This window comes from Mesocricetus auratus, unplaced genomic scaffold (assembly GCF_017639785.1).
Source record: "Mesocricetus auratus isolate SY011 unplaced genomic scaffold, BCM_Maur_2.0 Super-Scaffold_100014, whole genome shotgun sequence".
In the NCBI taxonomy this organism is placed as follows: Eukaryota; Metazoa; Chordata; class Mammalia; order Rodentia; family Cricetidae; genus Mesocricetus; species Mesocricetus auratus.
Genome location: NW_024429197.1, coordinates 27,530,963 through 27,603,051, shown reverse-complemented (window position 1 = coordinate 27,603,051; position 72,089 = coordinate 27,530,963). Strand labels below are relative to the sequence as shown.

The window sequence follows — 72,089 nt, the reverse complement described above, 5'->3', positions numbered from 1 at the left end:
ATATATTATATGGCTAGCTATAGCTTGTTTGTCCATTTATTGGTCAGAAAAATGTTGAGTTATTTCCAGTCATCAGCTTTCATATACTTCTATTAGGTCTAAGTCTTCTTGTGCTTTTGTTTCTCTTAAACTAACCTTAATAAATTCAAACATTAGGTTAATTTCTCTGAAAGCAGTTGGTGGTAATGGAGGGAGATCCTGGAATCATACCAGTCATTTAGAAATTACATTTCTTATTATTATGTCTCCTTATTGGATATAAACCTGCTTTTCCAGGTAGTAAGCCCACATCTTGGTGTGTGTGTAGGTCATATGATGGAACAGAATTATAGTGTCATATAATATGTTATTTGTTAGGTAAGTGGAAGATACTCTATTAATTTTACATGTGTGTGCACTCACCACACAATGGCCAAGTAAACTTCCCACTTTCTTTATCAGTAGAGGGATTTTGGGGATCACCATGATAGCAGGGATTTTCTCCTCATGATCTCCACTCTAGAGCATATGGCAATGGCTTAAATAAAGTCCTGTATTGCTCTGTTGTTTGAAATCCTTCTTTTTTGTTGGCTGTCAGGCTGATTTGGCAGGCTGACACAGTGAATCAACTGTCTATGACATTAAAATAGATATGTGCTTACCTGATAAAATGCAGGATATCCAGCTAAATTTTAGGCAATTTATTTGTCTAAATATACCATATCCAAATATTTTGCTATATTTATGTAAAAATTCATTATTTTTAATATTAAAATTTAAATATTTAGCAAGGTTTTTTATAAAGGGCTAATATACAGTGAAGTTTGAAGTTTCAGTTCATCAAGTGTCAAAACTTTAGTCTTTTACTTATGCACCTTTTGTTAGTCCTTTGAAACTTTGTAGTTTTGTCCAATGAATTTTGGTCATATTCATCCCCCAAATCTTCCCATATCCATCCCTTCCCTGTTTATCCAAATTTGTGTCCATTTTTAAAAAACCTTTCAAGACCAATTTTATGCTGCCCAGATATTCTTGGAATTGTAGTCTTCCCCTTGAGTGTGGTCAACTTTCAGATGCTTACACCCTTTGAAAAATCTAGCCCTTTATTTCCCAGAAGCTACTAATTGCCGATTGCTCCATGCTCAGGAGTGCATTTGTGTGCCCAGCCTCCTATGTTTGACACAGATTGGGTTTGCACGGGTTTTATGCATGCTGTCTTAGGTGCATATCCAGAAGGTATTTCCTTGTAGTCATCCACCACTTCTGTCTCTTATACTGTTTCTGGCCCCCTTTAAACAATGATCTCTGAGCCGTGGGACTGAGGGCAGTGAGGAATATATGTTCCCTTTAGTGCTAATCATTTTTCAGTTTCTTATTTTCTGCTCCTTGGCTAGTTGTGGTTATCTGTGTTAAATTTTCTTTTTGAGACAGGGTTTCTCCGTGGCTTTGGAGGCTGTCCTGGAACTAGCTCTTGTAGACCAGGCTGGTCTCGAATTCACAGAGATCTGCCTGCCTCTGCCTCCCGAGTGCTGGGATTAAAGGTGTGCGCCACCACTGCCTGGTTTATCTGTGTTAATTAATGTCTACAGAAAATAGAATCTTCTGAGATAATGAATGGGAGATGAATTTTTCAATGGATATAAGGATAAGTCACTTAGAGTCAATTCAACATTATGTCAATTTAGTAACATAATAGAGTTGGTATTCCCTAAAGTCTATTGCCTGACTAGATATACGTAAGTCATAGCACATGATGAAATATGAGAGTTTTAGCCAATGGGATAAAGGTACTGAGGAGATTTCTCCTGATCAGAACATGTCTGAGAACATAGACATTCTATCAAGCACTGGCAAGATTTACTCCACAAAAGGAAAAGCATTAAGCTCGTTCTTTTTTTATGTTATCAAGAACATTTGTCTAGACAAATTTATGCCTCGTGTCTCACAGTCTACGACCACTTTCTAGTCTCATTTTCAGAAACAATGAAGCTTAGGTTCTCTTACTTTTCTGGATACTGTGGATACTTCCTTTTTCTGCAAGTGACGATGTCCTCAGGTAAGAAGTTTCTTTATTTTCATTTACCTTTTCTTTTTTAACATCTTTTCAAACTTCTTTTGACCAGTTCATAACTTAAGTTATGTTCACCTCATTCCCATTTGCACACCTTCCTTCACCTGATGAAACCTTTCTTCTTTAAAACAAGTCCCACTCCATTTCCCACCCTCTTCTTGTGCATGGCCCTTTGAGTGTAATTACAATTGCCTGCATGAGATTGGGCAGAAGGTTATTTACTAGGACATAGACAACATATATCTGCTACACCACTGAAAAAAGCAATAGAATCTCCTCCAGGATCCATTTAAGTGCCAATAGACTCTCAGGCATGGGTAGGGACTCTTGAATGCCCCCCCTGTGATGAAATATTGATGGATTTGATAATGTGCAGCATTTGTGTCAATGACCACTGCCCTACTGGCATGAGTGTCTGTCATAACCAATAGGATTTTGTTTCCTGCATATCTCCTCATGCCCTGGCTCTTTATTCTTTATATGTCCTCAGCTTCAGTGTTCCCAGAAACTTGAAGTTGGTGGTATAGACATCACATTTAGGACAGATCACTCTACCTCTGCTTATTCTCAGCGTCCAGGCCAGTTATGGGTTTCTGGATTAGCAGTCACCCCTGCAATATGGAGCTTCTTTGATGAAGGCAGAGCTCAACACTATCTCAGATGAAGGAAGGAACTTGAAGACTCATTTACCTTTTTTAATTAGTTTTGGCTGTGAATGGAATCTAAGATATACTTCCAGGGACTCATCCTGCACTGAAAGAGGAGAAAGTTACCATTCCATTGTCATAATGAGTAAAACACTAAAACATCACCCCCTGAAATTCAGAGTCATTGTAGCTCCATAAAAGTGAAGTGATCAGGAGACCAGAAGCCAAGATAAACCTTTCATTTTAAGCTTTTCTTCGAAGGAATCCACCAAAGTTCCCAGCAGTTGATTAATTCTAAGGCTCTGTGAAGTTCCAAACTAGTTGCAGCAAACAGTTCTTCCTCTATATGGCTGTATAGAGAAACAAATTGTTGTTGCTTTCTGCTCTAGCATCTTCCCAAATATATATTTAAAAATACAATGAAAATATTGGGTTTTCAAACACTAAGACATTGATGGACTACAGGGGTGTAGTCAGATCCAAACATTTGGATCAGCTAAGTGTGATGGGCAGTATTTAGTATTTTTTTAATACAAAGTTAAGAGACTGGGATGGTTTTGGCTTCAGACTTATTTTGTATTCTTTGTTTTTCCACAGAGAAACTAGTGATACCTACTCGCAAAGGACAGGTGTTAGCTAGAGTAGGAGACCAGGCTGAACTCAGCTGCCAGGTGATCCCACCACGCAGTGTGGAGTACATGGAGGTGCGTTGGTTCAGGAGTGGCCATTCCCAACCTCTTTACCTATACAGAGGTAGCCATGGAGCGAATGGAGAAGCTGCACCTGAATATGTGAATCGTATAGAGTTTGTGAAAGAGGCCATTGGAAAGGGAAAAGTGGCCCTCAGAATTCATAATATCAGCATTCCTGATGATGGGCTTTACCAATGTTCACTTAATGACAGTGTCTTCAGTTATGTGGACAGCATGAATCTCAGTGTGGCAGGTAAGTTGCCTGTGGAACATATTATACCAGTGTCCTTGTGCCCAATAAACTGAAATACAAGGAAATTGTCTTGGTTTTTAAGTGTTTTTTTTAACATTTTAAGTTTTTAGGCATTAAAGTTTTATTACTAATTTAAAATAAATACTGTTTATTTTTAAGATAAAACCAAAACATTGAGGTATCCATATAAAACCACTGTCATTTGCTAGTTCCAATAATAAATAGTTCTTTTAAAATTTTTCTTTTATTTGTTAGTATTATAATACCATTACATAACTTTCTTCTTCTTTTGTTCCCTCCAAACTCTCCCATAAACCTCTCATATCTCTCTTTTGAATTTATGGTCTCCTTTTATATTTAGTATTGTATTACACACACACACGTATACACATATATATTCCTAAATATATGAATATAACCTGTTAAGTTTTCATGATTTCTATATATATATATGAATATTACTCATATATTACACACACACATATATCACACACACACACATACACCTGTATATATGTTTGTTTTCAGGACTGACCATTTGGTATTGGGTAAGCAATTGGTGTGCTCTTCAACGGGAAGACTACTTCTCCAGCTCTCCACATTCCTTAGTTGTCTTTGTGAATGGTGTAGTACTTTTGAGCTTCCACCCCTCCCCCTCAGGGCACTTTGGTATGTTTATTGTTGTTGTCTTTGTTCAGATCATATTGAAGCAGTCATGCTGGTGAGACTTAATGGGTGCAGCTTCTTATATTACTAGGAGGTGTAGTTTCACATCAAGCTTCCTGATCCTCTGGCTCTTATATTCTTTCTGCCCCCTCTTCTGCAGTGTTCCTTGAACCTTAGGTTATGAGAACTGTTTTGGAGATGTATCTTTTGGGGCTGGGCTCCAAATTCTGCATTTGTATTGGCATGGTTTTCTGTAACGATCTCTGTCTGTTGTAAAGTGAAGTTTCTTTAATGAGGGGTGAAGATTACACTTATCTGTGGATAAGGACAAGTATTTAGAATGCAGTTAGGCATGTTGGTTTAAGAAGGTGGCAGTTGTCAGTTCTCTTTGAAAATCTGTAACTCCAACTATCACTAACCCTGGGTAGGTGTCTAGCTTTCCAAGACCAGGGATCATTTATCTCTTGTTGAGTGTGTCTTAAGTTCACTTAGACAGCATTAGGTCACCGCTAAGGTGACCACTGCATCCTCGGAGTTATTTTGTCATGCAGTCATTCATGTGGTTTGAAGGCATTGTAGCTGAGTAGGACAGTTGTTTGCTTCCCTCCTTCTGAAGCTTCTAGTACCATGAAAGCTAGTGTCAGGGGAAGGGTTTCAGGTTCGATACAGCTGAAGGTCTTCTGGTTCCTTTATATGAAGTGAATGATGTCTATAGCATTAGAAGCTTACCTTCCACTTCTGGGAAAAACCAAGGGAAATCATTTCCCCCCTTCCCCCATTTTTACAACCAGAGTACCTGTACACTGCTTTTTCCTTCTCTATTGCTCCACTACCCTCCCATTCCAGCAATAGTCTGATGCTATTTTCCTGTTTTCTGCAATTATTTCAGGATACATTTTCACATCTAAAAATTTGAAGCTAGGAGCCCCTGATGAAAGAGAAGAGGTGACATTTATCCTTCTGGGTTTTGTGTACCCCACTCAACATGATCTTTTCTATTCCATCCATTAAACCTAAAATGTTGATGATTTTACTTTCTTTACAACTAGCTGCTATCCCATAATTTTGTACCACATTTTTTAAACTATTCATTCATATGTTGAAGGACATTAAGATTGTTTCTATTTGTTATCTATTCTGAAGAGAGCAGCAATATTCACAACTGAGTAAGTATCTGTGGATTAGGATGTCAAGTCCTTTGGGCACGTGCTAAGGAGTGATAAACCTGGGACTTAAGGTAGATTTACTTTTACCTTTTGAGTATTCTCCACATTGATCTCCAAAAATGGTTGCTTCAGTTTCAATCCCACAAGCAGTGAATGAAGGTTTCCTTTTCCCCACACACCTTTCAGCATTGGCTGTTGTTTTGTTAATCTTTGCTGCATACCTGGAGTAAGACGAAATCTCAAAGGTTTTTGATTTGCTTTTCCTAAATTGCTAGGGATGATGAACATATTTTGAGATCTTACTTGCCATTTATTTTTCTTCTTTTTTCCTTTTTCATTTAAATTAAAAACAATCATATTTTATATATCAATTCCACTTCCCTCCCATTCTCCCATGCCTCCCCTGACCCCCATCCCATCCCTATTCTGCTCCATAGAAAGTGTGAGGCCTTCCATGGGGGATCATCAAATTCTGTCACATCATTTGGTGCAGGGTCTAGGCCCTCCCCATACACCTAGGCTGACAGAGTATCCATGTATGGGGAATAGGCTCCCAATGTCCATTAGTACACTAGGGTATAAATGTTGTTCCATTACCAGTGTCCCCATAAACTTCCCAGGCCTCTTAACTGACACCCACTTTCAGGGGGCATGGCTCTGTCCTATGCTTGCTTCCAAGCTGTCAGTCTGGGGTCCATGAGCTCCCCCTTGTTCAGGTCAACAGTTTCTGTTGGTTTCCCAAGTGTGGTCTTTACCCCTTTGCTCATCACTCCTCCCTCTTTACAACTGGATTCCAAGAGTTTGGCTCAGTGCTTAGCTGTGACTCTCTGCTTCTGCCTCCATCAGCTATTGGATCGAGGCTCTATGATGGCATTTAAGGTAGTCATCAGTCTCACTATAGGGGAAGGGCATTTAAAGTAGCCTCCCCACTATTGCTTAGATTCTTAGTTGGGGTCATCCTTGTGGATTCCTGGAAATTTCCCTAGTGCCAGGTTTCTCATAACGACTCCCTCTATTAAGGTATCTCTTTCCTTACTCTCCTCTATTCTTCCCGAGTCAATCTTCCTGATCCCTCATGTCTTCCTTCCACCTCCTCTTTCTCTCTTTCTCCTAACTCCCCCACCAGCATTCCCAATTTGCTCAGAAGATTTTGTCCCTTTCCCCTTCTCTAGGGAACCATGTATATGTCTCTTAGGGTCCTCTTTGTTTCCTAGCTTCTCTGGAGGTATGGATTATAAGCTGTTAATCCTTTGTTCTATGTCTAATATTCATATTTGAGTGAGTACATACTATGCTTGTCTTTTTGTGACTGGGTTACCTCAGTCAGGATGGTTTCTTCTATCTCCATCCCTTTGCCTGCGAATTTCAAGATTCCATTGTTTTTTCCCACTGAGTAATACTCCATTGTGTAAATATACCACATTTTCTTTCATTTTCTTTCTTCCTTCCTTCCTTCTTTCCTTCCTTCCTTCCTTCCTTCCTTCTTTCCTTCCTTTCTTTCTTTGGGGTTTTGTCAGTTTTCTTCTTCTTTTTCCTTTTTAAATTTAAATTAGAAACAATCTTGTTTTCCATTTCAATCCCAGTTCCCTCTCCTTCCCATCCTTGCTTGCCCCTCACCAACCTCTTATCCTATCCCCTTTCTGCTCCCCAGGAAGGGTGAGGCCTTCCATGTGAGATCTTCAATGTCTGTCTAAATGATATGACAGACTTTGAAGTACCACATTTTCTTCATCCATTCTTCAGTTGAGGGGCATCTAGGTTGTTTCCAGGTTCTGGCTATTGCAAATAATGCTGCTATGAACATAGTTGAACAGATGTCCTTGTATGAATGTGCATCCTTTGGGTATATGCTTAAGAGTGAAATTGCTGGATCTTGTGGTAGACTTATTTCCAATTTCCCGAGGAACTGCCATGCTGATTTTCAAAGTGGCTGTACAAGTTTGCACTCCCACCAGCAGTGGAGGAGTGTTCCCCTTTCTCTACATCATCTCCAACATAAACTGTCATTAGTATTTTTAATTTTAGCCATTCTGACAGGTGCAAAATGGTATGTCAAAGTTGTTTTGATTTGCATTTCCCTAATGGCTAAGGATCTTGAGCACTTTTTGAGAACTTTTTTTCATGTCCCAGGCTCATTGTTTTGAATGGGTTATTTAATTTTTTTCTTTCTTTGAGAATTTTTTTTCAATTTAGATATTAATCGCCTGTCATATGTATAACTAACAAAGATTGTCTCCCCTCCTGTCTCTTCATCTTGTTGATTTTTTTCTTTAGCTGTGCAGAAGCTTTTTTGTTTCATAAATTCTCACTCATTAGCTGTTAACCAATCTTTGGTCAAATTGAGTACTATTAAGGAAGAATTTTCTAAACATATAGTATGTAGCACACTGCCTATATTTTCTTCTGGCTCTGTTACTTACTTATATGTTTGATTGATGTGGAGTTAGTTTTTGTGCAAGGTAATAGATACTGATCTGATTTCTTCCTTCCTTCCTTTCTGTTTTTGTTTGCTTTGTTTGAAACAGAGTTACTCTGTGTAGGCCTGGATGTCCTGGAACTCACTCTGTAGACCAGGCTGGCCTCAAACTCAGTGATTTTCCTGTTTTCCTTTCAAGAGCCAGAATTAAAATTGTGCACCATCACCACTCAACAGATGCTGGTCTAATTTCATACTTTTACATATGAGCATCCAGTTTTCTCAGATCCATTTGTTGAAGATGCTTTTTTTTAGAAAATATTAAAATATTCAAGTGATGAGTAAAAATCATCCCCTCAAAATATTGAGCAGCTCCCTCAAAATACACTATGAAGTGGATAGAAATTAAATACTTACTGGTTAGTCTAACTTTAAATCAAATGTGGTGTTGATTCACACATTTTCTGAGGTTATAGAACAAACTATCACACATCTGCTGTTTGAACTAGTCAAGTAAGCCTCAACATAATATCTTGATTCTTTTTTTTCTCGTTTCCTCTAGCAGTTGGATTGGAGACACAGATTCATGTTCAGGCTCCTGGTGCTGATGGAGTCATTGTGGAGTGTAACTCAACAGGGTGGTTCCCTCAGCCACAAATGGAGTGGAGAGACAGCAGGGGCAAAGCACTTTCACCATCATCAAAATCATATTCACAGGATGAAGCTTTTTCCACTTAAAGACAACTCTTCTCACAAAACGGTCACAGGGTGTTATCACGTGCTGTATTTTCAACCCTTTAACAGGTGAAGAGAAGCAAACAAGTATCATCCTAGCAAGTGAGTTTTTGTTGAGTTTGGTAGTTGATCTGAAAACATAAATACAAAAATAGGAAGTTGATTAATATTTAAATGGCTTATTATATTATGGAGTTCCCCTTGGGTTTCAGCAAGACAAATATTGTCAGGTATTATGATGAGAGTTTTGAAGGCAAGTGAACAATGAAAATCTGTAATAAACACATATATTGCAGCTTTTTGGCATTTAATATTATTTCATTAGACATAATATTCTTCTGTAAGTTTAATAATATACTTATTTTGGTAAATGTATGAATATTGTTGATTTTATAATCAATACTGTTTTAGCTAGGTTATAAATATGTATCTAGGTATATATGTATTTATATATATATATATATATCATGTTTTAAAATTCTATTTCATTCATTGGTGTGCGTGTGTTTGTGTGTTTGTGTGCCTGTGTGCATGTGAAAACACACCATTGTGCATATGTAAAGGTCAGAGTACAACTTCTTGATTGAGTCCTCTTCTACCAAAGTGGGTTCCAAGTATTAAATTTGAGTCTTCAAGTTTATATGACAAGCAGTTTTACCTAGCTAGTCCTCAATTTTTATTGTTCTTTGTATGTTTATTTTTGATTTTGAAACAAGGTCTTAGCGTGTAGACATGGCTGGCCTGGAATTTGTTAAGTTGAGCAAGCTCACCTCCAATGTATTTATATCCTCATGGCTCTTCTGGAATGATGGGATTAAATTTATTGTTTTTATTAATCCTAAATGAATTTATGCAAGAAGCTTTTATTAGTCTCATGTAATATTCAGAAATGTTCTTCCATTTGAATACAGAACTGAATGATAGTTGACAAAAGCCGTTCAAGCCAGTAGTAAGTAGCAATTATATCTAAAGCCCAGACTACTTAATCTTGCATTGCTGGGTCTTAGGATATGTAATAGATGAATGTCAAAGACAAATCAGGAAAAGCTTGTGTCTTGTATTTAGCAAAATTATCTTTAGCTAACAAGACTCTTTTACTGATAATTGTAGAAGGATATTAGCATTGGGTATATGCAAGTTAGATCTCACTTCATGGAATCATTTTCTGTTCTCAGAGCAATGGTCCCCTTTCTATCGTACCCCTTTTACTCTTAGAAGATTATAATATAAATGGAAAAACAAATCTTTCTATGACTATATGTGAGTCTCTTGAAAAGATTTGTGTGACTGCAGAAAGCACACATGAATAATCACTGAAGGCTGTTTTGATTGCTGAGAATTTAAATACAGTCTAGGCTACAGAGTGAAATCCTGCTGAGGGAGGGAGGGAGAGAGGGAGGGAGGGAGTAGAGGGAGAGAGGGAGGGAGGGAGTAGAGGGAGAGAGGGAGGGAGGGAGTAGAGGGAGAGAGAGAGAGAGAGAGAGAGAGAGAGAGAGAGTTGGAGACATTCTATTAATACTGCTGAGATTTCCCTATTCCTGAAAATGTTTTTTTTTTTTATAGAATAGAATGATTATAAGGTCGCAGAAATGAGAGCGAATGGAGACTTTTTTCTCTTGATGTAGGGAAATTGTAAAATGGTCATACCTTAGTCATTAGATTGCAGGATCGTAAGGAGAGGAAGTGTGTTTATGATCAACTGTTTTCAAAACCAGTGAAGCTATTTGCGGTATTCATAATGTTTTTAAGACATCCTGTCCTTTCTTTTAGATGACCTCTTTAATCAAGAGCACATTTGGATGAACCTTTTGACTTCCATTGCATTTATAATGATCATTGTATTTGTGATATACATCTGCTTTCACATAAGACAAGGTAATGATATGATGAAGATAGTATAATTAAGGTATTTTTAAGAAATTTGATTCTGAGTCATGTGAGTGCTTAGGCGAAGTTGTATGGCATTGATCTTCCAATGTCATGGTTGACACAAATAGACTCATGACTGTTTTTTGTCTTAGAAAATTTGAACTTTACACTGATAAATTTGAGATTCCAAAGACATGGCTGTTTTTAGCAATGGTGTCTGTTTACGTGACTTATAACCTTTTCATTCCCATAGTCACTTCTATACCTCTAAAGGAGCATACAGTGAAGTAATTAAATAAATGAAAAATTAAATCCTGAAAATTGAAAGAATAATTTCCCTTTAAAGATGTAGTTCAGCTCAAAATGGAACAGACTCGATTTGTGCTGCCTCAAGTCCAGGCCTGCTAGTACGGCAATTCTATCTCATTTTGTATTTCCACTAGTTACAAACCAAACTTTCAGATGTATTTCTACTAGATCAAGACTGAATGAGACAGCAGCAGCTCCTGCCTTTCTATGGAGCTGTCTGTAGTCTAGTATCCTACAATCATGTGTTCCTTTTTCTCCATCCTATCCGTTTCTGTTCTAGGATCTCCATCTGCTTGTCAACTTCGGTATCACTGTGTATTTAACTCAGAGCCCTTTCAAATATTGAGCTTCCTATCCTGTACTGTTGTACTCTTTGCTGTATATCTACCACTCCGGATCAGAGGTAAATGGGATTAGTGGGTGTGGGATATTTCTTAGTTGTTTAATTTTCCTACAAATAATTTCCTTTAGATTTATGTTAGAATTCATCATTACCAGGAGACAGCTCAGAGGACCATTTTCCAGTTTTAATATTGTGAATGTCAAGGGCTAGGGCTGCTCTGAGTCCACAGCATTTTCAGCTGTGCTGGACATCAGAGTCTCCTGTTCCTTTTGTTACAAGGAGAAAACAAAACATGTCCAGAATTTATGCTCAAATCCAGTGACTCACTTTTATGCATTTTCTGGGATCATTTAACTGTCAGTATGAATTTGTGAATTAATAAGACCAAGTTAAGTTTCAGTGTGTGTTTATATATATTAAGGAGATTCATAAAACTTTGAAATCCTTTTATGGATACATTTCTGCTAAAATATGGCCATTACTTGAAAGTAAATTAATGGTTGATGTTATTGTGCTAATTGTTTTTGATGCTTTGACAATTATCCATTATTTAGAGGCCTATAGACAAATGCATGCAGAGTATCACCAATCAAAGCACAGAAACATTTTATTTTTAACTTGACTTCCCAACAGTAATTGAGAATTTTATAGTTATAGGGGTTCCAACAGGGCTTTCTTTATTCCGGTATTTCCCATCATATTTCTGGGCAGGCCTCGAAAAAATTATATGTATAGTCAGGTATTTCAAGCATCTCCATTGAAAATTACAACATTCTGAATTTGGGATGAGAAAAAATCAAAGAAACATCACCCTTTACAATAGCCACAAATACCATAAAATTTCTTGGGGTAACTCTAACCAAACAGGTGAAAGACCTGTATAACAAGAACTTTGAGTCTTTAAAGAAAAAAATCAAAGAAGATACCAGAAAATGGAAAGATCTCCCATGCTCTTGGATAGGTAGGATCAACATAGTAAAAATGGCAATCTTACCAAAAGCAATCTACAGATTTAATGCAATCCCTATCAAAATACCAGCACAATTTTTCACAGACCTCGAAAAGACAATCCTCAACTTTATATGGAAAAACAAAAGACCCAGGATAGCCAAAACAATCCTGTACAATAAAGGAAATTCAGGAGGCATCACCATCCCTGACTTCAAGCTTTATTATAGAGCTATATTTTGGAAAACAGCTTGGCATTGGAACATAAACAGACAGGTAGACCAACAGAATTGAATAGAAGACCCTGATATCAACCTACACACCTTCAAACACCTGATCTTTGACAAAGAAGCTAAAACTATATAATGGACAAAAGAAAGCATCTTCAACAAATGGTGCTGGCATAATTGGATATTGGAATGCAGAAGACTGCAGATAGATCCATGTCTATCACCACGCACAAAACTTAAGTCCAAATGGATCAAAGACCTCAATATCAATCCAGCCACACTGAACCTCTTCGAAGAGAAAGTAGGAAGTACCCTTGAACGAATTGGTACAGGAGACTGTTTCCTGAACATAACACCAGTAGCACAAACACTGAGATTGACAATTAATAAATGGGACCTCCTGAAACTGAGAAGCTTCTGCAAGGCAAAGGACACAGTCAACAAGACAAAACAACAGCCGGAAAAGATATTCACAAATCCCACATCTGACAGATGGCTGATCTCCAAAATTTACAAAGAACTCTAGAAACAAGTCTACAGAACACCAAAGGATCCAATTAAAAAGTGGGGTACAGAACTAAATAGAGAATTCTCAATAGAGGAGTCTAAAATGGCTGACAGACACTTGAGAAAGTACTCAACATACTTAGCCATCAGAGAAATGCAAATCAAAACAGTTCTGAACACCATCTCACTCCTATCAGAATGGCTAAAATCAAAAACACCAATGACAGCTTATGCTGGAGAGGATGTGGAGAAAGGGGAACACTCCTCCACTGCTAGTGGGAGTGCTGACTTGTGCAGCCACTTTGGAGATCTGTATGGAGATTCCTCAGGAAAATGGAAATCAGTCTACCACAAGACCCAGCAATTCCACTCTTAGGCATATACCCAAAAGATGTACACTCATACAATAAGGACATCTGCTCAACTATATTCATAGCAGCATTATTTGTAATAGCCAGAATCTGAAAGCAACCTAGATGCCCCTCAACTGGAGAGTGGATAGACATGGAGTACTGCTCAGAAGAAAAACAATGGAATCTTGAAATTTGCAGGCAAATGGATGGCACTAGATGAAACCATCCTGAGTGAGGTAACCCAGTCACAAAAGACAATCTTGGTATGTACTCACTCATATATGGATTTTAGACCTGGAGCAGAGCATTGCCAGCCTACAATCCCACTGCCAGAGAGTCTGTGAAGCAGGGAGGACCCTAAGAGAGACATGCATGGTAACCCAGAGAAGGGTTATGGGATGATATCTCCTGATTGGATTGGGAGGCCAGAAGGAGATGGGAGAAAGAGAGGGTGAAAAGAGGAGGGGAGAGGAGGACTTGTGAGGGGAGGAAGGTTGAGAGGTTGAGCCAGGGTATAAATAGAGTAGAGAAGGTTGAGAGATACCATAATAGAGGGAGCCATTGTAAATTGGAGGAGAGATCTGGCACTAGTAAGATCTTCACAGATCTACAAGAATGAGACCAACTGGCATTAAGGCTACCTTAAATGCCCTCCCATGATGAGATTGATGACTACCTTATATGCCATCTTAGAACCTTCATCCGGTGGCTGACAGAAACAGAGGGAAACACCCACAGCTAAAAACTGATTTGAACTCCTGGAACCCAGTTGCAAAGAGGAGTGATGAGCAAAGGAATCAAGATCAGGCTGCTGAAACCCACAGAGGAAGCTGACCTAAACAAGGGGGAATGCATAGACTGATGACTGAGAGGCCATCATGGGACTGATCCAGAAACCCACCCCCAATGCACACATACAAATAGACTCTGGGAGCCCATTCCACATGAAGGGATGCTCTCTCAGCCTGGACACATGGGGGAGGACCTAGGCCCTGCCTGGGATGATATGACAGACTCTGAATTGGGATTTATAAAACCAGGTGATAAAATATAGTATTGTTAGTTATTGTCCAATGAAAATAAAGGTATTGGCATTCAAAATGTAAACACAGATCCAAGTTGAGAAAAAAACATCAAAACCCAATCTGGATATCTACATTCAGCCTATTCTTCTCCTCACTCCTAAGGATCGTGTAGGAGAAAATATGAGGAGCCACAAAACAAGGACAAAGACCATCTTAGCTTTTAAATTATCCCTGATTACAAAGTTTTTTTTTAATTTAGTGACCATACAGGGATATTAGAAATTTGTTTGGAAATAACTGTAAATTGAGCCTGATTATATGTTGAATATATATAGAACCCTGTAAGAAACTACTAAGATGCATTCATTTACATATCATTAACAATGAACAAGGGAGTACTTGCCATTGAATTGTGTGTTTCATATGTGTTAATCTTTGATCATATATATGTATTACAAATAACCCCCTTTCTCTCATTTCAGTAGTTGTCTTTTCACTCTGATTTGCTTCTTTTGTTGTGCAAATTGGCTTCCAGTAGTTTCTCCTAGTTTTGCTTCTTTTGGGTCTGTCTTTAGTTCAAGAAATCATTGCCAAGGTCAATGCCAACCAAGCTCCTTAAGTTTTGTTTTATATGACATATGGTTTCAAGCCTTAGCTTTACGTGTTTAATCTATTGATTTGATATTTTTGGTATATGATGTAATACAGAGGTCTGTCATCATTCCTTTACATGTGGACATCTAGTTTTCCCAGGATCATTTATTAAAGAGACTATTCTGTCTTTATTGTATATATTTGGTGCCATTGTCCACTTCAGTGGACCTCAAAAACATAAGTGTATATCTAGGTTCTCTCTTCTGCTGCATTGATGAACATATCTGTTTCTTTCTTTCTTTTTTTTTTTTTTTGGTTTTTATGAGACAGGGTTTCTCTGTATTGTTTTCTGAGGCTGTCGGTCCAGCCCAGCCTCGAACTCACAGAGATCCGCCTGCCTCTGCCCGCCCCCCCGAGTGCTGGGATTAAAGGCGTGCGCCACCACCACCCGGCAGAACATATCTGTTTCTATGTTAGCATTGAAGACACTGTTTTCATTACTTTATAATAGACTTTGGGAGTTGAAGATTTAGCCTAGTAAGCATAAGACTCTGCATTCAGTCTTTATTACTGAAAAAATTATGTAGTTTGAAGTATAATGTCTCCAACTTTGATTTTCATGTACATGATACCTTGACCTACTTAGGAATATCTTGTGGTACCATACTTACTTTGGAATTGTTTTATTTATTTATGAAATTTAAGTCATTTTTTTCTTCAGTGTTCCATACATGACTACTATAATTACATCATTTCCATTCTGTCTTCCAAATTTATGATCCATTTTTCTTTATTATTTACTGTTTTATATATACATACATAAATTTATATGTACATAAATATTACCTGTTGAGTTCATTTTTTTTTTGGTTTTACGAGACAGAGTTTCTCTGTATTGTTTTGGAGGCAGTTCAGTCTGGCCTCGAACTCACAGAGATCTGTCTGACTCTGCCTCCCGAGTGCTGGGATTAAAGGCGTGCGCCACCACTGCCAGGCTGACCTGTTGAGTTCATTTAGCATTTCTCATATGTATATGGTTTATGTATTTATAGCTAACTATTTGGGACTTGATAACTTATCAGGGGGTTCATTCCTAGAGAAGACCAATTTTTTTTCTTGCTCAGTAGCCATCAATTGTTTGTAGTTCTTCATCCAGGGGTAGGACCTTGTAAGATTTCTGTGAATGATACTAACATGTCACCTGTTGCCTTCATTGAGGAGATATTGCTTAAGAGATCATACTGATGTGGTTTTGTGGGTCTGTCAACCTCCTATATATAACACAAATAAATAAATGACCCCGTGACTGATATTAGGGTTCAAATTTCAAGCTGGATATCAGAAAAGCAAAGCAGTTGACCAATAGCTTCTTACCTTTATGTCAGGCTCCATGTGCCTATCCTGTCTCCATGAGTTCTCACCAAACCTCAGACTGTAACCTCTCCTCAGTGTGGCTAGAGAATGAATGCTCCTATCAGTGTGGCAGGAGAATAAATGCCCTCTGAGACCCTGCTTCTGTCTTATATACTTCCCTAATGTTGGGATTAAAGGTGTGAGCTAAAATTCTCTTTTAGACTGATTAACTCTTTTGTAGATCAGCTTGGCCTTGGACTATCTCTTAAACCTGAGTCCTAGACTAAAGGTGTATACCACTACCTCCCAGCTTCTGGCTGCTGGGATTAAAAGTGTATATTATCACTGCCTGATCTCTACAGCTTGAGATCTCTACAGCTTGCTTTTCTGAATCCCCAGTAAAGCTTTAATAAATCATAAGTAATATATCACTACACCTAAATGCTGATATTACATATGTGTATCACAGTTCTCAGACCTAAATGGAGATATTCTATAACATATGAAGGAATACTAGATGTTAAAGAATTGATCATGTAATACACAATATCACTAGTTTCCTAATTTTTTCACTTTCTTTAGTCTCTATTTCAGATCCTCAGTTTTCCTTATATAACTCCTGGATAGCCGAATTGCTCTTTGTGATATGTTTCCTGGTGGCATGTTTCGTCTTACCAATCATTGGATTATTATTGAAAGAACTTGGAGATTTCCATCAATGGACAGAAAAACTCAGACAGCTTAACTGGATGAGAAAAAGCTCATGAGGTCTCAATCCTCCACAAAGAACTCTAGACAACTGAGGAAAGCTGGAATCAGGAGAGGTGTTTTCCACAGGAAAGAGCTACCAATTGATTGTCTAGTGGCAAATCAATAGCCCCTAAAATATAAGTTACTTTATATGGACTGAATAGGTTATATTTAAGATTAGATATTTTGGGTATACAAGTTCATATGTATATATATATGCATGCAATAAAAACTATTAAAAAAGAATTCATGAATTTGAAGGAGAGCAGGGAGTGGTGTATGGGGAGATTTAAAAAAAGATTTTAAAATATAATAATTAAATTATAATCTCAAAAATTTAAAAAGCCTGATTGAAAGAGAAAAATACATGAGAAAATTCATGACTGATATATCCTACAGATACTAATTTAATTAAACATTTAATGTAATCTTATAATACCCCACTTTATGAAACACTATTACCTAAAGTTCTGCCTACTCCCAAAGATAAAGAAGATACGGTTATCCCTCATGGAGGGCCTCACCCTCCCTGGGGAAAGGAGTGGGGATTTGGAGGGGGGGATGGGGATTTGGTGAGAAGTTGTAGGAGGAGGGGGAGGTAGAGGGAGAGGGACCTGGGATTGACATGTGAAGCAACTTTGTTTCTAATTTAAATTTAAATAAAAAACAGAAAAAAATAAATCTGAGTGAAAAATTCAGTTTTCTCTTCCCTGATTAACTTATTTTAACTATAACTATGCCACCACAGAGGACTGGAGCTACTTTTATGCTGTCTTTTCAAAAGTAACTTATGAAGTCATTACTGTGCTTCTGACATGGTTTTTAATTTTTCCCATTCAACACATATGTCAGTTTTTCTGCTGAGTCTCTATCTCATCATCTTCTAGTGTGTCTATGCAGATAAAGTCTCTCCAAGCACATGCTGTGACACAGGTCATTTCACACTGCTCTTATGTGTTCCAGTTACTTAAAGTTATGTTTTAATTTTCCTTGGGTATTCTTTATACATTCACCCCTTAAAGAAAACATCTTTCCTATTGCTGAGATGGGATACCATGACCAAGACAACTTGCAGAAGAAAAAGGTTATTGGGGCTTGCTTACAGTTTCAGTGAGTCAATCTATAACCATCATATGGGAAGCAACACAACCAGCAGATAGGCATGGATCTGGAGCAGTAGCCAAGAGCTCACATCTTATCTATAAGTTGAAGGGAAGGAGGGCAGAGGGAGGAAGGGATAGAGGCAGGGGAGAAGGACAGGAGAGAAGGAAAGCGACGACAGACTGAATGACTGGGACCTATTCTGTGTTTTTGAAAGCTCAAAACCCATCCCCAGTGACACCTTCTCCCACAAGGCTATACCTCCCTATTCTCCCTAAAACCGTTTTACCAACAAAGTACCAAACATTCAAATATATGAGCCTATAGGGGCCATTCTTATTGAAATTTCTATGCAATCTTTGAACTTACTTCACAATTTTCAATGTTTATTCATACAGAGTATCTTGTCAGAACTATTAACCAGGAACTGACAATAGTCTTATTCTTGAATTATTATTTCTGATAAATGGAATGTAGTCTGTCCTCAGATACATATTATTATATAGATAGTTTTGTACTAAGGTGGTAACTCATAAACCCATGATTAATTCCTTCTGATTTCTTGATAGAATATTTCTAAATGGGCATGACATTAAGTAAGCATTTAGCACATAGTTTCTATCACTGTATGTTAGAAATGATACTATTGAATTCTGAGGAAAAGGTGTTTTGAGCTCACAGTTTACTCAAATTATTCCAAATAATTTCTCATAAATATGAGCAAAATAAGTAAATCTTGTTAAAATTCTTTGTTACTGTTGATCTTACAGAAATTACTTCAAAATTTTGTCATAAGTAAAATGAAAGTAATAAGAAGCATGCTGGCAGGCACAGGTGGCACACACCTTTAATCTCAGCATTCAGGATGCAGACACAGGCAGATCTTTGCGTTAGAGGCCAGCCTGGTCTACAGAGTGAGTTGGGGGACAGTAAGGACTAAACAGAGAAACTGTGTTCTGAAAAAAAGCATGTTAATATGTAATAAATAATTCAGTGAAGTAGTTTTAAATGATTATGCATAGTGTAATTTCAAAGTAATCAATGTACTATTTTTTTGTTTCTTTGATTAAAACAAAACCTGGTGGCTAGTGATATAGCTCACCAGATAAAGGTAATTGCTACCAAACCAGTAGACCTGAATTTTATCTCTATAACACACATGGTAGAAAGAGACAGCTAACTCCTTCTCTTATCTCCATGTGTGTACTATGGTGTGCATCACACACATACTAATCAGTTAAAATTAAAGTCTGATTAAATATCTCACAGTTCTCAATCTGTGAATCATGATCTCCATGGAACTGAATGACACTTCCACAGCAGTCACCAAAGACCATATGCATATCAGATGTTTGAATAACCATAGCAAAATTATGGTTATGAAATAGAAGTTGGAAATAATTTTATGGTTGAGGGTCACCACAACTTGAGGAACTATATTAAGGGCTTGTAGCATTAGGAAGATTGAGAGTCACTGCTCTAATCTAATCTCTGATTTAAAGAAAGTCTAAGAATGAGATAAAAATGAGAGCTACACTCAGTGAAATATAGTTCCATGCTTCAGATTATTCATGAAATTTGTCATGAAAATAAATGAACAATGAATAAAAATTTATGCTTCATAATTCAAAAGACATACTAATCAAAAGACATGTAAAATTATACTGTTATAGTTTAAGGCATAACCAGGTGTTATTGAGGACAGGGCATTGATATCTTTAAGCATTCCAGTGCAGATCAAAGTCCATTGTGCTACTGTGTACATGCAGAAGAAGTAGTTCTGGCCCCTCCTTTTTCTCTGACTTCCCAGGCAGGGTAAATGACATTACTATTTACTCCCATCATATTGGACTGCCTCTGTACAATAAGCCTAAAATATACATGTTTATTTATAATGACTTGAGATCTCAAAAATTAGCAGCCAAAATAAACCTTGCCTCTTTTAAAGTTTATTAACTTACATATTCGTTTTAGAAGTAGATAGCTACTTAATATAGCCTTGTAACAAGATAAGATATCTTTGTCATTACTATGTACTTATAGCACAAAGAGGGATGCTCTCTCAGCCTGGACTCTTAGGGGGAGTGCCTGGACCCTACCCAGAGTAAAATGACAGACTCTGATATCCCCTATGTGGAAGGATTTGGCAATAGGGTGGGAGGGTGGGGGGAAAGGGGAGTGGGGGAGGAGGGGAGGGAGAGGGAACTGGGATTGACATGTAAAACAAGCTATTTAAAATTAAAAAAATTAAAAAAAATGGAAAATAAAAAAATGTGGTAGAGCTGGGCATTGATGGCACATGCCTTTAATCCCAGCACTCAGGAGTCAGAGGTAGGTGGATCACTGTGAGTTCGAGACCAGACTGGTCTACAGATAGAGTTCCAGGACAGCCTCCAAAACAATACAGAGAAACCTTGTCTCGAAAAACCAAAAAAATGTGGTACAATCTTTGGAATCAGATTTTGGCAGGAATTAAGTAAAGATTATTAAACCAGCTGGATAAAGATGTGAAAACCCCAATCAAAGCTTTCAGGTGATTCTGGCTGGAATTCTACAAGGGTAAATATATATAGGAATGGGAATACTAAAGGCAATGCTTGTAGAATTTCAGATGGAAATTCTGTGGAAAAATGAGGCATCCATTGTGAAAGAGTCATTTGATCCCCAAAGGGGTCACAATCTATATGATGAAGACCACTGATTGAGAGAGTTTTGTTTTCTTTGTGTCTGTCCTTCATCTCCTCTGATTCTTATATTCTTATTCCCTTCCCTTCTGTGGACTTCCCTGAGCTCTGAAGAGACGGATCTGATGGAAATCTCACATTAAGGACTGAGTGTTCCATGGTCTCTCATTCTCTGCGTAATGTTTGCATGGGGTATTTGTTTCCATCTGCTGTAGGAGGAAGATTCTCTGATGATGGCTGAACAAGACACTGATCGGTAATACAAATTAGGATAGAAAGTGAATTGGAAACCTAACTTTGGACTCACCAAGTTAGGATATATAATGGAGCATTTTCTCTTAATTTGCCAAATGCAAATGGATAAGAAATTGTGAATGTAATTCTTACTTGTATGTGTTCTTATTGTATAGCTTTTCTGAGTCAGTGTTAAAACATCTTTTCTTTTATTTAGACAAAAGAAGACATGTTGCATCATATTTTGATCACTTTTTGATGCTCCATTACTGATAATAAAGTTTGCTTTTAATAAGAGGGTAGAACTAGCTACTAGCTTGCCAAAATTACTCACAAGGATTTTGAAGGACTGATCCAGATAGAGAATGTAGTAAGGCAGGGCATAGAAATGGATCTTAGCTCTTTTGTATTGAGGGACAAGAAAGAGAAGAGGCTACTAGTCTCTTCTCTGATCACTCATGTTCTTACCTTGATATCTGGGTCCTGAGTTTTCATTGATAAAGAATTATTAGGTAAATCCTTCAATGCCCAATTCCAGTTGTCTTTCCCAGTACTCTCTCCCCAACTGGTCTCTCCTGTTCCCATGGATGCCCTTGTCCACCTGTGATGTCTATCTATACATTCTTTACAGTGAGATTCATGTTTCCCTACACATAACACTCCTTGTTTCTTAGTTTCTGTGAGTTCTTGGATTGTAGCATGGTTAACCTTTACAGCTAATATCCACTTATAAGTGAGTACATACAATATTTATCTTTCTGGGTCTGGATTACCTCACTCAAGATGATCTTTTCTAATTCTATGTGTCAGAAAATTTTATCATGTCATTGTTTTTAACAATAAGTAATACTTAATTGTATAAATGTACTGCAATTTCTTTTTCCATTCTTTGGTTGATGGGCATCTAGGTTCTTCCATTTCTGGCTACTAAGCATAAAACTGTTATGAACATAGTTGAGCAGGTATCCTTGTGGTATGCTACAGTATCCTTTGGATATATGCCCAGGAGTGGTATATCTGGGTCTTAGAAAGGTAAGTCAGTTCCTAATTTTATGAGAAACTACCATATTTATTTCTAAAGTGGCTGTATAAATTTGCACTCCCATCAACAATGGAGGAGTGATCTGCTTGCCCCACATCCTTGCCAGAATAACTGTCACTTGTGGTTTTTATCTTAACCATTTCTGTCAGATATAAGTTGGAATCAATCTCAAAGTCATTTTGATTTGCATTGCCTTGACAGCTGACATTGAACATTTCCTTAAGTGATTCTTGGCCATTTGAAATTCTTCCCTTGAGAATTTTGTCAAGATCTGTACCCCATTTATTTCATTATTTTTTCTTTTTTAAAAACTTTTTTATTACTTTAATTTCAAACCAGGTGTCCTTAGGTAGGTGGATTAATGTCTGGGTCTTGAAATGTCCTCCTCCATCTCTTTTAATTAATTTTGGCTAGAAGTTTATTTTGGTTTGTGTGTTTTCCTTTGAGTTTTTCTGATTTGAGATTATTTATTTTCTGTATTTCCATGGGTGTAATTAACATCTGCTGTTTGTAGTTTTCCTCCTATTACCTTTTGTAGGACTGGATTTGTGAATAGATATTGTTTAAATTTTGTCATGAAAGGAAATATTTTATTTTTCTCCATCTATGGTGATTGAAAGTTTTGCTGGGTATAGTAGTCTCAACTGGCACCCATGGTCTCTTAGAGATTGCAAGACATCTGTCCAGGCCGTTCTTGTTTTTAGTGTCTCCATAGAGAAGTTGGTTGTAATTCTTATAGGCATGTATTTATATGTTACATGGCATTTTTTTCTTTACAGCTTTTAACATTCTTTCTTTGGTATATGCATTGTTTTCATTATTATGTGGTGAGGGAACTTTTTCTTGTCCAGTCTATTTGGTGTTCTGTGTGCTTCTTGTACTTCTTTAGGTTGGGAGCATTTTCTTGTATGCTTTTGTTGAATATATATTCTAGGTCTTTGAACTAGGATTCTTCTCCTTCTTCTATTCCTATTATTCTCAAATTTAATCTTTTTATAGTGTTCCAGATTTCCTGGAATTTTTGTGTTAAGATTTTTTAAATTTAATGTTTTCTTTGACCAATGAATATATTTCCTCTATAATGTCTTCAATGCCTGAGATTCTTCTATCTCTTGTGTTTTTTTCATGATACTTACATATGTAGTTCCTGTTCACTTACCCAAAATTTTCTATTTCTGTAATTCCCTCCATTTGTGTTGTCTTTATTCCTTCTATTTCCGTTTTCATGTCTTTTATGCAGAAGTTTCCTGTCTAGGAGATGCTTGGCCCCAAACACCCAGAAGCTGCTTTCCAAATTACCACACAGAGGCTTAATATTTCTTATAAATGCTCAACTAATAGCTCTAGCTTATTATTAACCAGCTCTGACATTTTAAGTTAATCCATATTACTTTTCTCAACATGGCATGCCCATCTTGCTTTCTCTGCACTGGCTGGTATCTCCTGACTCTGTTCTTCCCCTTCCTATTACCCTTAGTTTGGTCACTCTGCATATACTTCTAGCCTGGCTACTGGCCAATAAGTGTTTTATTAAACCAATTTGAGTGACAAATCTTTATAATGTACAAGAGGATTATTCTACAGCAATGTCATGAACAATTTCCTTCACCGGTTTGTTTATTCTTGGCTTCCTTGGCATTCCACAATGGATTTGTTGATTTCCATGAGTTTTAGTTTGCCGTTTTCTCAATTTTTAAGGGATAATATTCATTTTCTCTTTAAGGAACACTATCATATTCACAAAGTTGATGGCTTTAAGATTTGTGTGTGTGTGTGTTTCAGCTATGTTGGAATGTTCAGGTCTTGCTGCTATAGGTTAGTCAGGCCCTGGTGGTGCCATATTGACCTTTCTGTTACTGATTGTGTTCTTATACTGGCATTTAGGCATCTGGGTTTGGGATGATTATAGGTTTAGTTATTGATTCCTGAGTTTTCATTGTTAGGTAGGTGTTTTGTTCCTTGGTTTCTGTTTCCTCTCTGGTCTGACCTTAGTGGCCCAGAGTTTTCATGACTAATGAGTTTTTCAATCCAGTAGGGTGTTTCTACTGGTTTTTTTGGGGGCGGTTGCAAGACCTCTGGGGATTTGGGTGCTAACATTGGCTCTGTGATTTCAAGTACCTGTGCTGCCTCTGAGGTTGGGGTAATTGCTTGGCCTCTGGGATTTCTAGTATGGTATGGCCTCAAGTAGTGCAAAAGTTTCTACCAAAGTTGTGGGCTGGGATATGGAGTTCAGGGGATGGGGTGCAGTTGGGAGCTGTTCAGCTAGGCTTATTGAGTGTTAGTTGGATGTAGGCAGTGTTTTTACCTTGGTTCCTTAGAACTTGATTATAGCAGAGTCCTTTGCATTGGTTGTTGGATGGAATATCGATCCTAGGGGAAGAGGTGCAGTCTGGGGTTGTTAGGTAGGCTTTAAGAAATGGCAGATGGTGTCTTACATGGGGTCACTAGGTCCTGCCTGGCTTTCAGTAAAGCTGCCAGAGTTGTAGACCTGAATATGGAGCCCAGAAGAGGGACTCTCAGGTCCCTAGCTCCATTACGGTTCCTGGTAAAGCAAAAGTCTTCTGCTAAATTTTTAGGTTGGAATATAGAGTCCAGGGGAGAGTAATACATTCGTTTATATATACCTGTGTATATGTTAGCATACACACAAAAACATGTGCAATTTTATTATATGTCTGCATACATTAATATGCTTATATACATTTACATATAGTTATTATAAAGCTATATGCTTATAGTATATAGAATATAAATGTATATGTTTATATGTTATTCTAGGCTCGAGTACATACATATAAACATAAACTTAACTAGAAATCATATTTCTTAAATTATCATTATTTATTTCATATTTGCTTTTTTTCTGTAGCTTTAACTATTCCTTCCTATTCTATCTTCCATTCAAGGCACAGTAAAATACTTTATGTGAATTTTCCACTTAATATTCTCAAGATCAGTTTGCTCACAATTATACTTGCTGTATTTCTTTGCTTAACTCAGTTTATGCGTAATTTTGTTTCAAGACTCTTTGCAGTAATCACCAGCTCTTTGAAAGCTTCCTTGAATGTATAACCTAGCTGGGATCATTTATTTTGTCTCATTTCCTTATCTAAGTGCAGACACAGGTTTAAAAATTAAATTATCTCAGTTCTTGACTGCACTATTAGTTGCATGATATCAATGAGTCAGATTTTGTTTTGCCTCTTCCCACAGCAAGGAGAGTCATGTTAGTACTTGAGTAATACCAAGTGCCAGAACTGAGTTTTCATTTACACATTGATGTCATCAGTCTACTGGAAATTTCCCTTTTGTTAGTAACATAAATATCAGAGTCAGAGAATCATATATCCAGAGTGTGTGGGCAAAGAAGAAACTTCTGTACTGAGTTCTCCTAGCTTTATTCTGCCTTTGGTGTACAGTGCCCTGGCCACAAGACAATCAGGGAAGTACTGTCAGAGATCTGGGTGATCCAATTGGGACCAGCTCTACAGGAACACAATAGTCAAGTAAGTGAGAGTATTTAGTCAGATCCTGGGACAGATTCTCTTTCTGTAGATGATCTTTCCTTTCGTTCTTTCTTCTCCCTGTACTTTATGGGAGCCTCTCTGACCCTACATTTCCTGTCGCTTGACCTACATCTAAAGAATAGTGACATATAAGAAGTTTGAAGGATTGAGTAATAATCATCTAGAGAGGAGAAACTTTTCTCAAGTTTCCTTTAAGTGACAGCTGAAACTCAGTCTTGCAACATCAACTTTCACCGAACAATGGGATCATTTTCTGGAGTGTGGGTTGATAAGGAATAAAGAAAGATATTCCTATTGATACTATTTTTCAGAATAGATCTCAGTTCATGATATTTTTGTCGACCAGATTACCCTTTGTACATTGTAACTCATTGCAAATAACAAAAAAGAGCAATATCTTATAGTGAGATATCCATGATGATTTTAAAGAGTGGTAAAGAAGACTTTAAGGAAAACACATAGGCAGTGCAGTGTTTATGGAGATGCTATGTTAATAGCCCTGGCATAATAGAATAGATACCCTGTATTATACAGTGATCCCAAACTTTTGAGATAGAACCATAAGAATATCTCAAGTCAGCTATCTTCAAAACTCAAGAAGGATATTTTAGATGTACTTTTGTTTTGCTTAAGACAAATACAAAGAAGAAAGTTCTGGAGAGGCACTGTTAACTCAAGTTAGGAAAATCACTAGGATGCTATGGAGTTAAAATCACACATCTTTTCTTTTATGATTTCAATCACTTTCTTGGTGAGACAAGTATCATTTATTTTAACTTGTTTATTCCCTAAGTGACATAGTAGTTTGCTGTCTTTTTTTTTTAATTCTTTTTTTTAAAATTTAGATAAGAAACAAGGTTGCTTCACAAGTCAGTTCCAGGTCCCTCTCCCTTTCCCTCCCCTCCTCCCGTGCCCTCCCCCCATTCCCCCCCCTGTTATCCCCTCGTTCCCCCAGGGAGGGTGAGGCCCTCCATGGGGGTGTCCATAGTCTGTCATTTCATATAGGGCAGGGCCTAGACCCTTCCCCAAGAGTTCAGGGTGAGAGTGCACCTCACATTGTTCTATGGGAGTCCAAAGTCCGTGTGTATACTTGGGATGGGTACTGATCTGCTGCCCAAGGCTCAATAGATTACCTAGGCCTCCTCACTGACACCCAGATTCAGGGGGTCTTGATCAGTCCCATGCTGGATTCCCAGGCTGATGCCTGGGATTCAAGAGTTAACCTTTGTCTGGTCAGCTGTTTCTGGGGGTTAAACCAGCCCAGTCTTAATCCCTTTGATCATCAGTCCTCCCTCTCTGATACTGGCTTTCTTGAGTTCAGCTCAGTACTTAACCAGCCACTAAATGTAGTTTCTGTTTCCCAGACTGTCTGGCCATAGGATTGTAGGCTGGCACTCCCCAGATCTATGTCTAAAATCCATATATGAGAGAGTACATGCCATGTTTCTCTTTTTGTGACTGGGTTACCTCACTCAGGATGGTTTCTTCTAGTGTCATCCATTTGCCTGCGAATCTCATGATTCCATTATTTTTTTCTGCTGAATAGTACTCCATTGTGTAGATGTACCACATTTTCTCTATCCACTCTTCGGGTGAGGGACATCTAGGTTGCTTCCAAGTTCTGGCTATTACAAATAAAGCTGCTATGAACATAGTGGAACAGACATCTTTGTTATATGAATGGGCATCTTTTGGATATATGCCTAAGAGTGGAGTTGCTGGGTCTTGTGGTAGGTTTATTCCCATTTTTCTGAGGAATCTCCATACTGCTTTCCAAAGTGGCTGAACCAGTTGGCACTCCCACCAGCAATGGAGGAGTGTCCCCCTTTCACCACATCCTCTCCAGCATAAATTGTCATTGGTGTTTTTGATTTTAGCCATTCTGACAGGAGTGAGATGGTATCTCAGAGTTGTTTTGATTTGCATTTCCCGGATGGCTAAGGATGTTGAGCACTTTCTCAAGTGCCTCTCAGCCATTTTAGACTCCTCTATTGAAAACTCTCTATTTAGTTCTGCAGCCCACTTCTTAATTGGGTCCTTTGCTGTTTTGGAGACTTGCTTCTTGAGTTCTTTGTAAATTTTGGAGATCAACCCTCTGTCAGATGTGGGATTAGTGAATATTTTTTCCCATTCTGTGGGCTGCCTTTTTGTCTTGCTGACTGTGTCCTTTGCCTTACAGAAGCTTCTCAGTTTCAGTAGGTCCCATTTATTAATTGTTGATCTCACTGTCTGTGCTACTGGTGTTATGTTCAGGAAGCTGTCTCCTGTACCAATTCGTTCAAGGGTACCACCCACTTTCTCTTCTAAGAGGTTCAGTGTGGCTGGATTTATGTTGAGGTCTTTGATCCATTTGGACTTAAGTTTTGTGCATGGCGATAAACATGGATCGATCCGCATTCTTCTACATGCCAGTCTCCAATTATGCCAGCACCATTTGTTGAAGATGCTTTCTTTATTCCATTGTATATTTTTAGCTTCTTTGTCAAAGATCAGATGTTCGTACGTGTGTGGGTTAATACCCGGATTTTCAATTCGATTCCATTGGTCTGCCTGTCTATTTTTGTGCCAATACCAAGCTGTTTTCAGGACTATAGCTCTATAATAGAGCTTGAGGTCAGGGATAGTGATGCCTCCGGACGTTGCCTTGTTGAACAGGGTTGTTTTGGCTATCCTGGGTCTTTTGTTTTTCCATACAAAATTGATTATTGTTCTTTCAAGGTCTGTGAAGAATTGTGCTGGGATTTTAATGGGGATAGCATTGAATCTGTAGATTGCTTTTGGCAGGATTGCCATTTTTACTACATTGATCCTACCTATCCAAGAGCATGGGAGATCTTTCCATTTTCTGAGGGCTTCTTTAATTTCTTTCTTTAAAGATTCAAAGTTCTTACGATACAGGTCTTTCACTTGTTTGGTTAGCGTTACCCCAAGGTATTTTATGTTGTTTGTGGCAATTGTAAAGGGTGATGTTTCTCTGATTTCTCTTTCAGCCCTTTTATCATCTGTATATAGTAGGGCTACTGACTTTCTTGAGTTGATCTTGTAACCTGCCACTTTGCTGAAGGTGTTAATCAGCTGTAAGAGTTCCCTGGTAGAGTTCTTTGGGTCATTGATGTAAACTATCATATCGTCTGCAAACAGTGAAAGTTTGACTTCTTCCTTCCCAATTTGTATCCCCTTGATCCCCCTTTGTTGTCGTATGGCTATAGCTAGAACTTCAAGTACCATGTTGAAAAGGTATGGAGAGAGTGGACAGCCTTGTTTTGTTCCTGATTTTAGAGGAATTGCGTTGAGTTTCTGTCCATTTAGTTTGATGTTGGCTGTTGGTTTACTGTATATGGCTTTTATTATGTTTAAGTATGTCCCTGTTATCCCAGATCTCTCCAAGACCTTTATCATGAAGGGGTGTTGGATTTTGTCAAAGGCTTTTTCAGCATCTAGTGAGATGATCATGTGATTTTTGTTTTTCAGCTTGTTTATATGGTGGATTACGTTGATGGATTTTCGTATGTTGAACCATCCCTGCATCCCTGGGATGAAACCTACTTGATCGTGGTGAATGATTGTTTTGATGTGTTCTTGGATCCGATTTGCCAGTATTTTATTGAGTATTTTTGCATCAATGTTCATGAGGGATATTGGTCTGAAGTTCTCTTTCTTGGTTGTATCTTTGTGTGGCTTGGGGATCAAGGTTATTGAAGCCTCATAGAAAGAGTTTGGCAAAGACCCTTCTGCTTCTATTGTGTGGAACACTTTGAGAAGAATTGGTATAAGCTGTTCTTTGAATTTGTGGTAGAATTCTGCACTGAGGCCATCTGGACCTGGACTTTTTTTGGTTGGGAGACTTTTGATGACAGCTTCTATTTCCATAGGGGTTATAGGTCTATTTAAATTGCTTATCTGTTCTTGATTTAGTTTTGGCAAATGATAGCTGTCCAGGAAGTCATCCATTTCCTTTAAATTTTCGAATTTTGTGGAGTACAGGTTTTCAAAGTATGACCTAATGATTCTCTGGATTTCCTCAGAGTCTGTTGTTATGTCCCCCTTTTCATTTCTGATTTTGTTAATTTGCGTGTTCACTCTCTGCTGTTTGGTAAGTTTGGACAAAGGTTTGTCTATCTTGTTGATTTTCTCAAAGAACCAACTCTTCGTTGCATTGATTCTTTGTATTGTTTTCCTGGTTTCTACTTTGTTGATTTCAGCCCTCAATTTGATTATTTCCTGGCGTCTACTCCTCCTGGGGGAGTTTGCTTCTTTGTGTTCTAGAGCTTTTAGCTGTGATGTTAATTCTCTGGTATAACTGTTTTCCTGTTTCTTCATGTGAGCACTTAGTGCTATGAACTTCCCCGTAGCACTGCTTTCAAAGTGTCCCATAGGTTTGGGTATGTTGTGTCTTCATTCTCATTGAATTCGAGGAAGTCTTTAATTTCTTTTTTTATTTCCTCTTTGACCCAGGGATGGTGCAGTTGAGCATTATTCAATTTCCATGAGTTTGTAGGTTTTCTGCAATTTGTGTTGTTGTTGAATTCTAATTTTAAGGCATGGTGGTCTGATAAGATGCATGGAGTTATTCCAATTTTTTTGTAGCTGCTGAGGTTTGATATGTTGCCAAGTATGTGGTCGATTTTTGAGAAGGTTCCATGTGGTGGTGAGAAGAAGGTATATTCTTTTTTATGTGGATGAAATGTTCTATAGATATCTGTTAATCCCAGTTGGGTCATTACTTCTATTAGACCCTTTGCTTCTTTGTTGAGTTTCTGTCTGGTATTCTTGTCTAGTGGTGAGAGTGGTGTGTTGAAATCTCCCACTATAACTGTGTGGGGCTTTAGATGAGATTTAAGTTCTAATAATGTTTCTTTAACGAATGTGGATGCCTTTGTATTGGGGGCATAGATGTTCAGGATAGACACTTCATCTTGGTGGGTTTCACCTGTGATGAGTATGTAATGACCTCCTTCATCTCTTTTGATTGATTTTATTTTAAAGTCTAGTTTGTTAGATATTAGGATTGCTACCCCTGCTTGTTTCTTGGGTCCATTTGATTGAAAAATTTTTTCCCAACCTTTAACTCTCAAGTAATGTCTGTCTTTGAGGGTGAGGTGTGTTTCTTGTATGCAGCAGAAGGAAGGGTTCTGTCTTCGAATCCATTCTGCTAGTCTGTGTCTTTTTATGGGTGAGTTAAGGCCGTTAATATTGAGGGATATTAATGACCATTGATTGCTCATCCTTCTTCGATTTGCGATGGTTGTTGTTGGTGGAATTATGGGTGGAATTTCACCCCTTTGTTCTTTTGGCTGTTGGTAGAGAGGGATTCTCTAATGCTTATGTTTTTCTGGTTGTAGTTAGCTTCCTTGGGTTGGAGTTTTCCTTCCAAAATTTTCTGTAGGGCTGGGTTAGTGGACACATATTGGTTGAATCTAGTTTTGTCATGGAATATCTTGTTTTCTCCGTCTATAGTGATTGAGAGCTTTGCCGGGTATAGTAGTCTGGGCTGGCATCCATGGTCTCTTAGTGTAGGTAGAATATCTATCCAGGACCTTCTGGCTTTCAGAGTTTCCATGGAGAAATCAGGTGTAATTCTGATAGGTCTGCCTTTATATGTTACTTGACCTTTTTCCTTAGCTGCTCTTAATATTCTTTCTTTATTCTGTATGTTTGGGGTCTTGATTATTATGTGGCGAGGGGATTTTTTTTTGTGGTCCACTCTATTTGGTGTTCTGTAGGCTTTTGTACCTTCATTGGCATGTCTTTCTTAAGGTTGGGAAAGTTTTCTTCTATGATTTTGTTGAATATGCCTTCTGCCCCTTTGAGGTGGATTTCTTCTCCTTCTTCTATACCTATTATTCTTAGGTTTGGTCTTTTCATGGTGTCCCATAATTCCTGGATGTTTTGTGTTAAGGATTTGTTGGATTTAAGGTTTTCTTTGGTTGATAAATCCATTTCTCCTAGTGTATCTTCAACACTTGAGATTCTCTCTTCCATCTCTTCTATTCTGTTGGTAATGCTTGTATTGGTAGTGCCTGACTGTTTGTCCAGCTTTTCTATTTTCTGCCTTTCTTCAGATTGTGTTTTTTTTAGTGTCTCTATTTCAGTTTTCAACCCTTGCATCGTTTGCATTTCTTCTTGCAATTTTCTGTTTATCTGTTCGTCTGTTTGTTGCCTTTTATGAACTTTTTGGTTTGTTCTTTCTTCCATTTCTTGCATTTTTTGGTTTGCTTTATGTTCCATTTCTCGCATTTTGTGCTTTGTTTCTTCTTCCATTTCCTGCCTTTTTTGGTTTGTTTCTTCTCCATTTTTTTTCATTTTTTGCTTTGTTTTTTCTACCATTTCTTGCATTTTTTGCTTTGTTTCTTCTTCCATTTCCTGCCTTTTTTGGTATGTTTCTTCTTCTAATTCTTGCATTTTTTGCTTTGTTTTTTCTTCCATTTCTTGCATTTTTTGCTTCATTTCTTCTTCCATTTCGTGCCTTTTTTGGTTTGTTTTTTCTTCCAATTCTTGCATTTTTTGGTTTGTTTTTTCTTCCATTTCTTGCATTTTTTGGTTTGTTTTTTCTTCCATTTCTTTGAGGGATTTTCCAATATCCTCTTTTAGGGCCTCTATCATTTTCATGAAAGTGCTTTTAAGGTCATTCTCTTCTGCTTCCTTCCCATTGGAATGTTGGGGTCTTGCTGGTGTGGAGTCTCTAGAATCTGGCGGTGTCATATTTGTTTTTCTGTTGCTGTCTGTGTTTCTCTTTCCCATCTCTTCTTCTAGTGGGTGCAGAAAGAGCCCCTTACTGGTCTGGGGACCAGAGTTCCCTTTTGGTGGGTGCTAGCAAGTCCAATAATCTGTTGGTTCTTCTATACCTTGTCCAAATGGTGGTCCGTGGGTGGAGAAGAAGAACAGGAATCTGGGGCACTTAGCCTCCTACCTGGTCCCCTGGACCCTATGCTGGGTCCTGTTGTACCTGATCCGGAACAGCTACTCCCCTGGTCTCCCTGGCTCCTCTAGTTTCCTGGTCTCGTTGGTGGGAGAGAAGATCTGGAGTCTGGGGTGCTTGGCTCCTGCCAGGATTGGGAGCTCTGTGCAGTTCCCAGGCGATCTGCAGGCTCTGGAACACAGGCCGGAAAGCCGGCCTGTTTACCTGATGCTGCCGGAGGGACAGCTACTTCCCTGTACTCCCAGCCTCCTCTCGTTTCCTGGTCTCGTTGGTGGAAGAGAAGATCTGGAGTCTGGGGTGCTTGGCTCCCGCCGGGATTGGGAGCTCTGTGCAGTTCCCAGGCGATCTGCAGGCTCTGGAACACAGGCCGGGAAGCCGGCCTGTTTACCTGATGCTGCCGGAGGGACAGCTACTTCCCTGTACTCCTGCTGTCTTAATACTTTAAAAAATCAAACTCTTTCCCTGTCGAGGTGTACAACCAGAGTTAGCCTATTTAGTAAACATGTCTCCTCCCAATACCTTAACTGGTCATGGGATACCGAAGTAGTTACCAGATCCACACTCTTAACCATGAGGAAAAATTCTGCACAGTTATTATCAGTAACCCAGTGATGTAGGTGTAGAGTAAAGGCTGTGTAATGTCTGGGACATTTACACAAATATGCCACCCTGGCAACAAGAGACTCTTCACTACATATTTTGAATAGAAGTAATTGCATCAATTCCTGTAAATTGCTACCTGATGGCTGCACTCTCATTGTGGGATTGGAAGCCAGAGCTTTGTCCATATGAGATCTGGCAACACTAACCCCACACATCAAGGCAAAGGTATTACACAAATAATAAAAACCCAGAGACAGATATTGGGGTTCATGTTGAAGATCAGAAGAGCAAAGTGGCCAAGCCACTAGAAAGTTCCCACTTCTACCAAGGCTAAGACCAAAAGGGGGGACTACCCTGTCTTCAGTATGACTGCAGACTGAATACCACATGAAATCTTGAGCTCCTGTTTTATATACCTCTCTAGTGCTGGGATTAAAGGTTTATGCAACCACTGTCCAGGCTTTATGGCTAACTAGTGTGGCTGCTGGAACTGAAGGTGTATACCACCACTTCCTGGTATCTACGACTGTGGCTAACTTTGCATTCTGATCTTCAAACAAGATTTATAAGATTGTAAAAAGTATATCATCATAATTACCCTTTTTGTCTAATACAAAAAGAAGGTTGTAACTAATATAAGAAAAACTATATATAATAAGTTCAATAGCTATGTACAATATATACATGCAATAAATTCATCAGTAATGTCTAGTCTATCTGCATTTAACATATTCATAAAATACTCCATATATCTCCTATCTTGGTGGGCCCAAAATGTTGTACCTAATTTACTTTTTATCACAACTTGCATTACCATCCAAAACTACCTTTTGACATCTCTCAACCTTATAACTTTATACCTCTTTAGTGAGTTTCTTTTCTGAGTCTGTCAAAAAAGGAAAAAAATAACTATCTAGTCTTAACTCCCTCAGAGACCCGAAAAAGGAAATAATGTTAACTGAGTAAGCAGGAAGTATGGGTAAGCAACTCCCCCAAAATGTGAAAAATGACAGAAACACCTGGCTGCCTGTATAGTCACCCAAGGTTCCTCTGCAATGTTAGGGCACCCTCCTTCAGCCTACAGGCCCAGTATATCTGACAGACTTTTCTGTGAAGCAGAAGTTTTGAAGGACTATCTTCTCTTGTCTTGGCAAGGTTTGGTAGTAACACTCATTTGTGTCTTGATTGTCGAATTTGAACAGCATAGTATCAGCAGTTGAGACAAGTGCACTTTCTTGACTACTGGCTTACTTTTGCAACAAAGAACATAAACTCCATGTGGAGTTTCTTTGATGCACATCATATTCTCTTTTCAGAGTAGATTCTCTTTTCAGAGTAGATTCCTTTTATCTACCCTTTTATTCTATTGTATCTGTATCACACTTTTTTCTTTTCAAAACAAAAACTCTGAATCTAATTATCTCAGCTTTCTTCCTGTAACCAATAACAACTTGTAACCAACTTCTTGAAAAATGATAAATATCCATAACTCAATGAAAGACCAAAAACCTCCCACTCCTCCTCTCCAGAATGTGGGTGTCGTGTTCTTAAATTTATTTCCTGATGTCTGGGGTTGACAGCATCTTTAAGGGATCCTGTAAAGAAAAATTTAGGTGAATTGTAAAGTCTTGGGAGAGGTGCCTGTATCATATCTTAACCAGTCTCTGCATAATGGGAAAGTGCAGGACTTGTCTCAAGTCCTGGCTACAGTAGTCCTTGAGGCTGGATCATCTCAGCTAGCCATGTTGAAATTGTTCTGAGCAGTTTATAGTTCAAAGCTGATATTTAGTTGAGGTTGTTCAGCTTAGTGGTGTTATCATAGTCCTGGTGGAATTACCGTTATGGGGTTCCATCTTCTGTTTGGAGACGCCAGAGATCACATTAAGTCAGATTATCCCTTTTCTTGATTATAGTAGTTCTCCCTTCTTTGGATACTTATAGTAGGTCTCCCTTCTTTTGGATGTTTATTTGTCCAAAGGTGTTTAGATTCCTCAAGATGGTTGTTTGTATTTTCCTGAAAAATAAAAAATAAAACCCTGCCCTAACCCTAACTTTGAGGAGACTCCTAATCTAATCTTCATCAATTGTGATTTATGGTTTATCCTGGAATTTTTGTCTTATTTTCTAAAGTTCTTCTATCATACAGAGCAGTATGGATTCTTGCAATAGGCATTAGGTTCGTTAATTATTCTGGGAAAATGTTTTCTCTCTGATGACAGGAAATGACTGAACAAAATTTGGCAAGGAGTTTCCTGATGGCAAAAGGTTACTTTGAATATGTCTTGTTGATCTATATTTATTAGTTCAATGGCTGCCATTGCCACACCTTCTGCATAATCCAGACGGGAGGTGTATTCTGTTTGGGTTATTCTTAGAGAAAACATTGTTTCTAGGAAAGCCCTGTTTACAGCCCCCACTTTTTTGGTTTTTCCAGAACAGGGTTTCCCTCTATTGTTTTGGAGGTTATCCTGGAACTCACTCTATAGACCAGACAGTCTTTGAACTCACAGAGATAGCCTGCCACTGCCTCCCAAGTGTTGGGATTAAAGGCCTGAGCCACCAACGCCCTGCTTACAGTCCCTTTTAACATGACCTTCTTTGCCACAATTGAAACATTTGACATTTTGATTTTTCTTCCAACCTCTGGAAATCATGTCTTCAATGCATGCATCATCTTGGTCATGAGATTCAATATTGACTATCTCAAATCCATTCCTCCAAAGGCGCTGGCCTTGCCTTTAAAGGTTGAATTATCCTTTTGCATTGTACATTAGCATTTTCAAAAGTCAGTGATTCAATTATTAGTTGTCTAGCTTCTGAATCTGGTATCATTCTATTTACTGCTGATGCCAGTCTTTGTAAGATATCCATGAAGGCTTCTTTAGGGTCCTGTATAACTTTAGTAAATGATCTAGTTTTCTTTCCTACTTCTCCAATTCTATCCAAAGCATTCAAAGTTGCTGCATGGAATAAAGACAGGAGGTTGTCATCATATAGACATTGCCTTCCCAATGTAGCATAATCTCCTTCAAGAAGTTGATCTTGGGAGATTTTTATACCTCTAGCTTTACACCATTGTTCAATAGTCTTAGCCTCTTCTCTGAACTTGGTACTCAACTTAATTGTGGGCCAGGCTCTAAGATAGCATTAACCAAGCCTATCCAGTCTTTAGCGATAATTCTATAACAAACTTATCATGTGTTTAACATCTGCTTCATAAATGGTGAATGCATGCCATATGAGAATATTGCTTCCTTGAATCTCCTTAAATCTAACATTGTCACAAGAGTCAAATAACTCTTACAGAGCTTCTATCATTTGGAAATTCTTGTAAGTTTACTGGATATATTAAATCTGGTAGTTTGAAAACCTTGTGCTGTTCCTCTATAACCTTATAAGGCAATGCTGAAATTGATTCTCCTTTAAATTCCTCTGTCTCAATTTGAATATCTTTATGATCTGCTTAATAATTTTTCTAAGGACCGTATCTTGACACTCATATCAATCAACTTTTTTAGAGATAAACCAAGAATTATGAAACAGGCAACAAAGATTATCAAAATGATAATTGACATATGTTAATTTCAGTTGATTATCCCTTTATTTATTGCCCTGTTTTTAAATCGTGCATTGTGCAATCGTACAGAGACCATAGCAATATTGTAATACTGTTTCACATTTTTAATGTGTGAAAACTCTCTTTTTAAACTAATTCCTTCCTTTAAGACTGCCAAGTTGTCAAAACAAAACAAAAACAAAAACAAAGAATTCTTATCAAGTCTTCCAACAGCTTCATTGAATTGTGAGTCCTAGTATATTTGATTGGAGAACTAGCCTGAGGAATGTGGCTGTAAGGGAAGTCCTCATCCCACATGGGAAAGATAGGGAGAGGGAGGGGGAGGGAGAGAGGCAGAGGGAGAGAGAGGGAGTCAGTCTGCTCTCTGAAAAACAGCACATGGGATTGTGTAGAAAGAACAGGTTGGGCATTTTGGCCTGATAGCAAAGCCAGCTGGTCTACAGTGGGTAAGCCCCGTGGCATCAGCAGCCCAGGTGCTTCTGGAGTTTGTGTGTCAGTAAAAGACTGTTTAGAGAGGCTGCAACAGGAAAATCCAAACTCCCTCAGAGGCTTGGGGCAAAAAACAAAAGAAAACCTAGACACCTGGGCAGAGACTCCAATGGGAGCCCAGCGTGTAGCTCCATCCTGAGCAAGTGACTTTTTGATGAATTTGTACCTTTACATCGGCTCCCAATATGTTGAATGAATAATAAAAACCAGAGACAGCTATTGGCATTCAAGATGAAGATCAGAAAAGCAAAGCAGCCAACCTCTAGAGAATTCTCACCTCTACCAAGGCTAAAACCAAAAGGGGGTGATCCTGTTCTGCATGACTGCAGACTAAATAACCAATGAGACCTTGAGCTCCTGTCTTATATACCTCTTTAGTGCTGGGATTAAAGGGGTGCACCACTACCGCCTGGCCTCTATGGCTAGCTAGTGTGGCTACTGGGATTAAAGGTGTGTGCCACCACTGCCTGGTCTTTATGGCTGTGGCTAGCTTTGCATTTTGATCTTCAGACAAGCTTTAACAGATCATAAATAATATATCACCACATAAAGCTGAAGTCCTCAGTCCCTGTCTGTGATGCTCTGGCCATCAGCCAAAACTCCAGGGACTGCTTCTCAAGCAGCAGCAGCAGCAACATAAAAATGTGAAACTTGTACAACTAGACACTAACACTGGGCCACACAGGTAGAACCAACTCATTTCTCATGATGACTCAAGCTCAGGACAAGCAGTTTGGACAACATGTTTAGGTTCTTTGATCAGCACTAGGGACATTAGTCTCATGATTTTGCCTCACAGATCTTTTATCTTAGATGCTGCCCCACAGGGGAGTGGTTTGTTGTAGGCCAAGGGAGCAATAACATGGAAGTGCTGCACACTATTAAACTCTAAAAGTACCAGCTGCATCTCCTAGAGTGTTGTGTGCAGTCCCTACATTTTTCTTATTGTGGTAAGTGCTTTGTGGGTACTGGACAATATCACCTCTTCATGGCACACATGATGCTGATCCAATGTAATCCAGTCTAAGGAATTTTCTTCAGTGTTTGGCTGGGATATCTTTATGGAAAATAAATATCTAGTCACTGGTTCTGGGAACACTAAGATCACTATGTATGAAATCTTATTCTGAAAATGCTATAGTTTAATTGAGTAAAACATTTCTAATTTACAGGACTAGGAATGTCATTACTTTAAAAGAAAAGAAAGAAAAACAAAACACTCAGAGTGACATGCTTCTACACATTGACATGAAACTTCCTAAAGAGGAGTCGAGCCCCAGTCTATCTGCAGTCACCCGTCTACCCACTATGAACAAATGGAGCACCACAGCCACAAAGACAGAGGACAGAGTGTGTGGTGGAAGAGGAGATGTGGTTCTAGTTCCCTGGGGGCATTTGTCACTTATGCTTACGTCTTACCCAAGTCTTACCTTCCTGCCCCTTGGGGTTCACCTTGTTGTGAATACTTTATAGTGCAGTGATGTCACCAGTGAATTAGTGCCCAGATTTTACATCCCCTAACATTACTTTTTGTACTTTTATTGGTGAAAATTTTGTGTAAATTTTAAGCATATTTGATTTATTACAGTAAAACCTTTAGAACAACAGGGAAAGAATTTGTCTGGCTAAGGGTATCCAGGTTGTGCACACTGTTACAACTGCTGTGAGTTCATATGCCCTGCTATGTGTAGAAAACATTGATCCAATGTAATCACCTGCTACCTTAAGCTCAAAAGAAACAAAATATAAGCATAGAGTGGGGAGATGGGTCTCAAGTCCCAAAAGTATCTGAAAAGTAATTGATAGCAGCTGGACAGCAGGAAAGGGAAAGTCAGTTTTCTTTAAAGGTGTGGTCCCTGGTGGTTAGATCATGGTACAGTGGAAGGTGCCACACCCAAGATTATATGGGCAGCTAAAACTGGCCTGAATGGGTTAACAGTGGGAGAGGACAAAAGTTAGGTGGGCAGGGAAGGGGGATGGAACTGTTAAAAGTTGAGAGAAGGGGTGAATATAATAAAAATATTTTTGAAAAATAATTATAGTATTTTAAGACTTCCTTAATAAATTGTGTAGAAAACAATATTTTCACTTATTATTTTGAATGCATTGTTCATCATAGCATTAAATATATTCACATTATTGTACAACCATCATCATGGTCTACCTCTAGAATTTTTTATCTCCCTAATTTGAAACTCTACCTCCAAGAAAGCACTAACTCAGTACTGTTCAAATAGCTTTTACAAATCAGCATAGAATGAAATGTGAATGGTCAAAGTCTTCCAAGAAATGTGTGTGTCTCTTTAGCAATGTCCTAAAGCACAAATTTTCCTATAGGAATTTCACTTTCATTCCAACTCTGAAAACATTTAGATATTTGGCTTCTACTCAGATGTTTGACAAAATAACTCAGAGAAGTGACTAGCGATAAAGAAAGACACTATTCATCACAGTCAAACTTTGACTTTAGTCTTGTGCACAGCTCAGACTTGTCCACCAGTGTATGAAAAGTTATATCACCACCATGGGCAGACCTCCAGTCCTGTATCATAAACCTTATAGATGGTGATTTCTGGCCTGAAATTTAGACTGCTATCTCTAGTATTACATAAAATAGATATGCAAAATTTTAGGAAATAATGGGTATTTACAAAAGCACAGCTATTATAAAGAAGACTAGCTACTAAACTTTAAATAACATATCATAGTACTTGCACATTTGGGATTGACATGGGAATTTTTCTTTAAATATTTGTTTCATTTTTATTGTGTGTGTATGTTCTGTTTATTTGTATGGTTCATGAGTGAAGATGCTTGCAAAGCCAGAAGAGGGACTCAAATTCCTGAAGTTATAGGCAGTTGTGGTCCACTTCAATTTTCAGTTGACTATGACTATTAATCAAGGTACTACTTTGGCCTTCAACCACTCTCTACAGGATGCAGTGACACACCCATCTCACTAGTGGTCCACTGATGTGAGATCTCAAAATGACTAGGGGAAGTCTCATCTCCCAATAAAGCAGATTCATAATTGGGTTTTCTGATAAAATATTAGAATCCCCAGACACCTGGCATAAAAGGAAAAGAAAAATTGGTATTGTAGGTTCTAAAGCCACTTAGTGAGATCATAATCTGAAATACCTATCTTTTGTTTTGCAATCCTGTACATTTTACTACCAGACAGTGGCATAGTCAGCTCCTAATTGAAAACATATCTCATATGTTATAGACTTATTATCATATTTTGTAGGACAAGATAATATAATATTTTTAGTATGTTGACTATTTGTTTCAAAATGAATCAATTGGTTAGAAATAAGTACACATAAAATAATGTGAGGATGAAAAGACAATATCAATGTTTGTAAAGTACTATAGCCAGTGAAGCCAGACCCAATGATAAAGTGTCTACATGTTGAGGATAAGTTACTATTCATTCTACTGTGGTTTTAATATGGCAACAGAACTTGGAAAATCATCTACATGGTACCAGATTTGAATGCATGCAACATAAAACTAGGAGAGGTATGGAAGCATGTATGAAAATCCCCAAAACTCACTGAGACCCTATATAGCTGGGCTGAAATTCCTCGTTGAAAGCCCCCATTGAACATTGTATGAAACAATGAAGGAAAACTTAAGTTTGAATGGAAACCTCAGGAAGTTGCAGATGCCAGGTCCAAGAGATATTTATTAATGAAAGTTGTAGACACAGAATAGGGCTGACCCCAGACAAATGCTGTATGTATTGCAGATGGCAAAGCTTGAGGAACAAGGTTACCTTTGGAGCACAGAATTATTCCAGGCATGGAACTGTAGTGATTGTTGTTTGCGCTGGTGGGTTTTAGTCTTACTTTTTGTCTAATATTTCTATTTTACTTGCTCTTCACTTTTGGGATTGAAATGTTTGCTCTGTGACATTGTGTATTGGAAGTATGTAGCTTGTGATTGGATTTTTGAGTGGTCCAGTTAAGAGATTAAACTTTGAGTCTCAGAAGAGACTTTCAACTTTTGAAAAACATTAAGATCATTACAGACTGTGATGAATACTTCATTTGCTTTGTGAGATGAATATGAAACTGTAAGGGCAAGGGTAGAATGTTGTGGATTGAATCCTAAACGTTCCTCTATTAGTTATGTTCTTTATTGTTGTCACATCTTGCTATATAAGAAAGCAACTTAATAAAGATTGGGTTTATGTCAGTTTAAAATTAAAAGAATGAATCCATTATGGCAAGAAAGTAATGTTGGCAGAAGCATGAGTCAGCTAGCTGGTCACTACCCAGAAACAGAGATGAAGGACAGTTTTCTGCTGACTTTCTCTTTTTTATATTTATTTAAGGACCTTACCCCATGGAATACTATTGCACACAGGTAAGCTGGGTATTCTTACCACAACTGCCCTGGTATAGAATCTCCCTTACATATCTGTCTCCTAGGTGTTGCTATATTCAGTCAAGCTGACCAGCAATATTTACAGTTAGTCTCCATAGGGTCACATGTCTGAATACTTCATTATCAAATAGTAGATTTATTTTGGAAAGTTGTGGAAACCTAAGGAGAGGAAACTTTGATGGGCTTGTCATCTGAGGACAGGCTTTTTGATCTGATAGCTTGGCCTCACTTCTATCTTCTCTCTGTTTCCTGATTGCTGACTCAATGTTGCTTTACACACTGGTCACCATGTCTTCCCAAATATGTTGTACTGTATCCCTTCTTAAATTGTAAGGCAACACAAAATGATCCTCACTTAAATTGAATCTTTTCAGGTATTTGGTAATGAGGAAAGTGACTAATAGATCTATGATAGATGATACCAGATAACCATGAGGCTCCTTAGTTGCAGGTGAAATTCCCCAACTGTCAGGAAATCCATGCTAGTGATCTCATGAGAGGCTATATCCTCTATGCCAAGTTGTCCTTACCCTGGCTGCCCTTCACTGTCCTTAACTTAGATTAAGATTTAGCACAATGGATATTTTAATTAAGTGTTGCTCCAACTCTGTACCCCTTTAAATCAGAACCAGGATTAAAACATTACCAATAGCTCTCATAATAATGAATATGAGGAATTTCCTCAGAGATGTGATAGAGACAGCCTATTTCTCCAAATGTCTTCTCAAATACTTATTCTAAGCTTTGATTTTGTTCTATATCTTTTTTCCTAGATTTTTAATTTAAATTAGAAACAATCTTATTTTACATATCAATTCAAGTTCCCTCACCCTCCCATCCTCCCAGGCCCCCAACAAGTCTCCATCCCATATCCTGCTCCCTAGGGAGGGTGAAGCCTTCCATAGGGGATCATCAAAGTCTGTCAGATCATCTGGGGCAGGATCTAGGCCCTCCCCGACGTGTCTAGGCTGAGACAGTATCCCTCTATGGGGAATGGGTTCCCAAAGTCCATTCTTATAGTAGGAATAAATACTGTTCCAATATCAGAGGCCCCATAGACTTCCCAGGCCTCTTAACTGATACCCAAGTTTTTATATCCATTTTCTAGGTCTGTTAGAAAGGATGAAGAATGCCACAATTTCATAAACATATTGCCTTATAGTGATCAATCTATTCATTCTTCTCTCCTCTGTATTTATATCACCTTCTACAAATTCTTATTAATGTTTTCTCTTTTTGTAATTTGCCTCCTTCTTTTTATAGGTGCAATGGAATGCACAGGACTTTGTTTCTACGGACACTGTATTGTCATGTTCCTTCTTCACATCACACCAAGCTCAGGTATAAGTCTGTCACTCACTCTTACAGCTTTAGCAATATTAAGTGTGCCAGGAGCAGTAAGGAGCAAGATTTTAAGACTGTTATTCCTAAGGTTCTAAGTAACTGTGTTACTTTTCTATTCCTGCCATAAAATGCCACTACTAAGGCAACCTAAAAAAAAAGAAAGCATTTTATTGGGCTGAGGGTTTCAGAGGGTTAGAGTTCATGATGGTGAACAAAGGCCTGATTGATGGCTATAACAGTTGGGAACTCATATGCTTCAAGCATAGTGCACATTGGGACTTAAAGAAATGTCCAGTAACACACTTCCTCCAACAGCCACACCTGCTAATTCTTCCCGCTCAGTTCCACCAATTTGGTGCCATTTTAATTCAGACACAGTAACCTCAGGGTTAGGAATGAGTCATTCTCTACCAGTAGTTGTTTTTAACTTAGATTTGTTTCAGGTTCTTGGGAGAAAATACAAGCAAAGAACATTAAAAACTTGTTCCTCATAACCCAGTATTCAAATTGAGCAAACATGATTCATATGCCACTTTTATACAGAGGATTTTATATTGGCACGTCAATGGGTGTAGTCATTGTTCACGTCCTGTTTATGTAGTTATGTTGTTGAGATTTCACGAGTGTAATTTTCTTATCTATTAGATACAACCTCACAGCAGATTTACTGGTCCCCTGGTTCTTATAATCTGTTTTCGTCTTTAAGCATATGTTCTCTGAGTCTTATTTATATGAGTTGCATTATAGAAATGGCTGAATTCCCCATAGTCAGTAGTTTTATGCATTTTGACCAGCCATGGATTTCTGTAATGGTCTCTGTTTTCTGCAATAAGAAGTTTCATCGATGTGGGGTAAGGGCTGCATTTACCTCTGTATTTAAGAATGAGTATTTAGAATGCAGTTAGAAATTGTGTTAGGAAGATGGAAACAGTAATAAAAAGCTTCTGTGCACCCAAGGCAAAAATCGAGTGAAAAGGAAGCCCATGGAGTAGTAGAGAATTTTGACCAACTATACATCTGTCATAGGATTATTACACATAGACATACATGCACGCACACACACACACACACACACACACACACACACACACACACACGGGTGTTTGTATCACCCAGAAAATAAAGATTCAAGAAAAACAACAAAATTAAAAACGATCTGAATAGAGAATTCCCCAAATAAAGAAACAAAATGTTCATCTTCCTTAGAGATGAAAGGAAAACTTTGAGATTTTATTTTCGCCACTCAGAATAACTAAGATCAAGAAAACAACTGACAACAAATGATGGCAAGGATATGGGTAAAAGGGAACTCTCTTTAACTGTTGGTGGGATTGCAATGTGGTACAGTCACCCTGTAAGTCAGCATGGAGAATTCTGAAAAAGAGAAAAATTTGCCTTATGACTCAGTTATATAACTTCTTGACATATACCTAAAGGACTTAACATTTTACTTAATAGACAAATTCTTCTCTGTTTTCAGAGCTAGGAAATGGAAACAACATAAATGTTATGTGTGGATAATGAAAATATAGCACATATGTACTATTTATTCAGTTGCAAAAATGAAATCATGAACTTTGAAGCAAAATTAATAGAACTTGGAAAAAAATTATATTGAGTGAAGCAAGACAGACACAAATAGCAAATGTCACATATGCTCTTTATCTGAGATTCCAAAGCCCAAGTCTTCAGATAGAGCTTAATTCCCCAAGAAAATAAAATTTTTAGCAATTCTCAAACCTTATAATTACTTTTAAAGATTAATTATATAAACACACTATTATCTTATTATATTGCCATTAAGATAAACAAAATTTTATTTATTTTTTATTTTACATTCCAAATTCAGTTTCCCCTCACTACATTCCCCATATTCACTCCCTCCACTTTTACTGTATTCCCCTCAATCGAGTCCTCCTCTGTTTCTGTTCAGAAAGGGGCAGGACTCCCATGAATATCAACAAAGTGTGGCATATCAAGTTGTAGTAGGACTAAGCACATTCGTTTTTACTGAGGCTGGGAAAGGCAACCCAGTATGAAGAACAGGCTCACAAAAGCCAGCCAAAGCAGGGCCTACCCCTGCTACCACAGCTACCACTGTTAGGAGTAACACAAGTAGACCATGCTACAAACCTGTCACATATATGTAAATATTCTAGCTTGGTTCCATGCAGGCTCTTTGATTGTCATTTCAGACACTGTGAGCTCCCATGAGCCTGGATAAGTTGTTTCTGTGGTTTTTTGGGGGGGAGGTGTTGTTGTTATGTCCTTGACCCCTCTGGGTCATAAAGTCCTTCCTTCTCTTCAGAAGGAATCTCTCAGATTGGCCTAATGCTTCACTGTGGGTCTCTGCATCTGTTTCCATAGCTACTGGCTGAAAGCTCTTTGATGCCAATTGGGGTAGTCACCAATCTATAAATATAGCAGAATAGTGTTAGGCATCATTTTGGAGACATCTTTTTTCTTCTACCTGCCGTAAGTGTGTCATATCCTGCAATAGCTTGTGACAATTGCTACTGTAATTAGTGGCTATTTATTGTGAAGAGTGTTGTTTGTCTGATTTCTATCTCAGCCTGTTTATCAGTTGTATATAATAGGGTTAAATATTTTTTGAGTTAATTTTATTTTCAGTCACTTTACTGAAGGTATTTATCAGCTGTAGGATAACTTATGTATACTATCATATCATCTGCAAATATGTATACTTTGACTCCTCCCTTTCCAATTTGTATACTCTTAATATCCTTTAGCTGTCTTATTGCTCTAGACAACACTTCAAGTACTATACTGAATAGGTAGGAAGAGAACGGACAGCTTTTCCTTGTCCCTGATTTTAGTGGAATTGCTTTGAGTTCCACTCCATTAAATTGATATTGGCTGTTGCATTGCTGTGTATGACTTTTATTATGTTTAGGTATGTTTCTTGTATCCCCATTCTCTCCAAGACTTTTGTCTTGAAGGAGTGTTGGATTTTGTCTAAGTTTTTTAGCATCTAATGAGATGATCAATGTTTTTTTTCCTTTCAGTTTGTTTATATGGTGGATTACAAGAACAGATTTTCATATGTTGAATCACCCTTCTCATCTCTAGGATGAGTCCTACTTGATCATGGTGAATGATCTTTTTGATGAGTTTTCTAAAATTCAGTTTGCAATTATTTTATTGAATATTTTTATATAAATGCTCATGAGGAATATTAGTCTGTAATTCTTTTTTGTCTTTGTGTGTTTTGTGTATCAGAGTGTTTGTGGCCTCGTGAAAATTTCCCAACTTAAAGAAGGTACCTATAAAGCTACAAAAAGCTTGTAGAGCACTGGATATACTGGACCAGAAGAAATGTTCACATAATAACCAAAATACTAAACATACAGAATAGAAAATGAATATTAAAAGATGCAATGAATTATATGTTACTTGTCTTATCCATAATTCTAGTGGAATTACTTTGAGTTTCTCTCTATTTAATTTGATATTGGCTTCTGGTTTGCCACAAGTCAAGTAATATATAAACATTTACCTATTAAAATTACACCTGACTTCTCAATGGCGACTGTAAAAGCTGGGAGGGGCTGGGCAGATGTTCTGTAACCTCTAAGACCATGGATGCTATACTATACTATTATACCCAACAAAACATAAACCACCATAGATGAAGAAAACAAGATACTTCATGACAAGGTTATATTTAAACAATATTCATCCACAAATTCATCTCTACTGAAGATACTAGAAGGAAAACTCCAATTTAAGGAAGTTATCTGTATCCATGATAACACAGGCAAAGAAAAATCTCATTCTAGCAAAATCCAAAGAGGGAACACACACACACACACACACACACACACACACACACACACACACACACACTACTACTACTACTACTACTACTACTACTACTACTACTACTACTGCTACTACTACTCCTACTACTACTAACAAAGACAACAATAACACCATAACAAAAGTTGACAGCATTCATTGACCGATAATATCTCTCAATATCTATGGACTTAGTTCACCAATAAAAAACACAGGCTAACAGAACAGATATAAAAATAGGATATATCTTTCCAATCAAAGGAACCTAATAAGAAAGCTTGTGTAGCTATCCTACTATCTAACAAAATAAACTTCAACCCAAAATTAATCACAAGAGATGGAGAAGGATATTTTGTACTCATCAAAGTAAAAACTCACCAGGAACATGTCTCAATTCTCAACATCTATGCCTCAAATACAAAGTCACCCACAGTTGTAATAAAACATTGCTAAAGCTTAATCACATATTGAACCACACACATTAATAGTGGGGAACTTTAAAGCCTGACTCTCATCAAAGGACAGGATATCCAGACAGTAATCAAGATAGAAATAAAAGAACTATTAGTTTTTATAGTTCAAATATATCTAACAGACATCTAGAGAACATTTCACACAAAAACAAAAGAATATAACTTCTTTCCAGCACCTCATGAAACCTTCTACAAAATCAAACATTTACTTGGTCACAGAGTTAATTCTCAAAAGAAAAGAATTGGAATAACCCCCTCTATAATATCAGATCACCATGGATTAAAGCTGGAGTTCAGCAACAACACAAACTACAGAAAGCCTACAAACCCATGGAAACTGAATACATCTCAACTAAACTAACACTGAGTCAAAGAAGAAATAAAGAAAGGCATCAGTGACTTTCTAGAATTCAATGAAAATGAATGTACAACATACCCAAACTTATGGGACCCAATAAAAGCAGTGCTCAGAGGAAAGTTCATTGCACTACATATCTTCATAGAGAAATCTCATTGGATAAATCTCATACTAGTGACTTAAGAGCTCTCCTAAAGTTCAATAAGGAAAAGAAGCAAATATACAAAAGAGGAGTAAATGGCAAGAAATAAACTGAGGGCTGAAATCAGCAAAACAGAAACAAAGAGAACAATACAAAGAATCACTGAAACAAAGAATTGGTTCTTTGAGAAAATCAACAAGATGGACAAACCCTTTTCCAATATAACTAAAGACAGAGAGAGAGTATATCCAAATTAACAAAATCAGAAATGAAAAGGGTTATAGCAATAGACACTGAGGAAATACAGAGAATCAAGTTATATTTCAAAAACCTGTACTCTTCAAAACTGGAAAAATCTAAAATAGTACAAATTTCTTGATAGATGCCATTTACTAAAATTAAATTAAAATCAGATAAACAATTTAAATATACCTGTAACCCCTAAGTAAATAGAAGCAGCCACTAAAATATTCAAACCAAAAGAAGTCCAGGGTAGATGGTTTCAGCACAGAATTCTACCAGACTTTCAAAAAAGAGTTAATACCAATACTCCTTAAATTATTCCACAAAATGAAACATAAAGAACATTACCATATTTTTTAATAAAATAAACATTTAAGACCTTATGAAAAACAATTTTATTATTTAAATACCAATTTATCAATTATATATTAGCAATTGGGACTGTTTAGCTTCAAAAGATAAACACTTAAGTTGATTTCAAAATATTGAGAAACTCACAAAAATAACAGAAGTGATTGAAATTTAAGCAAGTTTCTTATTGGGAAAATCATAATGTTAAGATAATTAACTCTGGTTTTTTTACTTACATTTAGTAAGTATGATAGAACAGAAATTAACAATATAAAATGTCTTCTATTCCTACAGTTTATTCCAGTTAAGGACTCAGTGTCAAAGTTGACAGTTTATGAATCTCTAACCTGAAAGAGAATCTGATGTAACCACCTTGTATCAAAAGGAAAAAACAACAAAGATACGTTTTAACTGGGTAATACTTACAAGGATAGCCTATGGTACTTTAGCATATCTTGCTGATGATTCTGAAGACAGATGAAAGAGTTATATACTAAGAGATTATAATGAATTAAGGAGGGAGATGAGTAAATATTCAATGAGTAATACTTATGTAGAAATGAAAATAGGTAAGAATTATGCATTCAAGAAGCTCTGTGTAACTTCACCAGAAAAGAAACATAAATTTATGCCACAGTTTATTATAAAGTCTATCAAATATTAAATCAGTTAAATTTTGGATTAAGGTATCTTTGGGATTAAGAAACTAGTAATAAAGGCATTTTTTTCTGTTGTGTGTTGAAGAGAAACAGGCAGAGGTGGAGAGGGATATGGAGACATAAGGCGAATTGGGAGAGAGACTGTTTTAAATAAAAGTTATGTGCTGTGACTACTACTTTAGGTTCTTGTTTTCCTTCCCAGAGAAATTCACGGTGACTGGCTTAGAGGGGCCAGTCTTGGCTCCACTGGGTGGAAACCTTGAACTCAGTTGTCAGTTACTCCCACCACAACACGCAGAGCACATGGAAATTCGCTGGTTCCGGGACCATTATACACAGCCTGTACACCTTTACAGGGATGGCAAAGACATATATGGAGAAACTATCTCCAAGTATGTGGAAAGGACTGAACTCCTGAAAGACGCCATTAGAGAAGGAAGAATGACCCTCAGGATCTTTAATGTGACTGTTGATGATGATGGGCCATACCACTGTGTCTTCAAAGACAGCAATTTTTATGAAGAGCACATCACAGAGGTCAAGGTCACAGGTAGGCATGGATCTTCCTGAAGTTTCTATGAATTCACATTCTCAACACATCAGAATTTGAAGTTTAGGGAAAATTTCAGTGTTTCTCGGTCTATTTACATTGTTTGATTACCAAGATTGGTTTTATAATTTTTTTACTTAGATCAAAAGTAATATGGCTGAATACACATCAAGTCTTAACAGTAAATTCTGTTTTAGGTTTACACAAATTGCTAGATTTGTAACGTATATACCAAGCAGTTTTAGGTTTGTTTTATTCTTTCATTAGTTTCTAAGAGTATTTTAATAAAATGTTATTTTCAACAGTGATTTAAACTTTAAAATAGTTTTCTTTGTAATAATTTTTATTCCCAGTTCTCATTAAATCTATCCACTGGCTACTTAGTGTGAGGCTAACATTCCTAATCATCAGTGTCTGCAAGCATAAAGCATTTAAAGTTGTCTTCTCACCTTGTAAACTTTTAAGAATGAAAAATATTGGTAGAAAAGTGAGGAATGAGGAAAATTGAAGTGATCTGCATTCTGAGCATGTGTGTTTTGAACTCTGAGATCATAGGTAGCTAATATTTGTGAACCTCATATTTTCTCTCAACCCAATGTTTAAGAGCTGACCTAAGGAATGTAATGGCACTAATTGAGTTTATATATTAAAGCCAGGTGTGCTGACACAGGTCTTTAATGCCTGTATTTGGGAGGCAGAGACAGGCAGATCTCCATGAATTCAAGGCCAGCCTGGTGTCCACAGAATTCTAGGCTAGTTATGTCTGTGTAAAGAATTGCAGTCCAGTCAGGATTCCACAGTGAGACCCTGTATGAAAAAGAAAGGGAGGAAAGAATAATGAAAGAATAAAGAGGTCAAATATATAGTATATATAATTATGTATTGTACATATATATTGATTTTAAGTTAAGGACCTAAATCAATCATTCTTTCCCAATATATCACATGATATATTTTAGGGGTTTAACCATCTTGTGTAGAAAGTAAGATTGTGTCAGATAGTAAATATGTAGAATAATTCTATCATATCAGAAAGTTTTTGTAGACAGATTTGTGGAGGGCAGTTAGGTTAAATCACAATTCTTCCTTCTCCACATTTTAGGCAGGTCTTATGTCTCAGATAATGTACTAGCACTTCCAAAGACATTAACTTGATTTAAATTAGTATGGACTGTATTTTGAAGACACTGATGTATTATTTATGTTGTATGAAATATTCTATATGTAAATATCAACCGGATGCATAGAATATGAATTGAAGTTGTAATTAAAGACTCAAAATTGCATTTATGATATTGTTGACTTCATCATTTGAAATTGGGCTCAACAGTGGTTAAGTTTTGACCATGGAAAAATATTTTAAGCCACAGATTCTATGAGGAAATAAATATTGATATTTGTTTATTACTGTATTTCAGTGTCCCAAGCCAGTCTGAAGTTAGTAAGAAGTAACATTTTTTAGTGAATCAGTAGATAAATTAAGTAATTACTTGTGTTTACATAAAAGGTACCTGGTCATACAGAACATGTTGCTGGTGGGGTACTGTGACTGTATGTAAGTTCTTTACTATTTTTAAGCTCATTCAATCAGATTCCTTGACTCTTCAGGTTTTAGTAATCAGTTAAAATGTGGGGGGAAATTGTATTATTTTTCTGTTCTATTTCCAATTTCATTCAATTAAAACTGCTGTTTAATTCTGGTGTTCCCCACCAGCTGTGAGCTTGCAGGTACAGATTCACGTGCATCCTCCCAATACCAAAGGTTTAATAGTGGAGTGTAACTCTGGAGGTTGGTTCCCACAGCCTCTCATGGAATGGAGGGACAGCAGAGGAGAGGTCATTCCAGCTGCATCAAAATCTCATTCTCAGGATGAAGGCAAACTATTCAATATAAAGATGATCCTTCTCATTAGAGAGAGTTCCTCCCAAAAAGTCATTTGCTGCCTTCAGAACCCCCTGACAGGCCAAGAGCACAGGACAAGTGTTGCCATATCAGGTAAAGTCTGAGTATTTTTTCTTCAATATTAGCTATTTCAGATAAGTTAAAGCTAAGCAGAATGATTCATTTTCCTAATTGACTTGGTTTCCAAAGCACTAGTTTATTTTAGTTTTTCCATCATATTATTTTATCTTGATTATTGTCTTTTCTACATTCTTTTATTTCAATTTGCCTACTATATAATGGAATTCTATGGGGGATATTTTATACACACACGACACACACACACAGTGAAATATGATCATATCTATCTCTTTTCAGCTACCCCCTTATCTTCCTTAACACAAGCATTTGTTTCCTGTGTAAGTTGTGTTCTCATAATAAACTCCACTTTATGTTACTGGGCCAAGCATTCTGATTTCTATGACCATACAAACATCTTCCAACTCCATATCCTTTTTGTAATTGATAACCCACTATGTCCTTTTAGTACTTACCCTATATGAATGACTGTGGGGGCATCCGCTGAACTATGTGAAACCTCTAAGTGGCTACATCCTAAGCAGATAATGAATTGCCTTCTCTCAGAAACTATCTACTATAAGTTGTTCCCCAGTTTGGGATGGGACCTTGAAGTCATTGACCCCATCTCTATTAGGAATTTGACTGACTTGATTTTATGAAGGTCTGGTACAGTGGCTATGCATTCGTTTGGGCAACATTCATACCATATCCAAAAAGAAATAATTTTTGAGTATTCTTCCTCATCCTCTGGCTCTTGGATTCCTTCTGCCCTTACTTCTCAAATGTTCCCTGAACCTTAATGATGGTGGGGCTAATATAGATGTTATGTTTAGGGGGTGAGTACCCAGTTTCTTATTCTCAGAATTTTGACCATTGGCTATTTTCTATTGTAAAGGAAGCTTCTCCGACCAAGGATGTGAAGAGTCTAGGTTTGTTCATGTAAACACAATTATTTAGAAGACACTCAGTCAACACAAACACTGAGAAAATAACAATAGCATATTATGCACTAGTGCTTATGAGTTTATGAGTCAGGAGCTTTTGACCAAGATTGCAATATTAGGGCTGAAATTCCCACCTGTGGAGCAGGTGTCAAACAAAATCAGAAAACAGTTACCCTATGATAGGTGTGTCACTATTGCTTCAGTATGTACATCTTACATAACACTTCAGTATTATAATATGCAGAGTTAAGCACAGGGCAGGACCATTGATGTCTTTTCCAGTTACCTTTGTAGAAGCTTCCAGTACTATACAAGCTGGTCAACATGGAGGAAGCTTGATTAATTCACTGCCTTCCAAATTATATATCATATATTCAGCTTCTCTAAACAAAATTCAATAAGTATTTCTTGACTTCTCTCTTTTTTTCCTTTAATTTTAAATAGCTTGTTTTACATGTCAATCCCAGTTCCCTCTCCCTCCCCTCCTCCCGCACTCCCCCCATCCCCCCCATCCTCCCACCCTATTGCCAATTCCTTCCACGTAGGGGATATCTAGAGTCTATCATTTCATTCAGGGTAGGGTCCCGGCACTTCGCTAAGAGTCCAGGCAGAGAGAGCAACCAATGTCTGTTAGTATTCGAGGGATAAACATTGATCCACTGCTCAGGACACCATAGGTAGCCCAGGCCTCCTCATTGACTCTCACATTCAGGGGGTCTGGATCGGTCCCATGCTGGCCTCCCAGCTGTCGGTCTGGGGTCCAAGAGCTCTCCCCTGTTCGATCAGCTGTCTCTGCTGGTTTTGCCAGCCCATTCTTTGCCAATTTGCTCTTTGCTCCTCTCTCTCTGTCGCTGGGTTCCTTGGGTTCTATTCAGTATTTAACTGTGGGTGTTTGCCTCTGCTTCCATCAGTCACTGGATGAAGGCTCCAGGATGGTTATAGACATCAAGTTCACTATCAGGAATAGGCATTCGAGGTGATCTCTACACTATTGCTTAGCTTGCCAATTAGTGTCATCCATTTAGATCACTAGAGGTCACAATGGTTCCTGATCTGTCTTCTAACCTGTGATTCCCTCTTCTCCCTATCCTAACCCCCCAGTCGACCTTCCTGTTCCTCAAAATCCAGCATCCCTTCATGATAAAATCCTAGAGAGATCAGGGATAACAGGAACATATCTGAAGATAATAAAAGCAATATACAGTAAACCAACAGCTAACATCAAACTAAATGGAGAGAAACTCAAAGCAATTTCTCTAAGATCAGGAACAAGATAAGGCTGTCCACTCTCTCCATATCTATTCAATATTGTACTTGAAGTCCTAGCTACAGCAATAACACAACAAAAGGAGATAGAAGGGATACAAATAGGAAAAGAAGTAAAACTTTCACTATTTGCAGATGATATGATAGTTTACACAAGTGACCAGAAAAACTCCACAAGGTAACTCCTAGAGCTGATAAACACATTCAGCAAAGTGGCAGGATACAAGATAAACTCAAAAAATTGGTGGCCCTAGTATATACAGACGATGAAGTGACTGAGAAAGAAATCAGAAAAACCTCACCCTTTACAATAGCCAGAAACAGCATCAAATATCTGGGGATAATGTTAACCAAGGAAGTGAAAAACCTGTATATCAAGAACTTTGAGTCTTTAAAGAAAGAAATCAAAGAGAATACCAGAAAATTGAAAGATTTCCCATGCTCTTGGATTGGTAGGATCAACATAATAAAAATGGCAATCTTGCCAAAAGCAGTCTACAGATTCAATGCAATCCCTATCAAAATTCCAGCACAATTCTTCACAGACCTGGAAAGAACATTAATCAACTTTATATGGAAAAACAAAAGGCCCAGGATAGCCAAAACATCCCTATACAATAAAGGAACTTCAGGAGGCATCACCATACCTGATTTCAAGCTCTATTATAGAGCTATAGTCCTGAAAACAGCTTGGTATTGGCACAAAAATAGGCAGGTAGGCCAATGGAACCGAATTGAAAACCCTGATTTTAACCCACACACCTATGAACACTTGATTTGTGACAAAGTAGCTAAACTATACAATGAAAAAAGAAAGCATCTTCAACAAATGGTGCTGGCATAACTGGGTACTGGTATGCAGAAGACTGCAGATAGATCCATAAGCCTTGTATAAAACTTAAGTCCAAATGGATCAAAGATCTCAACATAAATCCAGCCACACTGAAACTTTTAGAAGAGAAAGTAGGAGATACTCTTCAACGAGTTGGTACAGGAGACCACTTCCTGAACATAACACCAGTGGCACAGACACTGAGATCGACAATTAACAAATGGGACCTCATGAAACTAAAAAGATTCTGTAAGGCAAAGGACACAGTCAACAAGACAGAAAGGCAGTCCACAGAATGGGAAAAGATACTCACTGACCCCACATCTGACAGAGGGCTAATCTCCAAAATTTACAAAGAACTCAAGAAACAAGTCTCCGAAACACCAAAGGATCCAATCAAAAGGTGGGGTACAGAACTAAACAGAGAATTCTCAATAGAGGAGGCTAAAATGGCCAAGAGACACTTAAGAAAGCGCTCAACATCCTTAGCCATCAGGGAAATGCAAATCAAAACAACTCTGAGATACCATCTTACTCCTGTCAGAATGGCTAAAATCAAAAACACCGCAGACAATTTATGCTGGAGAGGATGTGGTGAGAGGGGAACACTCCTCCACTGCTGGTGGGAGTACCAACTCATACAGCCACTTTGGAAATCAGTATGGAGATTCCTCAGGAAAATGGGAATCAATCTACCACAAGACCCAGCAATTCCACTCTTAAGCATATATCCAAAGGAGGCAAATTCATACAACAAGGGCATCTGCTCCACTATGTTCATAGCAACATTTTTTGTAATAGCCAGAACCTGGAAGCAACCTAGATGCCCCTCAATTGAACAGTGGATACAGAAAATGTGGTACATTTACATAATGGAGTATTACTCAGCATAAAAAAAAATGGAATCTTGGAATTCGCAGGTAAATGGATAGCACTGGAAGAAACCATCCTGAGTGAGGTAACCCAGTCACAAAAAGACAAACATGGTATGTACTCACTCATATATGGATTTTAAACATGGATCAGGAAAGTGCCAGTCTGGGAAACAGGAAAGAACCTAAAAGGTATACATGGTACCCAAGAGAAGAGAAATGAGGCAAGATCCTCTGAACAGATGGGGAACACGACGAGGAGTGGGGCGGAAGGGGAACTGGGAAGAAGAGAGGGGGATAAATGGAAGAGAGAGTAGGATGTGGAGGGACTTCTTTCTTATGGAGGTAGACTTTTAAAATATATTTAGAGTCTCATTGTTACTGTAATCCCAAAGCATAAATTTGATTCTTGGATTTAATGATCTAGGTTCAGTCCTGTACTTCAAATGACAAATAGAATGAGATCTTGATGATGAGTGAACTTTCTTCGATCCAAGAGACTCACATGATAGAAAGAAAGAACCCATTCACACAGCAGTCCTCTGCTTTCATTATGTACATACATGAGCACACACACACACTCACAAATAAATTTATAAGATTAATAAAATTTAGAAAAAGATGATGGTAATATATAATATGGAAATTTAATTTTAGTCTAGTCAAACACAAATATGATTGCATCTCATTAGTAGTGTTAGTTGTCAGATTATATGCATCAGAATGAATAAATGAAAGACCTGAGGATTTTTTAAAAGAAGACAGCATGATAATGGTGCCAAGAAAGTTGTTGCTTGGTAAGGACTAGAGGGAAATCTCTTCATGGTGTATGGTATTTGTCAGACCTATGCTTCTAGAGTTCAAGATAGAGCAACTCATAAAAGAAAAGGGTAGAGAAAAAATGAAAGTCAAGTTAATGACTATATTCTTCATCATCATTTTTGACCACCATTTCCCCTGACATCTAGTTTTAAGACTCCATTATCCATGCCTAATTTTAGCAATAGGATCCACAAATTTTCCATTGCTACTTTTGCTCTTGATTATATATAATTAATAAATAGGAGAAAAGACTTATCAAAATAGTCATGAAATATTACTCTCTGTTCAAGTTACCCATATTTTTCCAGAATAAAATGTCTCAGGGTGTCCTGTGTTGTATTTGCCCATTACCCTATCTGATCTCATCTTCTATAAGCTTTATTTTTCCACACCAATCTACTCACATGAACTCTACTTCTTTTTATCTATAAAGACTAACTCCTGCTCTCAAATCTTCACTGGATGTCTTTTATTTCAGCACGTAATAAACTGTACTCACTATTTCTTTTAACTGTCTTCTGCTCAACTAGCACAGTCTTGAAGACTACATAGACAAGAAAACCTAAGCATATGATCTCTCCCCTCCACACACCTAGTATTCTGTTACTTCACCATTTCTTATTTTCTAAGAAGTATTTCCTTTAACCTACTTTATAACTTAATTACATTGTTGCCCCTTACCTACCTATGTCTCAAAGGCATAAAAGTAAAACTTTGTTGGTTGTATATACTGATATGTGTAAACTGCTTAAAATAAGTAATAACATATTAAACCTTCAAACAAAACCAATTGAAATATGTGAATTGAAATAAAACTTAAAGTGTACCTTCTAAACTGGTAAATAATCAAACATGTGTCAGTAGTTTACATGTATTCATGACACCAATATAAGATAGAGATGAAGAGAGGCATGATGAAAACTCAAGAGAATTATATAGGGATAACTCACCTAACACTTTAGACAATTTAGTTTCTTCAAAATATCTCTGCATTCATTTTTCACTCAAGTTCATTTTCTCATTTAATTAAATCTTCAATAATAAAGTAAAGCTTTGCACTATAGTTGTGTCAGAAACAGGAAGATAAATAATTCTAAGAAATAAACAATAATCTATCTTCATTCAATAATCTATCTTCATGCCAGAGTTCATAGCATACAATACTCTCTGACAACATACATATAGATGACATACTATGTGTATAGAAACACATATACATCACACACATATATAGCATATCTAAAATACATGCATATATAAAAACAAGAAAGAAAATGGGAGTTACTTGCTATTTATTTTATGATTTACAACTTGAGTAAATAATAAAAAGCATATTTTATGAATCACACCTTCCATATGAAGATATGCTTTTTAAAAACATGCTTGAAGGTTATAGATGTAGCACAGTTGATAGAGCATTTGCCTAGAATGCACGAACACTTCACTTGTATTACTCCAGTAATCCCAGTACTAGGGAGATAGAAACAGAATATTCAGGAGTTCAAGGTCATCCATATATGAATTCTGTACTGCACACTATATAGGAACTTAAATGAAGGACAGGAGGATGGAGTTAGGAATTACCTTATCATGATTCCTGGAAACGGTGCACTTCAGTCATAGGCAAAGGAAAGGAGGATTTAGCTTTGCCTCTTCCGTTTCACTAAAGAAGCTTCTGAGAGGGAGTGGAGGAAATAAATAGAAAAAGTACTCTCATTTAACTTTACATCAGACTTACACTATACCTGGCTTAGTTTTCTTTTAGACCTGCCATACGTTTCATTGGGCCCACAATAATTTTCTCCAAACTGTATTACATAGAATATGACAGTGATATAAGGTCTTAAATAGAAACTTACCTTGTGGACATCATCATTTGTTATGGGATGGGTCCAAACACTTGATATTTCCTACATTCTAAGATTTGTGACCATCTATTTCAGATGCATTTTTTTCATGGAATAAGAAATGGAAAATGATTTTGGTTATGATATTATGTGTGATGGTATTCTCTATAATGGTTTCCAGTCGTCAGATACATCTCAGAAATCAAAGTAAGTATGGTTTAAAGATGAGAGACGCAAAGTGGGAAGTGGGGAGATGCTAAAAATGAAGGAACATTGATTCCCAAGCCTTTCTGTTTAGAATTCTCTACTGCCCCTACTGCCCTGTATCATCAGTTAGATGTGTGTCCTTAGTTATTCCTTGTTCCAAGATGGTCTTATCTTTCTGCTGGATCTTTGGCAATGCCATTTATAAAACTTGGAGTCCTGGATCCTCAATCGTGTTGGAATTTCATTGCTCAGAGTAACCTGGAGAATGTTTTAAAATGTAATGCCATTCTCATGGGTTTGCCATTCTCTTCTTTGGGGATACAATGATCATGTCAGGGGTAACAGTAATGTCCTCAACTGTACATGGCAAAAATGACTAAACAGAGGTCACCTTTCACAACAAAGGGAGAATAGAATGGACAGAGAAAGAAGTGTTGCATGAATACTAAAAACCTAGAGAAAGATTTGGGGTTCAAGCTGAAGATCAGAAAAACTAAGCACTCAGTTAGTAGCTCTCACCTCTACCAAGTCTGAAATAGAAATCCTGTCTTTCCTGTGCCTGGAAACTAAATCTCAGATGTGACCCTTTGTTTCTTCCTTATGTATCCCTCTAGACTGGGATTAAAAGCATGAGCTCTGCTACTCCTTTAGACTGATTCACTCTCATGTAGCTCTGGGTGGCTTTGAACTCACAGAGATCTATCTGTGTCTGTCTCCTAAATCCTGGGATTAAAGGTGTGTGCCACCACTGCCAGCTTCTATGGCTAACTAGTGTGGTTGGCTTTGCATTCTGACCCCCAGGCAAGCTTTATTCAATCATAAACAATATATCACCACATGAGGGGTACTAATTTTGACATCTGGTGATTTACTTACAATAGAAGACAAAATTTTCATCCATTCTCACCTGTACTACACTCAGGAGAAGATCATGGATGGATTGCTATATTTATATCATAAAATATCTGCCTTGGATTTGAGGGTTCTCTCAATTTAAGAAGCCTCAAATACCTATCTGTTTTGAAAGAGTACAATTAGGCATCCTAGATCTACTTCTGTAAGTAGTTTAGCTATCAGGTAAGGGTTTCAGTCTTGGAGGTCTTAAAATTCTCTCTAGTCCATAAAATTCAATCTGACATTTAAAACTTGTATTCTAACCTGAGCTTGCTAGTGTACTCAATTAGCTTTCATTTTATGGCACTGCTTCTAAGGGATGTAGGGAGGTGTGCCTGAAAGACATGTGGCCAAGACTGACCACAAATTTATTATTCTTCAGGATGATCTTAAACTAGTTCTGTTTCTTTCCACCTTCCTAACACTAAAATAAAGTTACGTGCTGCAAATATGATTTTAATTAATACCAGGCATGGATCCCCCTGCTTTATTTATAGTAAGCACACAGTCTATTAACTGGACTATATCCCTAGTCTGTTTCTTTAAAAGTGTAAGTATATGGAAAGATATTTAGAATGTACTTAGACATTAGGTAGGTTTAGTTGGTAAAGTAAATGTTTTATGTTCTCCTAAAGTTTCACTAGTCCTGGATGGTTGACTAGAATTCCAGGACCAGAGATGATTCTCTCTTGTCAAACAGGTATTAAGTTATGTTAGAGAGTTGTTCATTACCACTAAGGCATGCATGCTAGTATTGCAGCCTAGGGGCTCTTATGGCATATACACATATATGTATGTAACAACAATTAAAAATATTCCATGTATCTTAAAGAGATCAGTGGGAGAGGGACATTGTGGGAAAGTTTGGAGGGAGACTAAGGAAGTGGAAAATTATGTAATTATATTATCTCAAAAACACCACACTTTTTTAAAAATGTAGAACTGATTTTTTGTGTCTCACAATTATTCAGCCACCAAGTATTAAATATAGTTTTCTGAATATCTCTCAAGAGATTTTCATTAAAATATTTCTAAATACAGCTATACTATAAAAATTTGCTCCTTTTATTCAACTGCTTCTTATTGAACCCCTAACATTTTACTAATTTTTGTATACAAGGTGTTATTTGAATTATTCCAAGGCGGTAGTATTAATATTACAATGAGATTATCGCATCACAGACTGATTGACAAGAGGGAGCAAAGTAAAGATGAGCTTTTTTTCTGACAGCTTGTCAATCTCAGCCAGAACTGCTCTATCCCTATAAAGTATTCTTCCCCTTCCTCATGTCACCATCAGATTATCAGATCTCTGATCTTCTATGCCATGCTGTGTTTAATAGACACAGAGAGATGACATTAGATTATAGCTAATGCTTTCTTGATATATTTTAAAAACTCATGGAACTTTTTACACCATAACCGGTGATTATAACTTTATTTCTTTAGGTAGGTGGTGTACATGGACTGCTCCTTGGGTGATAGGCATATTGATAATGATACTTTCAGTGTTGATCGTCATAGGAGTCCTGGTGTGGTTGCATATGAAACAAAGAGGTAAGTATCAGGTGTATGGAAGCTTCTGGTAAATATCCCTTTACTAAATACCTACTTAGACTTTTGTCTTAGGAAAAGTGATGCTTGTTTGGATTGCAAGAAATAGACTCTTGAACTATCTTATCTATTCTACATTTTTCTTTGCATTCTCCTCAATTTCTTAGGTGTAATGGAAACAAAAACAAGGTGAAGATAATAACATGTAGTAATTTTTATATTAATCTAGAGTTGTAGCCCCAAAGTCCAATGCAAAAGTCACAAACTTGAGTGAAGTTTCAGTAATTTTTTTCAATAATTTCTTTTGTGAGATTAGATCACAGCCTTAAATCAAACTATAGTTAGCATACAAACTTATCAGTATGGTTTTATTATATTAGTGATCCTTTAGAACAGTGCATATAGTTTTATAATCCATTTGTAAAAAGATGGACACTTCTTCCTTTAGTCATAATGAAGTGACTCTCTTTATTTCTTTTCATTAATTTGATTTATCATCTATTTGGTAAGACATTGGTATAGCAACACATATTTTCTTGTTTCTTACACTTATTATTTTTGGAATATGTTTTTCTATCCTTTCACTTTAGGGTGGTACACATTCTTGAAGGTAAGAAGAGTGTCTTTTAGATAAGAAAAAGATGGGTTTTGTTTCTTACCAACTTAACTAACCTGTTTCTTTTGACTGGCAATTTGAGGATATTGATATCTGAAATTATTAATGAACTCGATTGCTGTCATCGGGGGATTTACTGTTTGTGATTTTAATATGCTTTGTGGTTCAGTAATTAAAACTTTGTCTATCCTTATTCTTTTCCTCTTTCTGAAGTATTGCTTCAAGTACTTTATTAAAAGTTCATTTGTAGGGCATGAATTTTTTAACCTGTTTATATCATAAACACTTTATCTTTTTCCTTCAATTATGGCAAATCATTCATCTGGATATAATATTCCAGATAGAATACATCTGTATTCACTTGTAACTTGGTATTAATTTTCAAGACTCTTCTAGATTTCAAAGTTTTCTTTGAGAAATCAGTTGTTATTCTGGTAGGTTTTCCATTGTATATGGCTTGTAATTTTTCTCTTTTACCTTTCAGTACTCTCTTTTTATTCATATATTTAGTGTGTTAACTGTAATATGTCATGGAGAGTTTCTTCTCTGGTCATGTCTATTTAGTGTTATGTGTGTTTCTTGTAACTGCATGTTTTGTCTTTTCTTAATTTGGGGAACTTTTCTTTTGGTGATATATTATTTATGATTCATTATAACTGGCCTGAGGATTCAGAAAGCAAAGTCAGTCAGAAGCCATAGAAGCCAGGCACACACCTTTAATCCCAGCAGCCAGAAGCTAGGAGGTGGGAGTGCACCTTTAAACCTAGGACTCAGGATTAAGGGGTAGACTGATCTCTCTGAGTTCAAGGCCACCCAGGGATACACGAGATTGAATCAGTTCAAAAGAGTAACCAAACACATGCCTTTAATCCCAGGATTAGAGGGGTATAAAAGATAGAAGCAGTGTCTTCAGTATTCAGTAGGAGACATTCATTCTCCAGTCACACTGATGTAGGAGGCATTCATTCTCCTGCCATGCTGGGGAAAGTTTATAGTCTGAGACTTGGTGAGAGCTCAACCCACTCAACTACTAGAGGTAGATGTTAGTGATCAGCTGCTTTGCTTTTCTGATATTCAACCTGAAGTTTGAACCCCAGTATCAGTCTCTGGGTTCTTTTATTTTTCGTGTTACATTTATTTTCTGATCCAGATGAAGATATGGTCTATGACTGTCACTTGGGATCCTTTTCTTATGCTTGTAGTTTGTAGATTTGATCATTTATAGTGTCCTGATATTCCTGTACTTCCTTTCCTCTGTTTTTAAAAAGTTATCATTGTTGTGTTAGTTAGGGTTTCTGTTGCTGTGAAGCGACACCATAACTGTGGACACCATAACTGTGGTAACTCTTATAAAAAATCATTTAATTGGGATGACTTACATTTTCAGAGATTTAGTCCATTATGTCCATGGTGCAACATGATAGTGTGCAGACAGACACAGTTCTGGAGAAGCAGCCAAGTGTCCTACATCTTATCTCATAGGCATCAGGAAGTGGGCTGAGACACTGGGAAGTATATTGAACAAATATGAGACCTCAAAACCTGCCTCCACAGTGACACACTTCCTCCAAAAAAGGCTGTATCTACTTCAACAGCACCACACCTAAGATTGTCACTCTCTTTGGGGATGTTTTCATTTAAACCACCACAGTTGTCTTTTACTGACTGGTCCAATTCTTCTGCTTTACCTTCAAATCCTGACCTTGTGACTTCTATTTAATTCAGTCTTTTTGTAAGCCTTTCCCTTGAATTTTTCCTCAGGATTTCTATTTCTTTATGGAACTTGGCCTTCAAACTTCTGTTGTCTTCATAATATTTATTCAGTCATTTGCATTTTCTTGCCCTTCATTTGAGAGTTTGTTTGCGTTCTGTAATAAGTTCATTCAGTCATTTGCCTGTATTCTCTTTGAAGTTATTGAAGTCTTTGATCATATTTATGATTATTATTTAAAATTCAGGTTCTTAGTTTCATGTAGGTGATTCTCATTTGGAGGGTTTAGGACTTGTCTATAGAACTCTATAGAATTGGTAGACTTTATCAAGAGGAAATATTGTCTTGACCTTTCATATAGTTTGTTTTTGTGATGGGACATAGACACAAGGATTTGTTTTATTTGCTGTGTATCTCATTTAAGATCTTAGCTTACCTATGTTCCTATGAATGAAAATTTGGTTCTGCTTTTATTTTTGTCAAGTCTTAGATGACTTCAGGTCATGTAGCAGGAGTAGTTAGGTCAGCCTTACATAGGGTTGATTATTGATTAGAGAGATTGGTGTGACTGTGATCCACTTGTAAATCCATATGATGTGTTTCTTGTAAATCATGTGAGACTGTCTAGTTTTATTGCAAGAATGTATCTTGATATGGTTCCCAGATAGGCTTGGGCATGGAAAGTCAGGTAGAAGAAAATAAGGATATAAATATGAAGTTCTAGTGTGTAGGACTTCTGAGAGTTGTGAAAACTTTTCTATTTCAGAGTCTGCTCATATAATAGTGTTTGTCTTATTTTGATTTCTGTTGCTGTCTAAAACACCACAAAAACAGCCAGTGGAAGGAATGTGTTTAACTTGTCTTGTAACTCTCATGTCACTATCCATCACTGATAAAAGCTAGGTCAGGAACTCAAGGCAGGAACCTGAAAGCAATAACTGAAGCAGAAACCATGGAAGAATGTTGCTTCCAGGATCAGTTCCTGAGTGTTGCTTAGCCTGCTTTCTTGTGCCACCCAGTCCATCATTTCAAGGGTGGCACTGCTCCCAGTGGACTATAATCTCTCATAGAAATCATTAATAAGAAAGGGCCTCACAGAATTGCCTACAGGTCAGTCTAATGGACACATTTTTCTCAATTTAGGTCCATTCTTCCCCAATGAATTTTTTCTTCTGTGAAATTTACAAAGCTTAACAGCACAGTACCCACTACATTGTATATGCTACAAGCCACAGAAATCTGAGCATATTCTGCTGGAGAAAGCACAAAAAGGCTCCAAATTCTGGAAAACCAAAGCTACCACATCTACATCTAGGTTTAGCCTGAAGAGCCCATCTTCAGCACCAACCTCTTATACTATAACCTTCTCTCCCACATGCTTAACATCAGAAGGCACAGAGCAGTAGAACCTGAGAAGCTTGTCTATCCTGAGTCTGTAGTCCAGCTTTATTATCTCTGTTGCAGCCATTCTAAATTTTGCAACTCTTCCCAGTTCCCGTTTCAGATGCACATTTTGAATTGGATACTTTGTGGTTGGAAGATAGAAGTGTCATCCTGTGTGCACTGATGGTTTCTGCCACAATGCTTACTTCCTATATATACTTCAAACTGAAAGGTAAATAAGACAAGAAGTGCATCAACTCATAGAATGTGCTTCTGCATAAAGTCAGATTATAAAAAACTGAAATTCCTAATAACTGTATCTTCTTTTTTGTTTTTGTTTGTTTGCATTTTCTTGGAATGCAGAAAGCATTTTTGATCTATAAACACTTTCAGGTTACAGCCTTCTCATGTCTTCTGGGGAATATAGTTATACTATTGAATGGTGGTACCTCAAATGCTAAGGACAGCCTCAGATCTGATTGCACACTTGTGATAAATGTATCAGGGAATGGTGGAAAAACTACTATGTTTCATCAATTCTCTGAAACCTTGCATTTCATCTCAAATTTTAAAATAATAACATAATGCCATAAATTCATCTATGAGACACATGCAAGTTTTCACAAGGAATGGGTGAAGAAAATTCTCAGGCTCACATTCATATCTTGGAAATATTTCACGACTTATGCCCAAAGCTAAATGCCCTGCTTTTATTGTGCAACTTATTGTCTTTATGCAAACAGAAGAAACTATCAAAAAGTAATCAAGAATAGTAATTTTCAACACCTGCACCCTAAAGCATTACATTAAAAATGTGTACATTATTAATTAAATTGTAATTTTTATTGCCAGTGAGATTCCCCTCAAATACAACAAAAAGCTATAGTGAATTTTAATGATCCAGAAAAATTATTAAACAAAACAGACCTATAGGTTAAATTCCCCAAAATTATTTTCTATATTTTCATATTTGTATCTCTTGACTTAGTTTCTATAGGAGTTTTGTTGACATTGTTCTTGAGGATTTGGGCAAGGCATAATTGGGTTATTTGCCAAGCCCCAGCAGTACTTATCAAGTCTCAGCAGTTGGGATGTACCAATGCAAGAGACAATGTGAGCCATTATAATGCAAATTAGCATTCCTCTACCCAGATTCTGCTAGGAAAATAACTCCTTCATTATGTTGCATTAAGAAGAATGGGTTAGTAATAAAGAGAAACTGTTAAGAAATGTATAGCTAATATTGTTCTAGCTCAAATCACATTTACCTATTGACTCAATGGAATACAACAGAGGAGAATCAATGAGGACTTGAGCTGTTCACACAATGCAGGGGACCACAGGAACAAAGACAAATCCTCTTCTCAGCTACCTGTGACAACAGTGCTATTAACATTGCTTCTTTGTATCCATTGAGAACAATGATACAGTTGATTTATCCATTTAGATATTTCATCAATTGATCTTTGTTTATCTAGAATTCTGTGAAAACTGAGTTAATGCAATATATTCGTTGATTTCAACTAGAGATTACACAATGCAGTGAACTTAGAACATATTCTACAAATTGCTTTTAGTCTATTATAATGTATCTCAAATAGTTAATACATAATTATATTAAAAACTGTTAATGAAGAGACAAGCAAACTTTGAAATTGATCAAAATTCACTGCTGATTCAAATGCCTTCAATTAGCTTTAAATTTTTGAGCAAATGTCATCCAGGAACAATAACCAGATCAACTATAAAAAATACAATGTCTCCAAATATGTGTATGTGCTGTATAATTTTTATACTCTTGAGGCATGGCAATTCTACATATTCCAGGCTAATATAGGACCTACTGTCTAATCCAAACTGCCTTGTCACTGCAATCCTCCTGCAACAGCCTTTCATGTCCTGAAACTACAGGTCCATGACACCCAGTTCTAGTGTTATTAATTTTTTTCTCAGTTTTACAAGGTTTGTATTGGAGTATTGGGATAAACTCCAGGGTTTTGTAAGTAACCAAAGTCTCTGTACTCTTTTACTGAAACAGTTTGGTTCTCCTCCTATGCTGAAAGGTTGATAATTGTAATTCTATAATTCTCACATTTGGAAGTTACAACACAAGAGGATATATAAGGCTATGTAGGGAGTTTTACAAAATATTTTAAAGCATACATATCCTCTGTAATTTATGGTGTCTTTCATATAATCACCTATTTTATTTTGTACTGTCATTTTCTTAGTAAAATATAGTCCAGGGAAATTCATTGCTACCTTAATCCTGAGAATTCAGAGAGAGGCAGACACAGCAAGTACCTATGGCTCCTTTTCTCAATGAACTATTTACAAGGGGCACTCATAGGGGATGTATGTATCTCCCTGGGAAGGTAAAATAAAATAGATTTTGCCTGGTGGGGACAGGAACAGGAAGGACAGGGTATGGAGGGAGAGATAGATGGAATTTTGGGGCATTTGTGTAGTAATAAGGAAACTTAGTGCAATGGCAACCCCATGGAATCGATGAGGGTCAACATAGTGAAGACTACTAGTAATGGGGGATATCAGGCAGGCAAAGATTCTATTGGTAAGACTGGGACATCAGCCAGATACAAAAATCTTCATCTAATTATCTGTCCTGTCTTCAAGATATGCTGGGGCAAAGGTAGTGCCGATCTTGTTTAAGTGGCCAGTTAATGAAGAGGGAGCACACATATGATACTGCCTGGAGAGTTAAGAACCAGAGACTGGATAGCCCAGAGACCTAGAATAGAGCCAAAGACAACTGACAAAAGTAAAAGAAAAAAAGTAAAAGTCGATGAAATGATTCTTAATGATATTTTGCTATACTCATAGCTCGTCTCCAAAAAGAAAATCATCTCAGTGAGGTGTCATCCAGCAACTGATGGGAGCAGACGTAGAGGCTCACTGCTAAACAATATGAAGACTTCAGAGAACCACACAGAAGAGAGGGAGGAAGGATTTTAGGAGCCAGAGGGTTCAAGGACACCATGAGGACATGGCTCACAGAATCAACTAAGAAGGACTCATAGGAGCTCACTGAGATTTGAAGTAACAATCATGAAGGAGCCTGCAGTGATGTGATCTCAGTGCTCTGCATGTGTGTTATTTTTGTATAGCTTGGTGTTCTTGTGGGACGTCTAACAGTGGGATTGGGCTTTGTCTCTGACTCTTTTGCCTGCTCTTGGGACACTTTTATTCCTACTAGATTGCCTTGTCCAACCTTCATATGAGGGTTTGTGTATAGTCTTATTGCATCTTGTTATGATATGTTCCATTGATATCCCTGGGAGGCCTGCTCTTTTCTGAAGGGAAGGAAGAGGAATGGATCTACTGGAGAAGGGAGGTGGCAGGGGACTAATAGGAGTGGAGGGATAGTAAACTAAAGTCAAGTTGTAATATATGAAAGAAGGAAAGGCAAATAAACAAAAATAAATAAGAGAAATATTCAAATGCAGTCAAGCTCTTTTCTAAGATGCCCATTTTACTTGCAGATTCCTCCATAGAGGTATTTTTTCTGTCATTGATTTAAACCAGGAAATTCAAGTTAATGAACAAATCAACGTTGTTACTTTTGCCTTTGTAAAATATCTCTGGCATCTTAAAGGACATCAGTAAGTTATCACATGTGATCTCAACTGTCCTTACTTTTAGTAAGATATTATTGCTTTGATAAGTTACCTACAAAAGTTAAGGGACTAAAATAGGATCAGATTTCTCACCACAACTGTGGTTACAGAAAGTACAGAAAAACATTAGCTTAGATCCTAGAGAAAAATATGGATCTACAATTTATACATTTTCAGATGTTTGTAGATGGAGAAGAAGAAACAGTTGCCATTCAAATTTGCATTCCACTCTGTTAGTTCTTGTGGAGATCATTTTAACTCAAATACAAAGGTGGAAATATGGTCAGAATAAGAGTAATAGGAACAGTGAAAACGAAAGCAATAATTCACATAACAAACAGACGCAATTGCCTAAAAATAGAAAGAATTTAATGTAATTAATGAAGTAATGTATTTATGTCCAATAAAATGTGATAAATGAACATGTAATAAAAAAACTATTTCCAAGAAAAAAGAGAAAGATAAATTCAGAATGTATTGAGACAAGATCTTTGAGAAGAGTGAAATGGAATAGAGATCACTTAAGACAGGGAAAAAGTTTTTGAACAAGTTTGCAAAGCAGTCCAATGATAGAGTAAATGAATTATCTCTGCTTCTTCAACACAGGAGAAGGTAGCTACCTGTTAAACAAGCTGTACTGTATGTGAAAGGAGAAATAACAAGAAAGACAATAGTGCGTATCTTCTGGCTGGTCCTCTATAGCATTCCACTAGGCAAAAACACCATGCACAACAGAGTTAGTGCAAGAGGCTTACTGGGGGAGGAGGAGAGCAAAAAAGTGAAAGGCCATGTCAGAGTGCGGTCATGAGAGCAGCAGACAAAGAAGACAAGCAAGAGAGGAAAGAAGAGGCAAGGGAGGAGAGAAGAGACAAAGAGGAGAAAGACACAAGAGAGGTGAGAGACAAGAGAGCGAGCTGTGCCAGGCGGGCACTTTTAAAGGGGGCATAGTGGCATAGCTGATGGTGGAAAGGCCCCGCGTCAGGTGATGATGTACCTGCTTTGGCCGCAGAGACTGCCTGCTGCTGCAGCGGAAGCTTGCATATGTGATCGTGTGTGCATGTGTTGTGTGTGTACCACATGTTTTAGACATGTCAAAAGTGTCTTCCTCAGCCCTTCTCTACCTTATATTTTCAAACAGGGTCTTTTAGACAGTTTTCCTATCCCAATAGCATATTCCCAAATTGCCACTTAGTATTTATTGAAAATTCTTGGTCAATAGCTCAGACTTTTTACTAAATAGCTTTTACAACTTATATTAACCCATTTCTATTAATCTAGGAGCTGTCCCAGGGCTCAAGGCATTTACCTCTCCAGCATGTCTTACATACTTTCCCTCTGGCTGGTGATCTCTCTCTGACCCTGCCCTCCTTCTTTCTGTCTTCCTGTGTCTGGCTGTCCCACCCATACTCACTGCCAAGCTCCCAGTCAGCTTTTTATTAAACCTACCTTAGTGACAAAGCTTCACTGTATACAAAAGGATTATTCCACAGCGGGGTTGTTCTTTGAAAGTAGAATTTTCTGATTTAGCCAGAATGGCTGCCCAGAAAACCACAAGTATCTGTCTGTCTCTACCTCTCCCATACCAGGATTACAGGCTTGTGCTACTGGACCTGGACTACACATACACAGGCACACACGCACATGTGCTCGCACGCACACACACACACACATACACACACACACATAAATTCAGATAACCACGCCCTCACAGTAAGCTCTTTATATGCTGCTGTAATACGGAAATCCTTCTGTTATATTTTGAAATGCCTACAGAAGAGTCCAAACTCCTCAGCACATAAAACTATTGCTGACTGAAAATGTATAAATCTGATTACCCTGGCATACAGACACTAAATTACTAAAAGGTACCTCATAAATGTGTACATTTTTATAAGAAATGAAAAATTATTCTCAAATCTATAATGCTCAGAGGAGACATAAACATAGTAGAAGAAATTAAACACAAGGTTTCAAAGATAAAAGCTACGCAATGTGGTTTCTTGAGACTGTCCACACTGAAATTGTAACTACCATATGCACTGGGTTACAGCAGTCCATCCCACACGCATGAAGCATTCTACATCTTGCTACAACTATTTGCGCATGCATGCTTATTGTTGCTCTTTTAGAAACAGCATGGTGATGAAGTCAGTCTAGATTTCCACCAACACAGCAGTGGATGATGAATTTGTGATCCATATGCACACAACAATTTTATTCATCCATAAATAAAAATGAAACAGAAATCTGTAGTAAAATAGTATATTAAGTGAAATATCCCAAGCTCAGAAAGACAAATGCTTTGTTTTCTCTTATTCACACCCTGGCCTCTGGATACATGTGAACAGAGGGCAGGAACTAGAAAGGCAAACATGAGAAAAGGAGAAAAAGGACCCGTTAAGCGAGGCATTGGGTAATGGAGCATATACATTTGATATGAAAATGAGATAGAAGGGGAGATATTGAGAAGGCTATAATGGGGATGGTGGGAGGAAGGGGAGATTAAAACCAGGCATGGGAGTATCAACCAAAACCAAGCATGCATGAAAATTTTACAATAAAACTGTTAATTTGTAGGCTTATTAAAATATAAAATAATGAAACTATGCAAGCCTCCAAAAGGTGTATGTAAAATAGAATAATGAAGTTATATTTGAGAATTTAAAACTAATATTTAAAGCTATAAAATTCATTGGTATTTTAAAATGTGCTTTGAACAATATAAAAGACCCAATAATATATTGACTGACCATTCTGTAATAATTTATGTAATATTTTTCTTTTCTATATCAGTTCCCATCTGACATATTTAATGAATAGAAAGAAATCATGGTACTATACTAGCTTTTAAATATTTTTATTAGACATTTCAAATATATAATCTACATATAAATAAAAATGGAAATCATTTGAAAATGTATTAGTGTGTCTAAGATGAAAGAAATACCAATTTCTCCTCTATTTCTGAGTATTCTGTGTTATTGTTCTTATAATTTTCCTTCACTGTCTGGTGCAGTAACAATAGTTGGTACATGCAGTTTCTGAAGCTGTTATGTAGACATATCCACTTTAAATACTTTCGAAGAATTTACTTTCATTTTAAAATCATTTAAAGTGTTTTAGTTTTTATTTATTATAAGCAATGAAAAAATAAAGGAGGACAAGGAGTATATGTTGCTAGCCTTTCACCTGCCAGGACTTAGAAGTGAAGCATCTAGAGCCATGACCACCAGCAGGTGACAAAGTGAGATCACCAGGTCAGATGTTCCCTGAAATGTCAAACATTCAGCATGGAATGACTCCACTTTTCTCTTGATCCTGAAGTGTATCTTTCTGTGCTCAGGGTTGAACTCATATGTAACAGGCCATGGGAATATAAAAGTCATTTTGAACTGAAGGAAATTGAGAGGTTGAAATTCTCTATCAAAAAGCAGTGTCTTCCCAAATAAGTCAACATTGAATTATCAAGACTCCTAAGCTTATAGTGGAGAGACCATCTCGAATGCCCATTCCTGATAATGAACTTGATGTTTATAACCATCCGGGAGCCTTCATCCAGCGACTGGTGGAAGCAGAGGCAAACACCCACAGTTAAACACTGAACTGAACCCAAGGAACCCAGTGACAGAGAGAGAGGAACGATGAGCAAATTGGCAAAGAATGGGCTGGCAAAACCAGCAGACACAAGCTGATCTGAACAGGGGAGAGCTCTTGGACCCCAGACTGACAGTGGGGAGGCCAGCATGGGATTGATCCAGACCCCTGAATGTGAGTGTCAGTGAGGAGGCCTGGGCAGCCTAGTGGATCAGTGTTTATCCCTGGAATACAAACAGACATCGTGTGCCCATAGCACAAAGAGGGATGCTCTCTCAGCCTGGACTCTTAGGGGAGTGCCTGGACCCTACCCTGAGTGAAATGACAGACTCTAGATATCCCCTATGTGGAAAGAATTGGCAATAGGGTGGGAGGCTGGGGAGGGAGATGGGGAGGTGTGGGAGGAGGGGAGGGAGAGGGAACTGGGATTGACATGTAAAACAAGCTATTTAAAATTAAAATTAGAAAAATTAAAAAAGGACTCCTCTTTGCGTGAAAAGGCCTTGGGTGGCAAGCAGAGGTCCCAGAGTGTC

The 72,089-nt window shown here is 37.4% G+C and overlaps 2 protein-coding genes across 2 annotated transcripts; both read left to right on the top strand.

Moving 5' to 3' along the window:
- Positions 1 to 1,962: 1,962 nt before the first annotated feature.
- On the top strand, positions 1,963 to 17,030 carry LOC121144073 (selection and upkeep of intraepithelial T-cells protein 7-like). Its single transcript, XM_040757423.1, is given in 7 exon segments — positions 1,963 to 2,035; positions 3,295 to 3,642; positions 8,453 to 8,611; positions 8,614 to 8,727; positions 10,396 to 10,500; positions 11,084 to 11,206; positions 16,739 to 17,030. Coding segments are annotated over 7 exon segments (1,107 nt in total). The 3' UTR covers positions 16,924 to 17,030.
- A 25,715-nt stretch (positions 17,031 to 42,745) lies between these two features.
- Positions 42,746 to 67,752, top strand: LOC101835323 (selection and upkeep of intraepithelial T-cells protein 1). Its single transcript, XM_005072231.2, has 7 exons — positions 42,746 to 42,818; positions 49,069 to 49,416; positions 51,131 to 51,412; positions 58,059 to 58,169; positions 60,513 to 60,620; positions 64,437 to 64,559; positions 67,169 to 67,752. The coding sequence occupies exons 1-7, from the start codon at positions 42,746 to 42,748 to the stop codon at positions 67,216 to 67,218; spliced, it is 1,095 nt and encodes a 364-aa protein (XP_005072288.2). The 3' UTR covers positions 67,219 to 67,752.
- Positions 67,753 to 72,089: the final 4,337 nt, after the last annotated feature.

Excerpts from the sequence above, each read along its gene's own strand:
- LOC101835323 (XM_005072231.2), top strand. The coding sequence starts at position 42,746 with ATGGAATGCACAGGACTTTGTTTCTACGGACACTGTATTGTCATGTTC. Across the intron at positions 51,413-58,058 it reads GACAAGTGTTGCCATATCAG|ATGCATTTTTTTCATGGAAT; the intron begins GTAAAGTCTGAG and ends CATCTATTTCAG. Across the intron at positions 64,560-67,168 it reads TATATACTTCAAACTGAAAG|CTCGTCTCCAAAAAGAAAAT; the intron begins GTAAATAAGACA and ends CTATACTCATAG.